This window comes from Lonchura striata, chromosome 17 (assembly GCF_050655825.1).
Source record: "Lonchura striata isolate lonStrDom1 chromosome 17, ASM5065582v1, whole genome shotgun sequence".
NCBI classification, from domain to species: domain Eukaryota; kingdom Metazoa; phylum Chordata; class Aves; order Passeriformes; family Estrildidae; genus Lonchura; species Lonchura striata.
This window is the reverse complement of record NC_140719.1, coordinates 5619518-5691313: the sequence shown is the minus strand read 5'-3', so window position 1 is coordinate 5691313 and position 71796 is coordinate 5619518. Positions and strand designations below refer to the sequence as shown.

Below are 71796 nucleotides of genomic sequence, written 5' to 3'. Positions count from 1 at the left end.
AGGCCTCGAGATGGTAGATCACATTATATGGCACTTTCTGCATGTATTTCTGACCTCACATAATGGTAAATTAAATTGGGGCAAACCCTTTCATGTTCAATGGGAGCTAAATGTCTTTAGAATCTTGGATAATCCAAGAAATTCACCACAAGAGGTGGCTGATTCTTCTGTTTCATTTCATTCCATAATAGGTCTGCTCTTCTGTTCTGTCAAAAAGAAAATTCTTTAATAATATTGAATTGTTGTTACAAGTAATTTTATTCTTGCTTTCTTCACTACCATGTGAAGTTAGATGATACATTGACTTAATGCAATTATTATCCTTAATTTCTTCTCTTTTGAGTGGCAAATTCAGGAGAGAAAAAAGAGAGAATAGGGGATAAAGGATAGAAAACCATACAGACAGCAGGTGCAGAAGTCAAAATAAAATATTGTGCAGGACTTTTCCAACAATAATTAAAAATATTCTGCAACTGAAACAAATATGTTTTACATTTCTTCAATTGCAAATTTTCAAGAGGTCATAGAAAAATTTTGAAGCTGGACCTATTATGGAATGAAATGCTGACAATTATCCAGAAAGGGACATTCTCAAGAATATTTTGCTGCTTTGGCTCACCCTTCCTGAGGCAGATAAATCAGTCTCTTTGTGAAAGCGTGTTTTGTGCTGAGTTAATTTTGTACCACTGGTGGTTTGTGAATTCAGGCTTTGGTGCTGGGCAGAGCAGAGGAGCTGGGAGGAGATTTTTACCCAGGTCTGTTCCTTGTCTCAGCAGACAAAAAATGCTGAGTGACTGGTTCCTGGGTGTGATTTCCCACAAGCTCTGCCCGTCAGGGAGGGTCAGGAATTACAGGTGGTTCAGGAGCTTTTTGCTCACGGGTGATGAGTTCTGCCTGTGGGAGCCCTGCAATTCCAAACACGACTGTTTCCATTGCACAGAAACACATCCCTTAACACCCAAATGCCACCAGACTGAAATAATTTATAACAGCGCAAGCTTGTGCCCCCTCCCCCTACAAATATTACTGTCTCTGTGTAGTAATGAATTCATTGATTTTACCATTTTTTATCAAATCAGTTGTTTCAGAGATAAATGTCCTTCATTTGCAGTTATTAAATCTGCCATGTCTAGGACAGTCATTGGAATAATTGTCTAGCGTGGACAGAAAAAAAATTAACCGTGTCCTCCTGCTGGTTGATTTAATATCCAGTGTCCTTCTCTTAGTGACAGAGTCTGAAAGGTAAGATCTTAAAACTCACCCAAGATAAGATGTGTTGAAAACAAGAACAATCTCATGGGACTGGAGAAAGAAGTCTGGTGCATCCAACAGAATGAGAACTCTTTGGCCACAAGGTCAGAACAGAGTGACAAAATTCTGCTACACACTTCAGGAGCAAATCCAGTTTATTTTGCTTTTCCTTTCAGCTTGGGATGGGGCAGCAGGAGAAAAGAGCTGCTTAAGGAGTGACAGGGCCACGTGCACAGTGATGAAGGGAAATGTCCCTTCTGAGCGAGCCCCAGTTCCACATTGTTAACCTCTTGCTGCTGTTGCACAGTTGGAAGCTGAATGCTGCAAATTAAAATTACTTCCTTGGCTAGCCAGAACAATCCTTCATCTCTTCAAGGCTCAGATCCTTCCCGCTGCAGGGACAGTGAGCTCTGGTTAATGAAGCTGGGAGCACACTCACATCGTGGTCCCAGGGCTGTGCAAATTGCTTTGGATGCTCTGGGTTCCTGTGTCCCTCCCCGCTGGCATCCCCACACAGGGATGGGAGCAGTCAGAGGCTGTGGGAGGCTCTGGGACATGGCTTTGTGCTGACCTGGGTGTGGATACATCCCAGAGAGGGATCCTGAGTGCTGCTCACTGCCAGCCCTTCCCTGCCTGCAATGCCATCAAGGCTGGGTGGGTTCTGGGCAGTTTGGACCTTGTCTGGGGCTGGCCACAGCCACCACAGAGCTGCAGTCAGGACTGGCTCAGCCTGCTCTCCCTGCACCTGGAAGAAGTTGGGGCAGACATTGCCAAGCTGCTGGAATCAAGAACAGTTGAAAACAAGACTTTTGGTGATTTTCTACCTAAAGGGGTGAATGTGTGCACATGAGGTGAGTCTGAAGCCAGCCCCATCAGTGAGGAGCAGCAGGACTATGATACAGGAGCAGGAGACCACAACCAGCATCCCCAGCTGCTTTGGCTCTGTCACAGAGCAGACATCCTCAGCACACCTGTACCTCACACCTCCCAGCTGTTTCCAAATGAGGAGTCAGACCAAATGCTATGCAAGGAATGAGGGATGGGGAGATGAGCAGAACAAGCAGAGTGAAAATGTGCATTGAGCTTCATTTCTCTGTGTTTCTCCTTTTGTTGGCCAAGCCCTGTGATTTCTTCTTAGAGCTCAGAAATATATTCCAGAAATGCACCAGCTCTAGGGAAGGTCTGTGAGAGACAGGTCCTGCCCCACTGATCCCAGTGCTTCCTGGGAGGTGAGTGAAATGACATTCCACCTGCGAGGATCTGGAAGACTTGAGGCCTTTAATCACTTTATGGCTTTGTGTGTGGTTTTAGTCAAAGCTCATCTCCATGGTGCAGTTCTTCAAACCTTTAATCTGTCTCACTTGCTCCTCAGTCCAACACTGTCCCTTGATGTCTGCTTTCCATTTTTTCAGCTGGACATCCTTAGGTGTTAGGGCTGGTGAGCTTCACCCTCCCAGGGCTGTTTCCTTTGGAACACAACAGAAAGGGCTTAAAAAATTTAAGTGTCTCTGCAAGTGAAGACGGCTAGGCTGATGTTCCCTTTTGGATTAGGCTCAGCTCATCATTCCCAGGCCAGTGCTCCTCTCAAAGATAAAAGATTGTTTCTGGAAGTTAATAAAGTCCCTCCTTCAGTGAGAGCACTGCAGGCTGGTGGTCAGCAACAACCACAGACCCCAACCCCTCTGAATCATCTCCATGCCCCATATCCCACACTGTACCAATGAAGTCAGGATCCAACACCCTGGGGCTACATCCCCCTGAGGACCTCAGAGCTGATACCCAGGTATACAGGACCTGTGCTGCCCTTTTACACGAGCAATAAATAAATAAAAGCATCCTGGTGCCTGTGCAAGGAAAATTCCATACTCATGCCCCTGTTTCCTTTATCACTTATTCTGTAACAGCTGTTTAATTAATTGCTTGAGCGATTTCCTAATACATCTTATTTACATACAAAATTACAGAATAATGGTTTGCCTTTGAGTTGAGTGAGAATTTAAGGTCTGCTTGTCATGCCTCATGGAATATGGTTACTCAACAAGAAATAAAAGTTTTGGTTGTTTTTAGCCACTTCTTTTTTTTTTTTTTTTTTTTTTTTTTGTTTGTTTTTTTTTTTTTTTTGTTTTGTTTTGTTTTGTTTTGTTTTTCTTTCAAAAGAAGTAAAAATCTTTTCCTCCACAGGTTTTGTTGCTGTTTTTTACAGGCATGACTGGATGATGCTTTGATAGCAGTAAGAAGGGGCAAGGTTCCTTTCAAAGGCAACTCAAACCTTTGGGGGGGAAAAAAAGTATAATGAATAGGATGGCTTCTATTGAAGAATAAAGAGTCATATAACACAACTTTATCACTGCTGTTCAGGTTTATTCCCTGGCTGGCAGAGCTTGTCCTGAGAGCAGGAGGCTGTGTGAGCAGGAAAGGTCCTGCTCTGGTGGGCTTCTCACCCCAGAATGCTCCTTCTGACACAGAAAGCTTTTCTTTGGATCACAGCAGCTCCAGCAGCCGTGTCACTGCTGCTGATCAGCCTCGTGTCATCTGATGTTTTCCTTTCCTGGACCCAGCTGCATCCAGGCAGCAGCTGCACCCCTGGGCACTACCCCCTGGGCTGGAAATCGCCTCCTGGACAAACACTGCACAAGCACAGGCCCAGGTAGAAACGTGCTTTGGGTTTTCTTTATTACCCAAAGCTTTATTGCCCAAATCTTGGCTAATGTGGGGCACTTGATGTGCCTGGATTAAGGAGCTAATTCCATGCTTTTCTTGCTTAGTCACTAAAAGAGCCAGAACCCTGAGGAGGAGCTCACCTGTGCTGCCTTCTGAACGTGTCAGCTTGTCTTTGTTGGCTACAGCACAAGTGTTGATCACTTGAATTTCCAGCTTAGAGGCTTGAAAATGGAGTTATTTGGAGAGCTGTGGGGGTCCTCATGCTGACCAGCAGCACAGCAGGGCTGACACAGCTGGCCTTGGCTCTGCTCAGTGCTTCAGGCCATGTCTCAGGATGGCACCACCTACATTATAAATCAATGTACAAAGCTATGGGCTGGTGCACTGGAAAATTTGTGGCTCTGGACAAATTTAGGAGCTAGTTCCCACTGTGGAAAATCCCAAATAAAATAGTTAATGTAAGAGTTTCAGTAAGGTTGCTGCTGGATCCCAGCCCAAGGTCCCAAGGCAAAGGTTGCTCTTTTGGCTCAGGTTTCTCTTGAATCCCACCCTGCACTCCAGGCAGCAGCAGGGAAGGGCAGCACTCCTGATCTTGGGGCCCAGGTCAGGGGTGGGATGGCTTGTTCAGGTGTCGCTGTTAAGGCAGGACAGGAATGAAGAGACTGACTCAGAAGGCTGTGAGAGTAAAACTCCAGTTTATTCAAAATACACTGCTCTTTTATACAGAGCTTTGTGAGGACCAACTCCATTGGTCCTGAAGTGAAAACAACTCAATGCATTGGTGCAAAGTGCTTGACACACAGTGATAGAACTTAATTATAAACAATGTGAATAACAAGAGAGATAAAGAATTATTTACATTCTTCTCCAGCTCTTTCCCAGGCTTCTGCCTGGGTAGGAACTCTCAGTTTCTCTCTTTGACTGAATCTGAGACCCACATTCAGGGGGGCTGTGCTTTGCAATCAGTAAGATACAAGTTCCTGTAACAGCACCTTGCTGAACTTGGTCCTTAAATACCAGAAATCAATGGCTCATACACAGAGACCAACATTAAACATGGCCTTACTAGATTTCCTAGACTTGCATCTTCAGACATCTAGAAGAAGAAATTACTTCTATTAACTACCAGATGTCACAATTGATATCCTACTGCTGCCTACTCAAAAGTCTTACAGTATCTTTTTGGTTGCTAATGATCCAGTACAAGTATTTAAAACGTTCTTGAATACACCATGGCTGCGAGATTATTTTTCTCACCACTCATAAGGCAACTGATATTAAATCCATATAAAGAACTATTGCACTTTTTACTAAGTGTAAAAGGGAAAAATATTACCATTCATTTGTGTTACTTTTGCTTTCTAACTATCTTCACTTAATAAGGTATTTTCTTGCAACACAGTGTGTTATATATTCTGTGTTTTATAAACCATCTCCTGGGAAAAATAACCAAGGAAACACAATTTTTTGGAACCATCTCCTTTTATTAAGAATAATGAACAGGGAACAAGAGTCATTCCAGCAGTCAAACATCTTTCTACACTTTCTTATTGGTCTTTTTATGTTAACTGTGCCTCTCTGACTGAGCTGTCTGAATTGTTTATTTACATTTGTCCTTTTAATGCATGTGGATCAGCGTGGAGGTGACATGTAATGGACATATAGTGCATCTAACATTGATGTCCCCACACACAGGATGGAAATACATCAAAAATACTGGACAGGATAATGACAGCAGTGAGGTTTGTCTTTGTCACCAAGTTTTAAAGCTTGAATGGAGGGCTGGATTATTTTGCCTGCTCTGTGCATCATGCCCCCCCAGCCCTGGATTCAGAGGATAACAAGGATCCTGCTCTCTCTGCAGGCACTGCTTGGGTGACTGGAGTCAATCATGCAGGAAAAGATCCCAAACACCACTCCCACACCGTCTCCCAGTGGGTTTTGTACCTTTATTATTTTAGTTACAGCACCTCCAGGACTGCTGATGGCCCCTCTCTGAATTATGTGTGATGCAGTCCCAGGCTGGAGGAACACTTTTCCCTCTGTGTCTGTCTCCACAGGACCAAGGGATGTGTCAGTGCTCATGGAACACCAACTGGCTGGTGACTGCCACCAGCAGATCCCATTTCAAGCCTTTGAGTCCCTGTCTAAAGCTGTAATTTATACCCTTGGCAGGTACTCAGATTTGTTTTTAAAGCATCAGTCATTCTTGAGTAGTCATACATGATTCAGGCTCTCTCCATAGGTTCTTCTGCCAGATATTGATCCTGGGCACATTAATTATCAATTACAAAAGGTTTATTTCTGGCAACATTCATAACTAAAAGATCTGCATATTTATTTTGCTGAGTGATTTATTGACACATCATTACATGTTTCAAGGAAAACTGCATTTTATAGATGGTGGTGGGAAGAAAAGCCTCCAAAAACTCCAATTAGAAAAGAGCACTCAAAGACAAATAGCATGATATTTCTTTGGTTTGCCTCAGACACAGAGACTGAAAATACCTTCCAGTTCTCCCCTGTCCACTGGGAAACTGTTAAAGCACTTACAGCATAAATCACCACCCTGGTTGTAAAACCTACAGTGTTGCAGGTGCTCCACATCCCAGTTTGCATTAATGAAAGGACTAAAGAGCCTGCCATGAGCTGGGACAGTCATTTGATAAAGAATGGCTTGGAAGATGCAATGCCTCCAACAAGGAGGCCATTGGGATCATCAAACAGATCCTGATATTCTATAAAAGCTGTCACACTAATGATTCATGAAAGGGAAAACTAGTATCTGGGTTAAGGTGAAAAGATAATTTCTAATTCCTCTTTTCTCAGTGCAAATGTGTCAAAGCTCGTTTTTGCAAATGTGGTTGCAAGGGGTGTCAGCAGCTTGAAGGCTTCTTGTAGCCAAAGGCCTGACCCTTGTCCCCCTGTCCAGTGTAAAGCAGTGACAGGGACAAGGTAACATCTTTCATTGCCAGTAAACACCACTTCCACAAAAAGCTTCATCAGATCTTCTGGCACAGAGCTCTGCCCACTGCACTGATGCCCTGGAGTGGTACCTAGAACAGAGGCTAGACAAGATTAAGAGAGTAAAAGTGGGTATTTGTTAAAGGCCTTCATTAGGAATGCCTTGGGCAGTCAAAAGCCTCTGGGTGCTAAACCCAGCTGGACAATGGTCACGAGTTTTTCAGGCAGAAATAAGTTTGGTTTATTTATATATCAGGGGTTAATTCTCCAATTACAGCTTCAGGTAATGAAGTCATTCACCCCCAGTTTGCTCCCTCCCAATTCACTTCTGTTTATACTTTTCCAGGCCTGAGGCTGTGGTGTGTGCTTGGATCTCAGGCCAGAGGGATTGCTTTGTCTGACCAAAATGTGAAGACACTAACTAACACTTTATATGGAGTTTAGAGCTATGCACTAATGCAGTAGAGGATTTGAAAAATAGAAAAGCTAAAATCCTAAGGCATCAGCACCATCCTGATGTCCACATGTCCACTGGCTGTGCTTCTCCACACTGACTATTAAACATATCTGTGGTAACAGGCCTTCAAATGATATAAGAAAAAAAGGAACAGAGTTATTGAAACCCAAATAACTGTAATACAGTAGATGCAGCAATTCCTCAGTGTCCATTCTTCTTATTTGCATCATTAATTGTTGTCTGATTAAAATCACAATGAGGCTGGAAACAAGTTAAAAGAGAAAAACAAAACCTGGTGTGGTAGGAGAGATAGGCCTTTATAAATCACAATGAAAGCATAAACAGATTCCAATCTGCAAACCAGAAATAATTCCACTCTATAAATAGAGAGAAATGACGATGCCTAAACATAGACCTTCCAGAGTTCAAAAGGTTAAAATAAAGATATCAATAGAGTCCTGTAAACTTAACAAGGAAAAGAGTGGAAATTCACAGTATGCTGAGCTGCCATGGAAGTTTGAGTGTTGGAGTTTAGATATTTTCCTCTGTGTCCCTGGAGAACCTAGTGAATGGTCTGGAGAGGAGAGCTTCTTGTTTACTGGAATCCTGGGTTGCTGTTTGTGCTCCTGCAGCTGTCAGAGAGCAGCTGGAGGCTCTTTCCACCACACAGGTTTGCCTCAAACTTGGGCCTCGAGATGGAATTCTCAATTCTCCTCTTGTCCCAAGCAACAAGCAACAGGACAAGAGGAAATGGCCTCAAGCTGCACCAGGGGAGGTTCAGGTTGGACATCAGGGAGAATTTCTTCACTGCAAAAGTGGTTAAACATTGGAAGGGGCTGCCCAGGGAGCTGTTGGAGTCACCATCCTTAGAAATATTCAAAACCCAACTGCATATGGTACTTAGTGCCATGGTCTGGTTGGCAATGTGGTGATGAGTTAATGGTTGGGCTCAATGATCTCAAAGGTCTATTCCAGCCTAAATGACTGTGTGATTTTGTGATTCTGGATGGGAGATAAATATAATTTTAGGAACAGCATATTAATGTAAATAGATATGCGGAGCCATCAAAAGGTTAATAATCCCAGTACAAAAATTCTTAGACAAACTATCCTGCAGTTGAGCTGTTAGCAGAGCTATTAAATTTAATTGCAGTATAATTACACAGCCATACACCTCGCTGATACCCAGCTATCCACGGGCACAGCACAGGTCTAACCACTGCACACAGCACACGGGGCTTTGCCTCAGGTGCTACGAGCATCCTGCAGCCAGGTGTGCAGCCAGGCTGGGTCCCAGCCACGAGCATGCCCAGGAATGCACTGCTGATGCCTCTTTGGGTACCCAAAACCAGAGTCCAGACAAAATTAAGGCAATAAAAAGCAGTTCTATTTATTGAAGGCCCTTCAGGCAAAACACCCCAGTGGCTACACCCAAAATGGACCATGGGTCACGAGTTTTCAGACTTTTACAAGTTTGCTCCATTTGCATATTGGGGGTTCATATGCCAATTACAGCTTCAGGTAATGAAGTAATTTACCCAAGTTTGCTCCCCCCAAACTCACTTTTGTTTCCATCTCTCAGAGCCTGAGGCAGTGAGGTGGCCTTGATTGCCAGGCCTGGAGAGGAACTGCTGTGTCTGCCCAAAATGGGAAAGCAGCAGCTCACACTGTGTGTGGAGTTTAGAGTTATACACTAAAGAACTGCAGGGTTACAAATACAGGAAAAATATAAAAGCTAAAATCCTAAGGCATCGCTGCAAGGTTCAGTGCCAATGCAAAGAGGGTCAAGCTGCTTTGCAGAGCAGGGATAAGGAGCAAGATAAGCTGGTATGGCAGTATTTGCTGTGAGGAAAGCTAACACACCTCTCAGGCTCTGTGGGATTAGGGCCAAAGCAAACAGCTCATCTCTCCCTCCTGGACCTCAGATATTCTTGCCTTTTCCTGCGGGAAGCTGCTGTCTCCTGAATCACTCTCATCCCTAAGGCAGTGAGCCCAGAAATGTGGTTTTGTGCATCCAGACCATTTCATGCTAAATGCTCCATGTGTCCTCAAAGAGCAGGAGATATTTTGGGAGGGAGCTGCTGGGGAAGGGGGAGCTCAGCAGCAGCTTTAGGGAGGTGCCAGCAGGGCAGGGATGTGCCTGCTGTGACCCTGGATCTCTTACAGAGGGCACAGCAGGTCAAACTCTCAGGCTCCCTCCGGGCTTGCATTTCATGGTTTTAAACAAACAATTGTGTGTAAATTAAGGAAATGGCTGGAAGGAGCTACTTTGCTAGGAACTCACTGAGCTTATCAATTATAGAATGTGAGTACATGTGGAATTTGTGCTGAGCTCCCCTTTCCTTGGGGGAGCTGCCAGGAGAACTTCTGCTCCCGCGTTAAGTGGGAGCAGAGGACTTGCCTTATCTCCTGTGATCACCCAGTGCATTTTCATTGCTTCCTGCCTTTCACAGTGGCCAGCCTGTGATGAGTCAGTGGAAAATGACCTTCCTCCCCAAGCCATTTTTCACTGGACTAATTGTGCAATGCTCTGAAAGAAATTACTTCCTCATCCCTGTGGGAATCCATGAAAGCCTTGAAACTCTGATGTCTTTTCCTCTAGCACAGGTTAAGACAGGTACAGCAAAACCCACTGGCATCTCAGAGCACCCTTTGGGTTTCTGTATTTTTGGCATCTGGATTATTTTGCCACCAGGACCCACTGCTAGCTGCAAGTGCTGTTAGTATCCATTAAATCCTTCTCCACTTTTTCAGTCCCCCAGCAATTGCATTTGATCCTTAAGTGAAAGGATAAAACACTGCTGAGTATTACATGCCATGCTGGGAACTCAATCGCTCCTTGGTCAATCTGACATGAGTCAAACAAATGAAAACGTAAAGAAAATAAAGTGAAAATTAAAACTCAATCCATGGGTGTGCCCACAGTGGGCAAGGACAAAGCAGCTACAAAAGGAAATAAGAGAGGGGTCGGTTTTCTCCGTGCTGTTTGTTTGAATAAGCCCCTACTACAAGGATATTGTGGAGTAGTGCTTTCATTCCAAAAAAGCATTTGTGAGAGTGCCAAAAACACAATACCAGGGGTTTTAGGAGGAAATGAGGGGTTCCCTGCTGCAAGGTAATGGTGTTGATAAAATGGGATTGGGGGTGAGTAAGAGCTGGGGGAAGGTTCCTGCTGCCTGTGCAGGGCACTCAGCCAGAGGCAGGATTGCAGAGTGCAACTTGGGGTGCCCACACTCTCTGATCTTCCTCAGCATCAGGCAGCGAGGACCAACAAATAGAAGTTCAGGTTTTCTCCATTTTGGTCCCAAAAATCACCTAATGTGATGGCTTTTCCCTTTCTATCTTACAAGCTGATTTTGTGATCACAGAGGCTTCCTTTTTTCCTTTGCCCATCCTTCCTTTAAGCTTAAAGAAGTGGTAACTGAAGAAGCTTTTCTCCCCAGTGTCTGTTCAGTCTGAGAAACCCCTTTTGCAGCCTGAATCCCAATCCAAGCTCCTCACCTGTGGCACGTGGAAATATTCACCTTCCTTGTGGCTCAGAGATTTACAACACCTTAAACTGATCATGTACAGCTGATTATTCTTGAAATAACTCTCTGGCTACCCATCCCAAAATTCTGTGTCTGGAAGTGAATCTGACCTTTTTTTTTCCTACCAGTGCTCTGGAGAGTTGCATGTCAGCTACAATTTTGCTAGATTTTAAACACCTTGCAAAGCCATGTCTTCAATTTGGTTGGCAATATCAGCTCTGCTCTATAAGAGCTCTTGATGCAGCCCAGCATTCCACAAAGGGGATCAGGAGAGTTGTGGACAGGAGAGCTCGTGTGATCTGGATATTTTATGTAAATGTGGACTCTGCAGGCACCTGGCTTCACAAAAGCAATTAGGATCCTACGTGTGGGGGACTTTATTACACACATAAGCTCCTGTCTGCTGCAAATATGTGGGGAAATGTTCCATATTCTTCTGTTTATTTATCATTGGTATCTGTGTGCATTTATTTTGTGTTTATACCTGAAGACTATGAACAGGCAGGTGCACAGGGGTTTTGTCCACACTCCCCTTGCACACGGGAGTATTATGATTAGTACTTGAGATTTATGTGTGCATGTTGTGGGAAGCTCTGTGCCACGAGCTGGGATGATTGCAGACTGTCCATATTGTCTGTAACCATATATATGCCCAACTACCTGCAGGCCTGAGATGATTATAAATCCTTCAAACCCCTGTTTTTTGCAGGGCTGGGATGAAGATCTCCTGTGCTGTACAGGGTTTGTGTGCTGCATGTTTATTGACTGAGATAGGAAAGATCTGAGAGCAAACATGCACATGTGGGTATGCTTGTGCACAAACACAGCTTGTTTCTTTTTGGAAACTGTGCCTCAGTCTTGCAAAATAGGAAACAAGACAACTTTGGAGAAATGAGCCCAAAAGATTGATCCTGCCCAAAACCCTACAAAAGTAGTGTTCATCTCTCCACAGCAGAATGTGGGAGGAGGTGGCACCATAGAAGGGGCACAGCTTTATCACTTAAGTCTGTTTTTTTCAAGCACTTGCTTTTTCAGGTGTTATAGCGCTTAGATATGAATCTGCCCCTGGGATCCTGATGATTTTTCAGTGCACATAAGCACCACACCTATAAGCATTACTCCAATTCTCTGTACTATGCAGGGAGATTTAAAACACAGGTCTTTGGGGAAGCCAGAAACATATGGTGATCATATTAATGGTGAACTTCTACTGAGAACCCGCACCTCCTGGGCAATGTGGTGTTGTTCTACAACATTCACTGTGTGATATTGACTGAAGAGTCAAAAATCTGTTTAGCATGCAGGTGTACACTCGATGTACTGGGAATGCAGGTTATTCTGCAGCCATCTCTGGGTATTTCTGTGTTGATCAAGTATACATGACTCTGTGGTACAGTGGAGAGAAAAACATCTTCCCTCTCTCCATGAAGACTGACAAAGCTGTGAAAAAATGCTGGAGAACCCAGAGTCCACAGTGTGCCTGTGTTGATGGGAGTGGAAATCAGCAACTTGTGCCACCAGTATTTCCTCTGGTGGTAGACAAAGGCTTGGTCAGAGAAGGGACTTTGACTAATTACTCCCAGCGTGCTGGAAGGCTTTCAGCTGAGCCAGGTGCTCAAGCCAAGCAGGATTTATCAGGTATGAACACTTTGTGCTGTAGTACAACACCCAATCATTTGTGATTGGATTGGGAGGCAAACAAAGACCCAAATAACAATAACCTGTGTCGATGGCAAATTTGCTGAACAATAAAGGGTGAAAATCATCTTCATGTTGTAATTGACAGCTCTGCCCTTCATCTGCCCCTTCCTTCTCCCTCTTTCCTTCACTCCAGCCCTCCACTGATGGATTAGGAGCACAATAAATCCCGTGCAGCCAGCAATGAGCAGAACTATTGCTACAGGACATGCGAAAGCACGACGCAAGGCACTGCTATTGCAAGGTGAAAGAGAGAGAGGGTTTATTTTCTGACTCCAGAATTTATACTTTTTCAAAGGTGACAGTGGATTGGAGGGTGAAGGTGCCACCTCTCCAATGACATTGGACAAACTAACAATACATCAAGTTTCTCCACCTCTATGAAGGAATGCAAAACTATAGGTTGCTTACAGAAAGTTGTGTGAGAAAGTTTTCTAACAGAATGTAAACTCAGAAGGCTTTAGAAAATCTTAAGAATTAGAGCAACACAGAACAAACAGGGATTTGTGGTGGAGTGGTGCTGCTTTCCATGGGCAGAGCCCTCACTGGAAACACTCTGGATTTACTCACCAGCCTGAGTTCTGCTGCAGGAATGACTGGCCATGCACACCAGGAGCACTGATGGCTTTGCAAAACGTGAACAGCTGCATTGGAATTGCTGATAAATTGTCCACAGTGTTAGTTTTGATACTGAGTGTTCCTCTGCTTTTATTTTTTAAACCCAGAAGAGGATGAGGGTAGATAACAGAGACTTGGGATAAACAAGCAATTGTCTGGGAATGGAGCTGAAGAGGTAAACTCAACCCTATTATTTGATTCCTGTTTTTTTTTTTTTTCCCTCATCTTGACCCAGAGAAATAGGTGCCAACAAAGCTGCTGGGGAAGTGGACAAGTGGGCTCTCAATATACCACTTTTCCACCATTGCTCAGAAAATTTTAGGCCTGTGGTGGTCAAAGCAGATCTTCTCTGCTCTCTGGCCTCCTCTTTCACAATTTCCTGAGTCTTTTATTTACCATGGGAGAATAAAAAATCTTCCTTCTTCCTCTCCAAAACAACAATAATAATGAAGTTCAGTTGTTCTGAATATTGCTTAAGAATGCAGGGACTAGTGTGCAGTGCCCAGCCCTCCTGCACATGGCGCTGTCAAAAAGACATTGGCTTCCACATTGACTAAATATCTTCTAGCAGAAGGTGTTGTGTAGCTCTCCTGGTCAATCCATGTTAATCAAATTGTTATCAACTTCCTGAAATTTCCTGTTAAAAATGCTTGGGTTTGGATTTTTTTTTTTTTTTTAATAGAAAGATGCAGCTTCTGCATACTAAGAAATTTCCAGGTAAAAAAAACTGTTAACCTTAGATTTTGTAATAAGGGAAGAGGAACTGCAGCACTTTAATTTGCTGTTTTGAAACCTGGGTGTTTCAGTTGGCTCAATCTGAGTAATGTGTTTTTAATGTTTTATTTATTACTCTCTTGGATCTGCTTCAACACCAAGCTATATATCTCCTGTGAGGCTGGCACATGGAAATTTGGCCTCAGCCATCTCTTTGCCCCCCAGCACTGATCTCGCTGGCTGAAGGAGCTTTTCCACTGCAGGGTGGTCTCCCCTGGCATGGAGGTGGGTGATGCTTTTTTGGTGCCATGTGCCTGAGGTGCCTCCCCTGCTCTTTGCAGCTTCTCAGACATGGACACATCTCTTGTCCCTGCACTTTGCTTCACTGAAAAGTCCTACATTTTCTGAAGCAGTAAAAATTCTGCAAAAGCCCCAAAATTGGTGGACAGGTTGAAGTTAGGCCAGCAGCCCCAGCTAGGAAAATTTTCTATGTTTTAAACTGTATGTCAAACTGAAACACAAACCAGGTGTGTTTTATGGCTTGTGGTGCTTTTAAGACCCAGACCTGCCCTCATACAGATATTTGACTTTCTTTTTTTAATCAAGAGATGCTCTCATGGTTTTACTGGTGTGGAAAATAGTTCAAAGCACAGAACCAGGCTATGACTGACTGAATCCACCCTGCTGTTACTTCTGTTTCCCAGAATCACTCCAAACTACTCTGCTGACACCATAAAAGATGTCCTATGGCATTCCCTAAGATATTGAATGAGGGACTGGCCTCCCAATGCAGCCCTTGGTCCTCTAATGAACTTCAGACAGAAAACTTATGTCCCATGGCTACTAAATTGTTCATGGACAGACATGGCACATTTTGTTTGTAAGTCTTCATCAAAGACAATGGCAATTACAGGGTCCAAAGCCAGTCATGCTGATATCACTGTTGGCTTCTTTATTTGTCTCAGCAAGAATACCACAAGGACAGTGCCCAAACTGTGCCCTCCCTGAGTGTCCTGCTGGATGCTCCATGAGGAATCTGGCCACTAGAAAACTCAAGGAGTGCATGGTTTTGGTGGCAAATGGGCCACCTGAGCAATCCAATTGTTCCAGGTGGGCTGTAAAACAAGAGTGTTATTACTGTGTACAAAGAAGAAGTGAGTGGCTTTGGAGAATTTATTTTTAGTGGCTCAAGCCTTCAACCAGCCCATCACTCACTCAATATCTGGCAGAAGAAGGAAAAGGAATCCACTTTTTTATGATAGATTGAAAACTTCATGACAAAACAGACACCAAAGTGTGCTCTGGGCTATGCAGAGACAAACAGTGCTCAAATACCCCTTGTATTGGCTTGGCCACCCAGATCCCATCCCATGTAAATGGAATAAACAGGTGCCTGATGAACTCTCTGTTCACTGTCTGCTAACTTTATATCACCATCCAGATCTCCCTGCTTTGCCATTCCATCCCTATTCCTTTTCCCAGCAGAATGGCTGCTGCCTCTCCAACTAATTCATTTTATTTGCTTCAGTGATTGTACCTGGCATCCTCTCCCATATCTTCGCTTGGGCTTTTCTTTAATTCTCCCTTCTCTCTGACTTTCTCAGAATATGTTCTCCATGGTATTAAGGATGGATTTACTTCTGAACAGGGAAAACGAAAAAGTCATGAAAATCCTTTACAGTTCTAATTAGAGCTGAGTAATGTGTGTAGACAGCCAGTCTTACCTGTACCAGTAAATGGAGGATTTGGGAATCCAAGTGCCTTTTGCTTTATTACTCAGTGGAGAACGATGAAACTTTCTATTTAATTATTACCAGGAACAACGTAAGCAAGGAACAACTGCCATGGCACAGTGCAGTGGGCTTGGGGAGCTTAAATAGAGGATTTGGGGATCAGCCAGTCCTGCCTGATTTGGCCTCATTTTTCTCTGACTTCAGACAAGCCACTTCCATTTTTCTGCCCCTGACTTGTTGCATGTGACAGGCAGTTAAATGCACTTGTGTGGAGTATTTTAGGGGGAGGCAAGTTTGTCAGGAATCTTGGCAGTGGTTCTCAGGTACAAAGATGAAGGATGAGAAACAGAAGGCAGTAGAGACCCCACAGGTGGATTTTTTCCTTCCCAGAGAATTCCCACAAGACCTCGTGCAAGGCAGTTTATGCTGTGCCTCAATTTTCCATCTCTCAAGCAGGCACTACAGGCAATACTTTCATTTCTTTGGTGTATGTAACCAAGACTGAAACCTTGATGGAACCCTGAAGCTTTGAAAATTAAATGCTCTGTCACCCAGTAAGTTGTTTTCTTCATCAATAAACAACTTTTTCTGACAAAGGAAAAAAGTAGACAAGAATGAATCTGAAGGGAAGGGTGTTAATAGGTTAAAAGGAATCCTCCCAGCTTCCAGAAGGCAATGCACATTTCTCTGAATTGACTGATTGGAGTTGGTTATGGAAATTAATTGTTAATATCTACACATGCTTTATTCTGTTACAAAGAAGTCACAAATCAAATTAGGACAAAGATTTCTCTTTAATTTCTGTGCTATTCTACTCCTTCTTTTTTAATTACTGCATTTTATATAGTTTTTCATCTCAATCTGACAGCTTATTAAGAGGCTTGAAACCCACAAATTTGCGTTTTTTAAAGCCCACAGTGAGAAGAATTACAAACAGTCCATCAATATATATACTTCTTTTGTATTTCTAGTGACAGATATTTAAACCTTAGTTTCAGTCTCTCCACAGTCAACATTTGGGCAAATCCAACTCTATTCTTTCCATGCTTGAGCACTTACAGAGTCACACATGGGGGGGCAAACACATCACCACAGCTGGGTTTTGTTGGCTTAAGTCAAATGCAGACATTTAAATAGATGGTGGAGGGGAGCAGAGCCCCTGCAACAGCGGGGGAGGTGAAGATTCTGCTCTCCTGACCTGCCTGTATACAGAAATTTAAAGAAAATGGTAAGAAAAACAGGTCTGTGTTTGCAGCAGATATCACCCACATTTTCCAAAGACCAAAGAATCCTTGGAGAGTTCAAACAGGGAGGTGTTGTGTGAGTGCAGCCCACGGAATGATAAACACGCCTCGGATAATTTAGGTGGAGAAAGCACACTGAGAAACACAATTTCCATTGCAGCAAGGCTAGGGGACAGAAGTCTGTGTGGTGCTGTTTGTTCCCTGAGTGCAGCAAGGCTCTCACAGACAGCATCAATTCCCTGTGCCAGGATTTTGTGTGTTTTTGAAGTAAGAACCTGTTCCCTTCATGGAAGAGGATGTCACAGTTGGACAAAAAACCTCAGCAGATTAGATTCTGCTTCTTCTCCACTCTAAGTCTCTTTATTTCCCTACTGATAAATTCTTCTTCCAGCACAGCAGTCCTCATTTTTTTCCCTATTCCCTTGTTATCCCCATGGGCACTTTCATTTGAATTTCTGATTTTTTTGTGAATCCAGCTGATTCTTTGGGCAGGTGAAATCACGTATACAAGAGAACTTCGCAAATAACTGGAAATAAGAAATCTCAAAGTCAATTATTTGTGAGCATGTCATAAAGCTTGTTTGTTTTCCTAACTCCCTCGAAATCTCCAGAAAGCAAAGTGCTCGACCCTTTCAAATCATGCTTTGTAACCACTTCTATGTTATAATCAGATTTTTGTTTGCGAAGATGAGAAAGGCAATGAAGGAGAGGCAAATGTGTGGTTTCATCTGCCTTGTAGCCCCCAAAATAAGCAGCCAAGGCAAATCTCCAGTGTCCTCTGCCTGCAGCAGGGACCTGCCCAGGGAAGGACAGGAACTGAATGACCCAACAGAACAGGAAACACATGGAGAATTTCTGAAGGGATAAGAGTTTGTGCGTTTTGTTGTTTAAGCTCCTAGAGAATTGAGAAAAGTCTCCTGAAATGAAAGGTTTTCCTCATTTATCTACTCTAATTAGTCTCATATTTTTTTTTTTTCTTGGAAGCAGAGGATGGCAGTTTCTGAGAGGCAGAAACCTGGACAAAATAGATGAGAATTCAGCTGTTCTTGTGTCTCAGTCTTTACCCCACTAATGCAGGAACTTGTGCTGCCCTTCCTGGCCCTCACTAAACCGATGTGTTTTTCTTGAAGAAGCTGAAACGATGCTTGAAACATGCATGTTTCCATGGTAAATCAGCATTTTTGGTGAAAAAGGTTTTGTACTTGCACTGTTTGTCCAGAGCAGCTGTGGCTGCCCCTGGATCCCTGGCAGTGCCCAAGGCCAGGCTGGGCAGGGCTGGAGCAGCTGGGACAGTGGGAGGTGTCCCTGCCATGGCTGGGGTGGACAGGATGAACTTTAAGGTCCCTCCCAGCCCAAAGCATTCTGTGAATTCTATTTGTAATTCTCTCTCAAAGGTCACTCCAAGGGACCTGCCCAGCTGTGTCCCTGATGTCACTATTCCATGTTTCTTTGCAGGGCATCAAGGATGTAGATCTTGTGTCTTTCAGGAAGAACAGATTCCTGTCAACAGTGCAAAGAACAGAATAATGGATGGTTGTACCTGCAGTGGAAGACTCTCAGCTCTGACAAGTGTGGGCATGGCCAGAAGGCCCTTGGCCATGAGCAGCTGAGCTCACATCTCCTCATGTTTCCTGGCTGATTCTGCTTCAGCCAGACCTTTGGGGTGTGTTAAATGATTGGTTCCTCTGTGAAATAACACATGAGAAAAAGGACACCTTGCTCTTCCAGCAGTGAGATTTTTACTTCTTTACTAATTTGCGCCCTTGAAATTTGCACTCATTTCTACTTTGTGGTGAGAGAAAGCAAGTTTGTGCTCACAACCACCTGTGCATGGCATTTGCTTTGCATGCTTGCACTGGGATTTTCAGGATTACGCATCAGATTTGTTACCTCTGTCTGGTTTAGAGACACAACAGAGAAATCTGGCTGAATTGAGAGAAATCTTTGGTCTGATGCTGGGCTCACCCAGTTGTTTTGTACTGCTGGAAGATCCTGGAACAACTGGCACAATTAGACATGCAGAAGTATTTGAGCAGCAATACCTACTCACAATGAAGCAATTAAGACAATTACTGTATGTTTTATGTAACAGGACAAATGGATCTCACTCTTAAAGTCTTTGAAAATCTCCTGTAAAAGCTCTAATAATGCATTAGTACATTAATCCTTCTAATCCTGTCAAACTACACAAGTGTTTCCATGGAGGGGCTGATAGGAGATCTCAGTACTGAGAGGAGGAGCAGCAGCCACTTGCTAGAGCTGCTTTTCTAACCATTTATCCATGGCAGGAGTTGCAAATCACAGTGGCTCGGTGGTGAAGGGTGGGATCCCAAGGGATGGTTGGGGTTGGAAGGGATCTGTGAAGTTCACCTAGCCCAGCCCCTGCCTCAGCAGGTTCACCTAGAGGAGGATCACATCCAGGCAGGTTTTGCATAGCTCAAAGAAGGAGACTCCATAAAGGAGAAGAAAAATTTTGGAAAAACTCTCTCGACCTTGGTCCTGGAAAAGGATCCCTGACTTGTGCATGCTGCCATTACTGTTGAAGGCAGTAAAAATGCAACAATTTCTCCTGAGTCACAAATCTAAAGGCAGAGGGGCTGTGGTCAGGAGTGATCCAGAGAGGATTGGTGGTCCTGAACTCCCCCAGGCAAGGAGAGTCCCAGCCCGTGCCTCTCTCTCTTACCACAGGCACAACCTGCCACCTCTGCAGTCCAGGTGTTTTGGGGAGCTGAGGCTGGGCTCTGGGAGATGGGCCAAATATCCAATCAAGAAGTAAAAATAAAAGCAAAGGTAAAATGAAGGATATTTTGTAAAATCAAAGAGAGAGGTAGTACAATGGCAGTATCATGGAGAAAGGAGAGAAATAAAAGAAAACTGTGTTTCTATTTACCTATGCTTAGGTTATATCCAAGAGGCTTCTCTGATTCTCCATTATCCAGCTGGCAAGCCATTTGCAATACCTGCTTAATCACGTGCCTCTGCCTCCTGCTCTTAGGCAAAGCTCATGTTCTTAGAAAACTGTCAGGGGAGAAGATGCTGATTTGGATATACAGTTCTGAGGATTTTTTTTTTTTTTTTTTTTTTTTTTTTTTAAATCTTACCTGATACTCTCTACTCTCTTCCAGCTGTAGCATCTCCCTGCATGGATATCTTTGATACCCAACATAAATTCAAATTAGTTTTAACCCTCCACCCACCAGGCTCCTGCTGCCTCAAAGCTTTGGTAACTCCTTAGCATGTTAACCTGTTGGAGGATAACAAACTCTTTTCTGCCTGTCATGGCAGTGCTGAAATCTCAGTGTGAAGCCTTTCTCACAGAGCCAGCCTTGCATTTCACAGCATCCCAAAATTGCCAATCACATTTATACAATAATATACATCTCACTGCTACAAGTAGCTCATTAATAGCTCTTAATTGAGACTAGACTCAATGGCTAAGCAGCCACTTGGAGAAGATAATGGGTACGAGGAGAGTGACCCCTGCGCAGTCTGTGAGAGATTTCAGAGTGCCTGGAATTTCATAAGAGTCTGGGGAAATTATACATAAAATACCTGCCATATCTCACTGAGAATGGGGTATCTGGACTAGCTCAGAAAAAAACAAAACAAAACCAAAAATCTCAATTTTAATTTTTCTGCATTTTAGGTCTTGATCTGAAAGCCAAGGCTAATGCTTCTTTTTGTAATTTAGAGGTACATGGATCCCTCGAGGCCTGTGAATTATGTAGATGTGAGTCTACTTGGGGCTAGTTAAGTCAAGTACTGCTGGAAAATCCAGGACACCCACAAGCAAAGACTGTGCCTTCTTTATTTTCCCAAAAGCACAAGGCAAAAGGAAAGCTTTGGAATCCAGTCCTTCTGCACAGCAGAGCCCATGGGATGAGAAGATCTCTCAGGACACACTTTTGGAAAATGCTGGCCTGACCCTCACCTGGACTATTTATGCTGATTTGCAGCAGATCTGCCTCTCTATGCCTAAATATTGTAAAGACTCACATGTAGCAGACAGAGAACGAGGTGGAGGGGAGGGGTTATGCCCTTTATCCTGTGAAATTCTTTGAAGGGAAAGTTTCTCAACAAAACACTGAAGTTTTTGCTGAGGGATGGTGTGAAACTGTTCCCAGGGAAATGCAAAGGAGGGTGAGAGTGTCATGCTGAGGGGGTGCAGACCCTGTCCCTGTGAGATCAACAAGGAAAAGTGCTGCTGACGATGCTGGAATAAATTAGGAGTGGAGTGGCTGGAGGATGGAGGCATTAGGGTCAGGGATTAGGGTCAGCCAAGCCAGGCTGGTGTTGGGCAGTGCAGGGGAGAGAACAACATCTTGATATCACTGTTGGCTTCTTTGTTTGTCCCAGCAAGAATGTACCACAAGGACAGTGCCCAAACTGTGCCCTCCCTGAGTGTCCTGCTGGGTGCTCCATGAGGAATCTGGCCACTAGAAAACTCAAGGAGTGCGTGGTTTTGGTGGCAAATGGGCCACCTGAGCAATCCAATGGTTCCAGGTGGGCTGTAAAACAAGTGTTATTACTGTGTATCAAGAAGGAGTGAGTGGCTCTGGACAATTTAATTTCATGATGTCCCAACACAGAGATCATCTCCAGCAGGAGAGCAGCAGCAAGGGACAGCCACATACCTGCCCACAAACTTTTAATTAAGGCAGAAACTCCTCTCTCTGAGGGGAGCACTTGGCAATGCCGTGGCAGGATGGGGCTCTGAGCGTGGCAATCCAGGCAATGACTCAGCCAGGACTCCACAGGGACTGGGGAGCTGGGCTGGATGATTCAGTGTTAACAAATCTCTCCCTGCCAGGAGCAGGTTGTACCACCCAGGCCAGCCTTTGGCATGCACAAAAAATATGTTCCTGCAGCTCCATGTAAGTGCAGGCTGTGGGAGGGCTGGTGACCTCAGCTCCTGCTTCTGATGGCAGAAGATGTTTACAAAAATTAAGGTTATCGATTGCAGTGGTTCTCCTCAATCAGCCTATTAATGCTCGTTCTATGTAACAGGACAAATAGATCACTGTGTAAAGTCTTTGAAAATCCCCTGTGAAAGCTGTAATAATGCTTTAATGTATTAATCCTCTTAATCCTGTCAGACTCCCAAAGAATTTCTGTAAAGGCTGACAGGAAATCTCAATACTACCAGCAGAACCAGCAGCAGGCACTTTTCCATAGGTGTCTTAACTATTTTTTGGTCTCCTCACTTCAAAATATTCCTGAGCTGACGGTGAGAACTGCAGTTTGTGGAACCCAGGGAAAGATTTTCAGCTGTTTGGCAGGTTGGATTGTTCTTTAAGTTACATCAAGTTAAATCAAAGCTACAACACGAGGCTGAGGGTCGGCATTGAACAATGTCTTCTCCTGCATCTCCCTCCTTTCTGCTGTGCTTTGTGTGCCTGTGTGTTGTTATAGGACATGAGAAAGCACAACACGAGCCACTGCGATGGCAAGGTAAAAAAGAAGAAGGTTTATTTTCTGACTCTAACTTTTATACTTTTCCATAGGTGACAGTGGATTGGAGAGTGAATGGGCCACCCCTCCAATGACATTGGACAAACCACCAGTACATCAACTTCCTCCACCCTTACAAAGGAATGCAAAACAATATGTTGTTTATAGAAAATGTGTGGGAAAGTTTTCTAACAGAATGTAAACTTAGAAGGCTTTAGAAAATCTTAAGAATCAGGGTGACACCTGTGCTTTGCCTTGGTCCCCTTTCCCTGCTCCTTGCCAGGCACTGGAGTTCCCCAGTGTGCTCCCATGGGTGGTGATGCTCTCCCCCGTGTCCCAGGCTCTGATTCCATCCCTGTGGGCTCCACACGCTCTGCAGGCTGGCTCTGGGAGTTACAGGGCATAAATGCCCTGTCACAATGCCCAGGTGTGTCTTTGCCCAAGTGCTCGAATGTAGAGAATAACTCTGAAAAGGGAAAAATCAGATAGTGAAATGTTAGCAACATAATGGCAGTGCTCCTTTGAAAGGTGGCACCTCCATGCTCAGGCATGTCCCCAACAGTCTGTAATTTAGATGGAGCTGAAGCATTTAGTCAGTAGGATGTTGTTTTTCTACCTTCACCTTTTCTTTAGCTCGTAAAGAAAATGACATTCTGTGTAAAATGTAATAACCAATAATGAATCCTTTAAAGTGCAACATTATCTTTTCAGCACACATTTCCCCTGCACCTCTCTTAATTATTTGATTAAATATGTGCCTTAGTAGGTGTAGTGTTTGCTGGAGTGATCAGGGTGAATTCATTTTCCTTGTACTGAGCAGAAGACAGGGTATTTGGGGATCCTGTGCAGTTACGTGCCTTTGTGATAGAGGAGGTAAAAACAATGACAGCTTTGCAGTATCAGAACAGCCCATGTCTTAACTACAGCTCTGCTTTGGATTTCATTTACAGCACTGCAAATGGATGGCAATTTCAGTAAATCAGCAGGCTTGGATTGAACATAAAATCAAAAACTACATGTTCCTCCCTGCCATCTCTGGCATGGCTGGTGTCCCCACACCTTCCTGGCCAGTTGGTTTCAAATCAGATTTTTCCATTCAAGGTAAAACCAGCGGAAATTTAAGTCCTCTCTCACTATTCATAGAATCATAACATCAGAAAGTGGTTTGGGTTGGAAGGGATCTTAAAGCTCATCCCATCCCACCCCCTGCCATGGCAGGGATACCTCCCACTGTCCCAGGCTGCTCCCTGCCCTGTCCAGCCTGGCCTTGGGCACTGCCAGAGATCCAGGGGCAGCCACAGCTGCTCTGGGCACCTGTGCCAGGGCCTGCCCACCCTGCCAGGGAAGGATTTTTCTTCCTTATGTCTAATCTAAATAGACTCTTTTAGTTTTGAATCATTACCCTGTGGACTATCACAGCAGGCCCTGCTGAAAAGCGAGCTCCCCTCTGTCTGACAGACCTGCAGCTGCTGGAAAATCTCCCTGGAGCTTTCTCCTTTCCAGGCTGAGCAGCCTCAACTCTCACACACTGAGGGAAAATCCATTCTCCCTGGCTGCACCTTTCCCTGGTGGAGCAGGGATGGAGAAGGAGAAGGTAACTTCCAGTGTGGAGCTGCAAAGAGAAATAAATGGACAAACTTTTTGTTGACAAATGGAAATGCACTGCAGGGTCCAGGTGCTGCTGTGTCTGCTTTGGTCTGGGCTCCTCACCTGCACACAGAACTCCCTGCAGGCTTCAGCTGGGGACTCCTGTGATGGAAAACACCAACAGATGAAACCTCAGTGCACTGGGGATGTGCTGGGATCCACCCTCAGAGCACCCCCAACACAAGAGAATGGAAACACAGAGATGCCTGTGACATTCTGTAGCATCATTTATTATTTTCTGGTTTGGCATACATGGTGTGCAAAAGTGTAAAGTTTAGAGGTTTTCATGTAAAAATCAATGTTTTCCCCAGTTGGGCTGAATAATTATTTTCTGACAAAGCTTAAGCTCTGAGTCACCACCAAGAGGCAAAGCTGCCACTCTGGGAGCAGCTCCCAGGACAGCATCTCCATCCCTTCTCTCTGCTGCCCCGGGCAGAGCCTTGCTGGGGCCGTGCCTCTCCCCACTCCCCCCAGCAGATACAGAGTGGCTTTGCCTTACTCATGCATTTTCCACTTTATCCTGTGCATTGATAGTTTATTCAAGCTCCTTTTGCAAGAATAGCATTCAACATTTTCTTGCTAATGCCTTGGCAACAGCATTTTTTTTCCTTTTTTATTTTTTTTTTTTTTGAGTAGTACAAGATGCTGTGCCAAGAAAAATCTAATGCTCATCCAAAAGGATTAACTGGGTATCATAGCAATATCCTGCCGTTTGCCCACAGAAGAATGGAAATAGTTTCCTTTTGTGCAATACATTGGAGAGAGTATTTCACCTTAACTTTTATGTTGAGACTGTTTGTAGTCCAGAGATAAGTCTTTGCAAGGAAATCGATAATAATTCATGCATGCACAACTCGCATCAGCTTCCACAGGACATTAGGTTTTGTATTAACATAAGTGAAAATTGGAAAGTTCCTTTTTCAATAGAGTAGAGATAACTACTGTTAAATGCTACTCCACCTGTGTGTGAGTCCTGCACGAGGAGGCAAAGTATAAAATATGGATTTTTAGGTGCGTTGTTTCCTACAAGCTTTGCTCTGCAAGTGCTTGCAAAAGATGGCATCAGGAATTCCTGACACAGACTGGCTTAGTTAGAGGCACCCAGGGATGGAGGACTCACCTGGAGAATTGTAAATGACCAATTTGTCATTACTTTCCCTGTTGATCAAATTAAAGATGAGAAATCAAGGAGTTCTCAGGTCTGGGACTGAAAGAGAAAAAATGTCTCTTTGGTACCATAAAATGTCTCTCTAATTAGTTGGAAAAATCAACAGAACATAAAATTTAAGGCAAAGAAAATACCATATCAAGCACAGGCAGTGCTGGCCTGGGGAGTACAGACCCACACTTGTTTTACATGGAACCTCTGCTGCTCCTGATGCTTGTGTTCACTGGGCTACCAAAGAATAAAATAAATTATATTTGTGCTTAAAAGAATAAAAGATAAAATATGGAGTCTTTCACTGTTTTGTGATGGGTTTAAAATCTGGGCCAGGTTTGCAATGATCTGTGACAGGTCAGTTCTGTAGCTCAGGTTTATTATGCTGAAAATCTACACTGCCAGGCATATTCCAACATGAAAGAAAAGCTCTGCTACAGCCAGATCTGAAACCAAAGGGGGAAAAAAGCTTCCTATCAGTAAATATAGACTTATATTTGCTTATATAGGAAAAACAGGCTTTCTGACTCTAAGATGGAGAAATAAATACAGAAAAAATAAATAATAAAAAATATTTCTTTATAAATAATAAAAAAACCCCATTAAGATTTCTTACAAGGTACAGAGGCAAGTGTAGGTTCCAGTTTTGTGCTCCTTGCTCTGAGGGGTGCTGAGGAGTGGCTGTGAGAGTCCCCTGGTCAGACCCAGCCCCTGGAGCATCTCCAGCACAGCCCTGTCCTACCTGTGTCTCCCCTCACAGATGTCAGAGCATGAGTGTTTAATTTCCTTGGAGAGAGTGTTATCCTTCTGCTGGGTATGTATTGGATGAGGTTTATCTCTTTTATCAAATAATGAAAAACCAGAACACTCTGGAATCTGTTGTTGACCCAACTGGCACAAGGTATTGCTCTCTGAGCTCTTCTTATTGATGGAAAATCTAAATCAGAAAAACTGTTCTCTTGCTTGGTGTGAGCTGACTCATCTGTCATCACTGTCCCCAGGGAAACCAGGAGCAGAACTGGCTGTCAGGACTGCTCTGCTGGGCAGCCTCTCCAAACTGGGGTTGTGGAAAATGTGGGGCAAACCTCTTGGGAGAATTTCCTCTGGTGTTCAGCTCATTGCCAGGATATGGCTTTGCAGAAGTGGCTCCCACCTCATCTTTGTACCTGGGGACAGGCTGGAAGTGGTGTTTGAGGTATCTGCAACTTTAAAATGTGGGTTCTTCATGGAGACACCCCAAATCTTCCAGTAAAAAAACCCTAATCTGTATCCTTTATTCCTTTGGAAAACTCTGCCTATGGATTTTCACTCTGTTGCAGATTTCCAAGCCCCACAGCCACTCAACTGAAAAGGGAAGAAAACTCTACCCATGAAATCATATGATCTTTCAATGGAAAAGTATTTGTTATAGGCATGATTGGTTCTGTGGTATGTACATTATTTACAGAGACATGCATGTGGGGTTATATATTTACTTCAGTAATTATATGCTTGATGGTGCTCTGAGAAGAAAAAAAAAAGCATGTCAAGAACAATTCAAATAAATATTAAGGCCTTGACACAACTTGTATTGCAGTGATGTGGTTTTCCAAGAGCAAAAATTTCTCCAGCTCTTTGGTATGTCACAAAGGAATAATGAATGCAAATGCTGTTGATGATGACAGTCATTAAAATTCTGCAAATGAAAAATGACTCACCCCTTCGTTAATTCCAGCCCATTGCAGAGGGAACCTGTGAATGCCTTTGTCAGTGACACTGTTAGCTTTGGAAAAGTGAGAAGGTTCCTGAGCAGCTTTTCTGTTCCTGGCACATTTTGTCCTTGTATGGTAGCAAGCCTTCTCTCTGCCAGGATGATGATGATGATGATGATGATGATGATGATGATGATGATGATAAAAACCATTTAACCACCTTTGACGTGTGAAGTGTCTCCAAAAATAAAGTCGGTGTGTGACAGTGGGATCAGGATGTGGAATGAAAAGGTCAGTGATGGTGTCACCTGTGTTCCTGAGGGAATTTGAGGCTCCATTGTGCTGCCTTCTAAGTATAGTGTCTCTGGAGAGCTTGTGATATAAATAGGAAAGGCTGACAAAACATGAGAACTATTTTAGGGACAGAAGGTTGAAGAAGTGGAGGGTTGTTATGAACCTTGAGGCACCTTGGGGCTCTGCTGGCAGGCCAGCACCTCTCTGGGGTGGCTGCTTCATCAGCAGGGATCTCAGTGAGCCTGGGGTGCCACCAGGACTCCAGAAGGAAAGGGAGTTGGGAAATGGGGTGGCTGCTCCATCAGCAGGGATCTCAGTGAGCCCGGGGTGCCACCAGGACTCCAGAAGGAAAGGAGATGGGGAAATGGGGAATTTGGGAAGCTCGCTTTGGCTGCACTGCTGTAGGATGTCTCTCCATAAATGAGGGGCTATAAAGGACCAGAAACTGGAGGCCAAGTTGGCTGGAAGCAGCAGTAGGAATAATTTGTCTTTGACAGAGCTAAAGTCCTTCATTTTCATTTAATTGGATAACGTGAGCTACAACCTTGCGATTTGCTAATTTGTTTCACTGGAATATGATTAGAAGATGTTTTGAGACTCAGCGATGAGGAATTTTAATAAGACATTTCTGAGGTGGGGTTGTTCTGACACCAAGGATTTTGTTACAGTATTTTAAACTCATTGTGACTCTAATGATGTTACAAATGTGGAAGTGAGATAAATATAAATGAATTGCTATTGAACCAATCCAATGAGAAACTTTTAAAGTGTTGTGGGACATATGTAAATGAATATGTAAATTAAATGGTTTGGGTTATAAAAGGACATATCTGAGGAATGGCTCTTTGGAGGTTCTTTGAATCAGCATCAAGGATGCTGATCATTTGGAGCTTTTACATATGTTAATCATCTTGTTCTTCCAGGCCAAAGAGGCTATGAATATAAAAGTGCTAACAGCCTATTACCAAGTTGTTTGCAAGAGTCCTCATAATAGAAACATTAGCTGTATAGCTTAATTTCTACTTAAATAAACCTGCAGCTTTCTGTAATAACTGACTCTGATTAGCTGGAATTGGATCCATCTAAAATAACCAGTGTGATTAAACCTTATCTCATCTTATCTCAGTTTAGTCTGACAGTCCACAAAGGGTTTGAGAGGGAAACAAGTTGTTTTAGGGGTGACAGATAGGAAGTAGCTGAGGGAAGGTGACAGAGGAAAGTGTGAAGGGGTCAGAGGGGTGGGTAGAGAAAATGACGTTTGCAGCAGTGTTTGGAATTAACAGGAACAGCCTTGATTGCAGCTTTCCAAGTAGAAAGCAAACTGTCAATCAGGATACAAGATGGTGAGTGGGCTTGCTTGGGTTGGCTCTGTGGACTATCTAAGTATAGAACAAAAATCTGTAAGTTTGGTTTTTTTTTTTTACCAATAGGCCACAATGTCAAAACTCTCAGACTTCTCCTTAGGGAAAAGACTGTTTCTTGTCATTCTTCGTGTATGACTCAAAAAAACCCCAAAAATAAAAATAAAATTAAAAAAAAAATAAAAATAAAGGAAAAAAAGCCATGTGATGACTGTGCAGCTCAGTCACCCTCTGCAGCAGCTGCTTCACTGGTGATGGGACAGTGCTGAGCTCTCCCTGCACTTGGTTGCTGCAGGTGGGTGCCAACCTGTTCCTTTGTGAATCCCAGGTCAGGTTTGTCTTTGGGAGCTTCCAGCTGTTGAGGAATCCTTTCAGGGCAGGTGGCTGCAGTGCCAGCTCCAGGATGAGCTCTAGGGTTGGGAACCCAAGGCAAGAGGCTGTGACCTGTAAGGACTTAATGCAGATGCCTGTCTCAAAACAAGTCAAGGCCACAGGAGAAACTGTGAGATAAGTCACCACAGCAGGAACTTGAGATAGGAGAGGAATTTGAAGCAGGCAGGTGCTAATTCCAGCCCTAAAGGAGGTGAAAGTTTGCTTAGCACCCCAAACAAGAATTCCTGCTGTGCATGCTGTGGGAAAGGAAAGGCAACCACTGCTTGCATTCCATGCCAGCCCAAATTGGGAACATCTGCAGCCACCCAGAACGTGGGCTGTATAAAGGTGGCACCTCCAGAAGGACAACTCTGGACCCCCATCACCAAGAAGATTTGGGGTGAAGAGGGACTGAGGGGATGCTGTGGGATCCACAGGTGTGGGATGTCCATGACTTGTGTAAGGCTGGTGTGTTTCTCCTGGCACCTGTGTGGGGCTGCCTGGCCATTGCCACCACCACAGCCAGTGCTCCTGGTGGCCCAGAGTGCCACACATGCTGCTGGGTGAGGGTTTTGTGGCCCTGGTGCACATTTCTCATCCCCTTTGGTCCCACAAGCCAGTGACTGCAGGAGAAGTTGTTCAGCAAAGCCTGGCTGATTGTTGTTTCCTTGCACACCAGCTCCAGAGGGTTCTGATGGAAAAAGATCTCTCCCTGGCTATCTTTAGCTCTTGAACTTCTTGCTTGCAACAAGCAAAGACCAGCAGGAATGATGCTCCAGGGCTGTTGGGAATGCAAACTTGCTTTTTGCAGGTCTGCTTCCTAACAGTGAGTGAGTTTTTATTTTTATCACTGTTTAGTTTTGCACTCTGCTGAGGAGAATTGCTCTTAGAACTCTTGGTCATGAGTGGTGGGAAGGGAAACTCATGTTTTTCCTACTTGGAAATCAATGAAGCAAAGAGTGATGCCACCAGTATTTCCATAAAAAAATCTTTTTTTTTTTTTTTTTTTTTTTTTTTTAATCCTTTGAGGAACACTCTTCCTCCAAGCTTGACATTTTGAAATAATAATATCTAATCTAATTTCTGATGTATTTAACTGAAATCTAATTTCCATTTTTTTGTCCTGTAAAGAACAGCTGGCTCTAGGGATCCCTGATAAAGTGGGAGGGACCCCCTGCTTCCATATGCGAGGAACTAATCAATCTGCCACCACGAGCTTACACTAATATCTGTGGTGATTGCAGCTCACGTATAATGAAGACAAATCCTGTTCTGCTGAAAGATCAATAATTCAAGAGGGAAAAGGGGGAGCCAGGAATGGGGGACAGAGACTGCATCAGCCCCTGCCAATAAAATGCTTTTTGAAAACAATGAGCTTTAAGTATAAAGTGTAGGACAATTACTGAGAATTACTGAATGCCCTATGGGTATGAAGAAGACCCTGTGAATACAAAATATCCCCTCCCACCCCTTCCAAAATCCAATTCCTGCTAGGAGCTCCTAGGAGAGGTATTTAGAGCCTATTAGAATGGCAAGAAACCAGCTGTTAATCAGCATGCTAATCCTGGGGTGACATCACAGGGACCAGGCTGCTCCCTGCATCTGTTAGAGGCTGAGGAGGCTGAGCTGGCAGCCTGGCTCCGAGTCCCTCAGCCTGCAGCACCACAAAGCTCTGGCCTTTTCTGGGGACTAGGAGGCATCCAGGGAGAATGGAACAAGCCTGGCATGTGGATGTAGAGGTTTTGTGGTTCATCTGTAGCAGGCTGCCCAGGGAAGTGGTGGAATCACCATCCCTGAAGTGTTCACAGAACATGTGCGTGTGGTGCTTGGGTGATGCCTCAGGTTTTAGCTTTTATGTTTTTCAATTCTGTGCTGTTTTAGTGTGTACTGCTGAGCTTTATATGAGGGGATGCTGAGCTCTCTGCACAGAGCAGGGAGACAATTCCTTCTCCAGCTGGGAACCAAGGACCAAATCCAAATCTCAGGCCCAAGAGCACAAACACTGTGGGCTGCAGAGAGAAAAACAAGCAGGATGGGACTGCCTGGGCTGAAGCTGGAATGGGACAATGAACTCCAAGGTGCCAATGGAGCAGAACTGATCCCAGGGAGAGCCCCGGGAGCGCTCGTGCATTTTGGGACCATTTTGGTTCATCTTGGGTGCAGCCCTGGCTGGGGTCTGGTGCTGCCCAAGGCGGATCCATGGACGGGATCCTTTGAATAAATCCCTGCTTTATTCTTTAACTGTCCAGCCTCTGTTCTGGGTCAGCCTTCTCAAGGCATCGTGGGGACATGGGTTTGTGGTGGACCTGGTAGTGCTGGGGGAACAGCTGGACTCGAGGATCTTGGAGGTCTTTTCCAACTGAAACCATTCTCTGACTTATGACGAGGTGGGAAAAGTGCTGTGTTTGCTCACTCTCAGTGTAGGCAATAATCTGAGGACAGGGAGGTGAGCAGGGCTGTGAGACAGCTGTGCTGCTCCCCCAGAGATGTTGGGGGGTGTCCTGTGCCCATCGAGTGATGGATCACACGAGACAAGGGCCCCTGGGCTGCAGGGCCACATCTCCTGCCAGGCAGGGATCCTGCTCCTCTCTACCCACACACTGCACTTGCCATCAGTCTTAATAATTTATCATACCCATCTTGTATTTTAAAATCTTTATTGGGCGTGGGCCTAGGCTGTTGTCACAACATCTCGAGTCAGATCAGAGAATTAATGTGAGCAGGCATGGCAAGACACAAATCACTTTGGAGTTATTTCTCATCTTCTTTAGAGTGGGAAAGGGTTAAAAACTGCCTGAGACTCTCCTTTTGCTGAGACAAGAGAACTAAAGGTGTATTGATTTCAGCTTGCCTCCCCCCCCAATTTTTTTTTTTTGAGCACCATGATCTTTGTTTTTTGCTTGCCCTGCAAAAGTGATTATTTGACATAAATACAGTTTTCAGTGTTTACAAGTTAGCTGATATAGCAAATCTCCTTGTCATGTGCTCCTGGAATATAGGGGAGGGCTGAAGTTGCCAACCTTGAGCATTCATGAGTGAATTGCTCCTAGAAATCAAAAGCTTTGTTCCAAAATAGCCATGTTTTTCTTAATGAAGAAAGGGAAGAGCCAGACATTTGTTGCTGTATCTTTTCAGACCCTGGAATGGACCACGGGGATTCAATTTTAAAATTTTTCTCCCCAGTCAAAAGGTAGAGACGCTTGCATTATCTTCCTATATTTTCTGAGCTTTATCACATGGCTCTGAAAGCTGGAGTTTTGAGATTAAAAACTGCCAAACAGTGTGAGACAACAGCAATATGAGCTGATGTCATTGCATCAACTCAGCTTTATCTTGATTTTCTTTGGGTATCAGAAGTAAAGGTGTAGGGGAGTTCTGCTGCCTCCTAAGGAATATTTTAGTATGAGCTACATTTTGAGCAGTCAGCTGAAAATACAAAGAAATACAGAATGTTTGCATGGTTTATGCCCCTACTACTGCACCCTTACAGCTGAAGGCAGAGTGAAATGCTGTCTCTGTGTAAGGGAAGGGTGACAAGGCTGTAAGACAGGCCCAGGAGCAGCCAGGTCTGTGCAGGGGAGAGGTCTGAAAGCTGGACACAGCAAAGGCTGCTCTGCCTCTCTCCTGCCTGGACAGGAGCCCAGGAGTGCCTCATCCCTGGGGACTCCACGGAAACAAAGGCTGTCCAGGCAGGCACAGCTTTGCTGGGTGTGTTTTGGCTGGAGTGTCACAAGGATTCTCTTGGAGGCACCCAGGAGCCCGAGCTGGGCTCTGGGGGCACATTGATCCCAGGGCTGGGATTGCTCCAGGAGGGGGCTCGTGCTTTGCTCTCTCTAAAAGAGGAAATGGAATTTCTTTGGGTGGGTATCAGGTTGGAAAAAACAGAAAAGAGACTATGGAACTTGCTTACAGCTCCCCAAACTCCCTTCAGAACATTCCTGGTGTGTTTTCCAGCTGTGAGTAGGCTGAGATCAATTTTATTAAAGGTTAAGCCAGGCTAACAAGTTTCATATCTTGATCTCAATCCCATCTGTTCTTCTGCTGTGGCTGTCCTTGGGGGATCATCCTCTGATGATGTCTCCAGTGCCTCTTGGATCAGGATTCAGGGTCTGACAGGGTCCCTGATCTCCTGCCCAGCACTGACCCTCAGCACAAGGAAGGCTAAACCAGGCAGCTGAGCACGGTCCCACAGCAGAAGGGCTCTCTGGAGGAGGCAGTGTCCCAGTGGGAATTGCCTTTCTGCCCCTCCTCCTGGCTGAGGGCAGCCTGAGCATGTTGGTGAGCATCTCTGGGAAATCATCCTCCCCAGTCCCTGCTGGAATGGGCTGTAGCTGAAAAGAGCAGCACCATCCCAGCATGGACAGTCCAGGAACTTCAGGCAGTGCTAAACTCCCCTCAATGAATCAGGTGGGAAATACTTCACAAGCTTAAACCACCAAACAACCTGCAGGATCCTCTTAAATGGAAACCCATGAACGTGGTTGCTACCAATTTATTTTGAGGGACACTGGGAAAGAGATAACAGCAATTTTATAACATTGCAAAGCTGTGGCTTTGTAGTGGAGGGAATCATTATAACATTCATGAGCAAGGTCCTTCTCATTTTCTTTTTCTCCACTCTACAATTGCAATTCTTTCCATCAGCTGGAGGAAGAACAAGAGGCCAGCATCCCATCTGTTAAGCTGAGCTTTGCAAAATGGGAGCGAGCTGGAAACCCAGTGGACTTGCCTGGGATGCAGAGGCACAGCAAAGGCACATATGCTGCAGTTCCAACTATGTCATTTTACTGCTATATGTAAAACACCATCTGTGGTGCAGAGACCTCTGACAGGAGGGAGGTGCACAATCAACCCAGAAAATTGTCAACTGAAGTGCTGTAAAGTTCTCTCTAAGTGTCTCCATCACTCATTGCTCAAGGAAAGCACCTAAAATAATGGAATTCTTCATTAAAGGGCTGGTGTGGATGTAGGAAGGCAAAACCAGCCCTGGGGTGAATGGCTGCAGCTTTGCTGCCTTTAGGAGTAGGGGCCAGTCCAAACTCCGGGGATTTCACGGAGGGAAAGGGATACAATGCCACTGAATTTAGAGGTGCCTCAGTGTACCACCGCTCAAAAATGCAGTGAGGGGGCTGCTATGTGTTTTCCATATGATTTAATTTGAGCTGTAATATTTTGCCTGAGGACAAATTATATGGAAAACAGGAGGCCAGGGGTGATGGAATTGTACCCTCCCCTAGCCAGGCTGTAATTCACAATGTTATTTGGAGTTAGTCCCTTCAACTTCACCTTCACATCTTCTCCAGGCAGCAGCAGCTCGAAGGCAGGAGCTGTCTCCCACACAGGGACCAGCAAGTCCAGTGACATTCACATCCCAATCCTGTGACAATTTGCTTTGCAAGGAGAGGGAAAGAACTGTGCTTCACTGAGGTGTGTGATGCCACTTATTGCCACCAAGGGACCTGGTGCAATGTCAGTGAGGTACAAGATGGGTACCACGGGCACGCTGCAGCTCAGCCCTGGGTGAAACAAAGGTGACACCAGTGCTGCTTCTTGCTCCCCTGCCTCAAAGAGGGAACAGCCAGACTGTGCTCAGCCCTCCCTCTGTCTGTCCATCCAGGCCTGTCCTCCTGTCCTTTGGATCCAGATTAACTCGGTGAGCCACCAGTGCTCCTAATGCCTGGAAAACCAGAGGAGATCCTGCAAGGGAAGGAGTTCTCAGGAGATGTGTGGGCCAGATTTTGGTCCAGGACCAGACCTTGCTGTGCTCCTGGAGTAGCTGAACCAGCAGACATGCCTAAAAATGTACTAAGCTTTAATAAACCGTCCAAAAGAAAAATTAGGCAGGCTTCTCAAGCCTCTGGGCTGGGGTAAGGGGTGAACCCTGCAGTTTTTGCTGTGGGATGCCTGTGTGAGCAGTGCTGCCCTGCCCACGCTGCAGCTCTCCCTTTTCCCAAGGCTGGCAGGCAGTTGTGCCATGGAAGGCTGATGCCAAGGAGGGGCTCAGCAGGGGAAATCACTGCTCAGTCACTTTGCTCTTGGGGCTCAAGGGAGCAGCAGGAAGTTTGGAGTTTTGGCAGCAGCTCAGTTCTCAGAGCAGGGATAACTCTTGGGTGGTGAAGCAACCACAACCAGAGAGAAAAAACCCTCTGGGGCTTGCAGGCACTTTGCACCTGTGCTGGGAGTGTCAGGGCAGGGCAGAGAGGAAAGCAGGAGGGAGAGGCTCTTTTCCTTCCCAGTTTTATTGAGTTTCACCACTGCAGTTGGTAGAAGTGAGGCAGTGACAGAGACACCAGCAGAGGGTTCAGAGGGAATAAGAATGGTGAGTTTTGGCCTTTTATACAGAGGTGCTGGAATGTGTGCTGTGTTGTAGGATTTACTGCTGGAAGGATCTAAAAAAACAGTGTAACTTGGGCTTGGACTTGGCCTCTAATCATTAAAGACTTCAGGGCTCTAGAAGGAGTGGCTGTGCTTTAGATCCTCTTACAAAAATGACACAGGGAGAAGAACTTAGATGCAGGTGGAAGTCCCATGAATGCAGGGCTGGGGGACAGGGGGCAGGGATGAGGAGCAGGGCAGACAGGGCTGCTCGTGTGGCAGGGTCTGCTCACATGGACCCACACTGGCTGGATGTTCAGTGCATCTTATGGGACAAGTTGCTCCTCCTGCCTCAGTTCTGGACCCATTGCTGTGCCCAGGGCTGAACCCTGCACTCAAATTAAGCTCAAGATGAGTAAATTCACTGAGGGAAATGGAAGTGCTACAGATTAAAGAGAAGATTTTTTGGTAAAGTGCACAATTCCTTTGCTTCCCTTCCTCTCTGGAGGACACAATTTTTGACCTTTGCTGGGCAAGCTGCAATATTAATCATTATTAAAATAGACAGACTAATGACCCTGAGACTGCAGCCACTGGGTGTCCAGTGTGGACTTTCCATCTTCTCTCTCCTCATTTGTACCACAGTCTCAACAGGACAGAACCTGTACTTCTCTTCTCTTCTCTTCTCTTCTCTTCTCTTCTCTTCTCTTCTCTTCTCTTCTCTTCTCTTCTCTTCTCTTCTCTTCTCTTCTCTTCTCTTCTCAGCACAGGGGAACCATCAGAGCCAAGCCTGTAATCAAATTGCAGTAATGTGCCCTGACTGTAATTAGACTTCTGCTTTTGCTCCTGTGGAAGCCACAGGGCTGGGAGCCCGGGGCGAGCAGGGTGTGCCAAGCTCAGAGAACAAACCCTGGCCTGTGCCAATTCACACTCATTTATTATGGGGAATTAAGATAGCAGCTCGAGATGCTGCTCCTGAGCAGAGTACACAAAGTGTTCACAGTTCCTCCCACGAAAAACTGACAATGTGTGTAGGATGTAAAGGAAAGGATTGTTGCTTCATTTGAGGTGAGAGGAATTGTGGTTCTGAGCACTGTGCAGAAAGCTGGAGGCTGAATCAGGGGATAAACTCGGTCTTTTAAGCTCCACCACAGTGATTTTTCTACCACACTCTCTTATCCAAGTGATATGAGGAGAGTTATGAGACAAAATATGGCATTCTTTTTCTATTGCATTGCATTTTTGCTCTGCCTGCCACTAGTCATGGGGGAAGAAAGGCCATTTTGTGCACTGAATATACCCAAAAGGTAACTTAGGCCGAAATCAAAATGTTTTGGTCTTTCTGCACTGGAATACAGAATGACCTGAACTTCTTTCCTTGTTTCTCTCCTTTAGTGGAGCCAAGTGCTGCCATTTGAATTGGAAATGTAGCCTGGCTACAACATGGAAACCCTCCTGCCATCTGCTCCACCTTGATTCAGTGTAAACCCCAGCAGCGTTAACTCAGGCCATAAAACACAAAACCATCAGCACATTCACCTCCTGATGGGCAATCTGGCACAGGGGCTGAGCCCATTCCTTCAGCACCAGCTTATGTGCTGGGATCAAATTGGGGTTTTTTTATTCCCCTGCTTCGCAAACCATTTGTAACTTCCATCCTCATTCTCATAAGCTTTAAGCCAAAGCTGAAATTCAGCATGAGATGCTGGTGCATGGTCCTGTACCCAGTGCTGGGGGGATAAACACTGGGCAGCCCAATTTCTCCTCAGTGTCAGGTGGGGGTCAGTTCAGTTTCACCCCGTTTTTATTTTGATCCCTTGCATGGAGTACTTTCAGCAGTTTTGGGGGCAGTGTTTTAGTGCCTGTCCCAGGAATATTCAACACTTTATGATCACTTTCCTTTGAGGGAGGGGAAGTACAACTTGTGCATGAAGTCTGAGAGGGAGACAGACGCCAATCCTGGCTTGTGCTTGCCCTGTGCTGGTTGCCACCTCATTGGCCACCCCTCTAAGTGAATGCCATGCACGTCCATGTAGCAGATTAAAGGTGCCTTTAATGCTCCTATACCGTGTGCTTCAAAAAGTCCTGAAAGATAGATAGGTAAAGTCCCTTGGCACCCTCTCTAATTCATGTGTTTGTGACTTTAATCCTTGGCTTGATGGTGTTTTAATTGACAGAATGTAAATTCCTTTCTGTGGTAATCCTTCTGGCACGGGGAGATGTGGACAGATGCTCTCAGTTCACAAGACAGCGAGGGGGAGCAGGCAGGAGGGGCTGCTGCTGCTGTAGTATTTGCTCAAAAATTCCCTGATTATTTACTTTTGTGCACTTCAGCTTGTGCCATCCCACTGAAGTTCCCCAGGATCGTGTCTCTGCCTCTCTTTCCAGGATTGCTGTGATACAGCAGCAACTTTTCTTTTTACCCTGGGACTTTTGAGCCCCTCCCAGGGAGATTCTCAAGTAAACAAAGGAAAAAATGCTGAATATCTCAGTGAGAAGAGGAGGAAGCTATATCTGGCTTTTCACTAAAGAAGGAACTCTCTTTTGCAGCAGCTTTTAGCTGAGGAAAATGATTCCTTGCTTTTTTCCCCCATCAGGATGAGAATACCTGTCCCCACTGCCTTAGCCTGTTGGGAGGATGCTCAGTTAAGGAGGGGTCAGCAGCTGCAGCTGTGAAAAGGGATCAGGAACAGCCAGACTGCCCTCAGCCCTCCCTCTGTCTGTCCATCCAGGCCTGTCCTCCTGTCCTTTGGATCCAGATTAACTCAGTGAGCCACCAGTGCTCCTCATGCCTGGAAAACCAGAGGAGTTCCTGCAAGGGAAGGAGTTCTCAGGAGATGTGTGGGCCAGACCTTGCTGTGCTCCTGGAGTAGCTGAACCAGCAGACATGCCTAAAAATGCACTAAGCTTTAATAAACCATTTAAAAGAAAAAATTAAGCAGGCATTTCAAGGCTGCAAGAAGAGTGGTGTTTGGGTAATTTTTAGATTTACTGTAATTTCAAGTAGTTTGGTCTACCCAGCTTATGCAAGCACATTTCCTTCTGAAACCACTTTTCCCTTTTTGGGCTTACCCCTAATAACTGAAACCCCAACCATTTTAGTTATTTGTCATACCAAAAGGTCCCCTACTGAGTATAATCAGAGTTTTGGTACAGAGAGAAATGAATAGCATCTGGGAAAGAATTTCATCTAATCATAGAGGAGTTAATGGGGGTTTATTGAAATATCTTAGTATTTACCACTTTGGGGTTATGAATAATATTTACAAGACTTGTAGATGGATAAATTCTGGCATTTCCAAGCTCCCTTGTTCTGCCCAGTTTCTTTTTTAGTCTTTCTTGTGGTCCTTCTGGCTTTTTTTAATATCTCTGTCAGACACTGCCCTCATTCCCCACACTGGGAAAGGCAGAAAAGGCAAAAGAAACTCTTTCAGTAAAACGATTTTTTCTTCCCAGCACTGCTGGGTCAGCTACATGATTAGATTTCTCTTAATTGCCTTGAATTGTTTTTTATTTTCCAGATAATTGCATTGTCTGTGGCTCTGCCCCACAGGCCAGGGGCTCAGAGGTGGTGGCAGTGAGGCTGCCCAGGAAGAGGCTCCGTGGTGCTGCAGCCCCTGCTCTGCCCTCCCAGAGATCTGCTCAGTGATAGAGGACAACTACAGCTTGCATGTCCTTCTTCTTTATTTCTGCTTGATTTACTTGCCCTAGATTCAAAACTTTGACTACTTCACAAGTTGCTGCTGAAAAACAAGTTCCATATGTATTATTCTTCATCTGCATTAGACACAGAATAAAAAAGAAATGTTTCCATCTGAAACTGTGTCCTCTGAATTAACTTGCAGAGTGCCTGACTGGAAATGTGGGGTTTGTGCAGGTCCTTTCCCTTTCCCTCTCTGAAACATCCTTTTAAGGCTCTGACACGCTGCTGGGGACCAATGAGGACAGGACACCAGTGCCATCACATCTCTCTTCAGGGATCCCTGGGAGCCACTGAACTGCAAATCCTCTGTCAGTGTGTTGGGAAAGAAAGAGCTGAACTTCGAGCATGAAACTGAGGAGTGAGAGTCAAACAAGCTCCAGAGAGGATTTATTTTCTCCAACACAACCACTCAAGAATCAGAGGATTTTTCTACTATTTCTTTAGCTGCCACTCTTCATCTCTAAATATTTCTTTGTTGTGTGAATCCTGATGTCCAGCTGTGGGAATCCAGGGCTTCCCTTTGGCTGCCCTGGGACCCTGGCAGGGGTCAGGAACCCCCCTGGACAGAGCCCCCACAGACACCGTCTGTGATCTCTGTCCATGGAAAAGTTTTCCATCTTACAGGATGAATTACCAGCTCTGAGTGTTTGATATCAGTAAGAATTAAGTGTGGCACGGGTGCAAAAGTAAAATTTTAGGATTCTAGATGAGGGGTCCAAAGGGGACAAGCTGGAGGAAATTGGGTGTGCCTTGTCCTTTTTCTCCTTCTTCATGCCCTCCATGTCTCACTGTGGTGTTGGCATTTTTCTGTTGGTTCAGGCTGGGGACACACTGTCCAACGTAGGTGACAGATATTGGCACGTTCTTGTAAACCCAGCCCAGGGAGTTTCTGGTATTTAATGTTTGTCACATCCCACTGAGGGCAGAGCCCCACACGCTGCCCTGCAGGACAGAGCTGGGCAGGGCAGCAGAACATGTGAGAGATCAACAGAATAAACAACCTGGAAACCAGCACAGACCAATTATGGCTTCTGCTTTGGCAGGGGGCTGAAAGACAGAGACTTTCTACAATCTCAGAATCATCAATCCCACAGATTCTGACATCCAGCCTGCTCCTGGGCTGAGATCCCATTCTGGAGTGCCCAGGTGTGCCCTCCCTGAGCTGTCAGGGCAGGATCTCCCGTGGTACCTGGCAGGAGCTGTTTGCCCCTTTAGCCCCCCAGGACCTCTCCCAGGTGGAGGTGAGCTGCCCGCGCTCCCTGGAATTCAATGGGGGAGAGTGGAACAGCACCTGGGCCCAGAGGGGCTGCAGGGGGTGGATGGAGCCTCTGGTGGCTCTGCCTGGCTCGAGAGGGACGTGCCTGTCCCTGCCCTCTGCTTGTGCAAGGAGAAATGGGGACCTTTATCCAGCACAGGGCTCTGTCTGTCTCATGAATATCCTCTCTGCCCTGCTTATCTGGTACAGTGAGAGAGATTGTCACTCTCAACACAAACACAGGCATTTCTGACAGAAAGGCATAATTTCTCTTTAGATACACTCAGCAAGTCTCAGGGAACCAGATATTTACTACTCTTACGAGGTCAAAACTGTCCATAATCACATCAATGGACCACCAGAGTCATGGTGCAAAATCTGCTTAACTATAACTCAGTTCTCATCTGAGTCTGGTCTGGGAATTTCCTTAAAGAGCCATTTGAGTGACCCCCTGCTTTTTTCCCAGTCTTCAGACAGCAGGAATGTGAGCAGATATGTGGGATTAATGGCACTGGTTGGGGACAAATCAGGTGTTATGTGAGTTCAAGAGGAGGAAATTTCATCTCCTGGAAAGTCAAGCTGAAGTTGCCACACGTGGTGTAATTCCAGCCTTCTGGGCAGCACTGTGTGGGAACACTACTGCTGGATCAGCTTCTGGGTTTCCAGCTGGGTGTCCTCGTGCTGCCTTTATTACCTACAAATAATCTTTATTTGTATCCAGAATGGACTTAATGCATTCAGCAGGACCAGTTTGTCTCAGGGAAACTGAGTCATTTGCCATCTACAAAAACCTCATCTGCTGTTCTGGTCCCCAGGCAGCCCCAGGCAAAGGCTGACCAAGGAATTGAAGAGCTAAGTGCAGGAAGTGGAGATGGAGCCCCAAGGTGAGGCTGTCTTTGAAAGCTGGAAACGCAGGGCAGAAAATACTTTTCTCCTCAGAAATAAACCTTTGAAACAAGCATTTCCTCCATGAACTGGGAGACTTTTCCTGCTGATCTTATGAGGGTTCAAGTGTGGGGTCATGAGATCATTTATGTTGGAAAAGCCCTCTAAGATCAGTGAGTTCAAACATGAACCAACACAGCCAAGCACCACTAACCCACATTTCCAAATACATACCACATGTTTTCTGAGCACTTCCAGGAACAGTGACTCCACCACTGCTCTGGGCAGCCTGTGCCAGGGCTTGACAACCCTTTTGATGCAGAAATTTCCCCTAATATCCAGTCTAACCTGCTCTGGTGTCACTTGAGGCTTTTACTTTTGTCCTGTCACTGACACCTGGGAGAATGAGCATTTCTTGGCGTGGCCAAAGGCACTAAGTACCCACTTGGCTTGTTGGGGTTGGGGATTCCATCAGTTTATCAGTGCACCGAATGCTGATTAGAGCAATTCCAAAAAGCTTTTGGTTTGTAGCTGACTTCACCAATCTCACTCATTTAAGTCTAGAAGACTTTCTGTTTCACTCACAGTTATTCCAGGATGCTTCATGCAGGTTTATTACACAATATTTGTAATTTTTTCCTCTTGGAACTACACTTTTTGATCAATTTGCCTTTCTGAAACTGTGTACCATCCTCTACTAACATCCAGCAAAGCCCAAGGCAGAAAGAGGTGTGAGCAAAAGTCTGATGGGCTTTTTTGAGAGTGGTGGTACAATCTCTCACTTGATGGAATGCTCTGTTCCCCAGTTTGCTGTTCCTGGCATTGAGAGCAAAGGGGAACTCCAGAGGGAAGTGTCAGGGAAGCTGCCCTGTGTGTGTCCCAGCTGCTCTGAGAAGCTCCTGCTGCACACCCTGAAAGGGAACTGTGATATATGGAGAGTGATTTAACATCTTAATATTTATTGGACCAAGTACTGCTGAATATAACCCTTCACTGGTCATGGACTTTACAGTATGGGTTTATTTGTATATTTATTTGTATTTTTGGGAGACTTCAATGGCTTTTGCATTTTCATTTAATAATGATGAATTATCTGAAATCCTGCCCATTCTCAGAACAGATTCCCCCATCTTTGACTCCTGCTAGGATGTTTCATTTTGTGTTGAAAATTGCAATAGGAATTTTCCCTGAGGCATTGATATGTCAGACTGGAGTTTATTATCACTCACAGTCCCAGCACACCGGGGCTGTGTGAAAGGTTTTGTAAATAATATGACATGGGCAGGAACTCATTTGATGCTGTGATAGGTGGTGAATATTCCCAGGCAGGCAGGCAGAGGGAAATGCAGGAGCAGGGAGTGTGATCTTCCCCAGGAAGAGGTGTTCTCACTCTGTACTGTGTCTTGGTAATTAATTAGGATTTTTAGTGGGGAAAGAAGGATTTCAGTGGCTGATAATGGCACAAGGTGCTGTCTATGTGTTGCTAAAACTGCTGTTCTTACACATCTCTAATGAACTAGGACAAAACTTCTGCTTGTGCTGTCTTAAATTCTGTTTCTGACTTCAGTCTGCTCCTCTCCTGGCTGAACATTATATTTAAATATTATTATGAATATTGGTAATATGTTAACATTAATATATTAAGAACTTCTATTAAATATCAAGTATATATAGGGATAGGTATAAATATAGGGAGGATGCTCAGGATCAATTCAAATGTGTTTCAATGTTAAATCCACCCTTAAATGTGGTGTTTGCTCCAAACCCCATCTTTCCATAACCTGTGTAACTTTGAGTTTATTGAATGGAAAATGAGGGGTGCTCTCTGGTGGTGCCTGCCTTAGAGTTAGAAAATTTGTATATACATCTGTATTGTCCTAAAACTCCTACTCAGCTCTTACTAAAATCAGGCTGTATCCATTTACCTTTTAGCTTTCAGGGGTGTGCAGCAGAAAGAAATTAATTTAAAAACATCCCTGCTTTGCCCAAGTGTCATTACCTCGGTGTCTAATCATAGTCCTTCATTTACATATGAGGAAATTGACACGTGAAGAGGTAAATTTTCTCATTATCAAATGATCTCTAAGTTAGGCTGGAGTTATTGATTTGCAATAGGTTTAACCTTGATGTGCCAGGTTTCTCCTCTGAGGGAAGGGGTCAGGGAGCAGCCAAGGCTCTCTCCAGCCCCACACCTCTGCATCTGTGGGAAGGATGTTTCAGCTCCTCTCTAACCTGTTTATTTCAGGTCTTTTGTGCCCACATTTGTGGTAGGAACCACGCAGGCAGTTCCTCCTGGCCAGTTCGCTGTTCCAATTATTTTTAAAGGAATTTTGTGTGCAGCTCAGTTCTCCATCCCTTCCTCTGCTCAGGGGTCTCCTGACATTTCTTAGTGGTTTCAGCATTAGTTTATATGCAGACAGAGATCATGTTTAGTGCTCCATCCCCAAGTTTTTTATCCTTTTTGCCAGTGTGTTTTTCATAGCCCAAGTGGTGTTTCCAGCTGGATGCTGCTAATTGTTTACTATTCAGCACAGCTAAGAATGGGATTTTATTTTTAGGTTCTGTCATTCGGTGTCTTTACATTTTAAGATAAATCCATCTCTGCTCTCTCCCATTCCTGAGCTACAAAAATGTAGGTTTCATTTCCAGCTCCAACTGTTATTTCATTCATGTATTAACTTAGTCTTTAAGATCTCTTGCTTTTATTTATCGGCCATTTCCAGAAGTGGTTTTTATTTCACTGAGCCATAGCGGAACCTCTGGCACAGGCTCTGTCACAGCCCTCACATTGCACGTGGCCTGTTGATCCTTAGAATCATGGATATTCCATAATAATTTGGATTATGGAATATCCTGAGTGGGAAAGTGTTGGAATCTGTGCTATTGATGATTCTGAGATTGTAGAAAGTCTCTGTCTGTCAGCCCCGCTGCCAAAGCAGAAGCCATAATTGGTCTGTGCTGGTTTCCAGGTTGTTTATTCTGTTTATCTCTCACATGTTCTGCTGCCCTGCCCAGCTCTGTCCTGCAGGGCAGCGTGTGGGGCTCTGCCCTCAGTGGGATGTGACAAACATTCAATACCAGAAACTCCCTGGGCTGGATTTACAAGAACGTGCCAATATCTGTCACCTACGTTGGACAGTGTGTCCCCAGCCTGAACCAACAGAAAAATGCCAACACCACAGTGAGACATGGAGGGCATGAAGAAGGAGAAAAAGGACAAGGCACACTCAATTTCCTCCATCTTGTCCCCTTTGGACCCCTCATCTAGAATCCTAAAATTTTACTTTTGCAACCATGCCACACTTAATTCTTACTGATATCAAACACTCAGAGCTGGTAATTCATCCTGTAAGATTGAAAACTCTTTTCCATGGCCAGAGATCACAGCCAGTGTCTCTGGGGGCTCTGTCCAGGGGGGTTCCTGACCCCTGCCAGGGTCCCAGACCTGCCAGGGCAGCCAGAGGGAAGCTCTGGATTCCCACAGGAAGGGACCCACAAGGATTATCCAGCCCAGCCCCTGTCCCTGCCCAGACCCCCAAAATCCCACCCTGGGCATCCCTGGCAGCGCTGGCCAAAGGCTCCTGGAGCTCTGGCAGCCTCGGGGCCGTGCCCATTCCCTGGGCAGCCTGGGCAGTGCCAGCACCTCTGGGGGAAGAACCTTTCCTGCTCTCCAGCCTGAGCTGCCCTGGCCCAGCTCCAGCCGTGCCCTGGCTCCTGTCCCTGTCCCAGGGCAGAGCTGGAGCTGCCCCAGGGAGGAGCTGCAGCCCCGGGGAGCTCTGCCCTCAGCCTGCCCCAGCTGAACCATCCCAGCACCCTCAGCCTTTATTCCCAACAAATAATCTTTATTTGTATCCAGAATGGTCTTAATGCATTCAGCAGGACCAGTTTCTCTCAGGGAAACTGAGTCATTTGGTGCTGGATGTGTGGCCATCCTTGCTGATGCTGGGAGGGAAGGGAGGGGAGAGAACACTCAGTATTTCTACCAGCCTGAAATCTGCCCTGTAGAAGTTGTCTCTTCTGTCTTCATTTCCATCCAAACATATCTCAGAAGAATAAACAAAGAGCTGGAGAGTTTCAATATAAACAAACCCCATTTAATTTTTTTTTTCTCTCCAGATTTCCATCCTGCAAATTATTATGATTTAATAATGTAGCACTATCCTTTTTTTTTGATCTGATGTTTTCTCTAGTGATGCTGCAGGCAAGATTTAGACAAAACAGTGAAGAAGAACAATAAAACAAGATGAGTGTGTTGGACCTCACCAGCCACAGGGATGGAAAACTGTAACAGAAATTTGATTTCTTGGATGTCTCAAAAGAAGGCTGCAGGAGAGGTCAGCCAGGTGGGACCAGAAGGAAGAAAAAAAGATCTCCTGGAGCCAGACACTAATATATGGTTCACTGAAAGCTTTGTAAATATTGTCAAATTCAGCCTTAACTTTTTTGAAGTTACTTATTGAAGAGCCTGAATCAGTGAATCTGCAGCTGATTGCACTCTGGGCAGTTGTATACAGCCATATCCAGCTTTACAAGTGAAACTTGTTCTGTTTGTAATAGCCTTTCTAACCTGACTGAAAACCTTTTCTCCCTCTTGCCATCCTTTGTTATATTTTATTTTTTATTGTATTTCATGGAGTGGGGGGGACTATCCTTATCTTGTACCATTCTAACGTTGTCATGGAAAACTGGTTCCAAAATGACAATTTCTGTCTCTCTTTTCCCCTCTTTCCCACAGTCTCCGGTGTATTTACACATCCTGTGGCCTCCTCTCTGCACCTGCAGCTCTGCCACCAGGGCACATCAGTGGCACCGAGTCAGAGCCACCCATACTGGCCCAGCAGCTGGGAGAGGAGCAAAATAATCCCACCTGAAACTTAAGGAAATTGAGTTGTTTATGTGACTGCTTCTGTGTTCCACTAAGAAATTGTCTGCCTTAATGCAGCTGATGCAAGTATTGAGCACCTCAGACCCTCCGTGGTGCCCAGGATTTTTCAAGGGTTGAGCTTTAGATTAAAATAATTTATAGAAGCCACTTTTCCTTTCCTTCCTGCAGTTTGTGAGTTACAGGATGTCCAACAGCCAGTTTGGAACTGTCAGCAGGGACAATAAAAACTGGCCTGGGTGTCACAAATTGGGGTTTTCTTTCTGGATTCCCCACTGATTATTTGGGACAAGCCACCCCATTGCTTTGTGCCTCAGTTTCCCTGCGTGTAAAATGGGGATAATCCATTTCTGGCTGACCCCCTCCAGCAGCCACAGCTGGGAGGCACCTGATAGAAAAGAGCAGGGTTCTGTGAGAGGGGTTGTGATCACTGCTGCTGCTGTGCAGGGCTGGGTTTTCTGTGCGCAGGCACTGTCAGGTTAATTCTTGGTGGCTGTGTTGTCACTGCTTTCAAATTCCACACTTAGAGCCTTTTCTCTTCTGCTCTGCAGTCTGGCAGAAATCTCCCTTCAGACAGCCAAGCCACGGGCTCATCAACTCATTTAAAACCTAACTCAAGTTCTTTTATGCTTTTTTTCCCCCACCCTGCCTAATCTCAGTTTATTCTTGCTTTATGTGCTTATCCATGAGCTTCACGAGGGGCTTGTTTTCCTGCCTGGCTCTGTGTTTGACTCTGGTGAAAGGCACTATATTAAATCTGTAATAAAGTGTGTGTAAGCGATTCCTGTCACACTCTGCACCAGGGAGCACAGCCCATTATGCAAATGGTCACTGCAAGCTTCCCATAAACTGCAGAGACTCAAAGGGCACTGCCTTTCTCTTGCCCCCAGCCAGCACAGACCTCGGAAAGGGATAGGGAGGATGTGGAAAGGAGCTGCTTCCTATCAGGTTCTTGCATTTTGTTCCTCTCAAAAAATGAAAATACCCTCAGGAGGCAAAGCAAGGAGTTATTATCTCCTGTTTAATACTGGCTAAGATGGCCTAAACTCAGTGAAATTCTTTCTACTGGATTTAGGAGGTTATAGGAGAAAATGTTCCAGCCTCCTTAGCCAGGAAAGCAGCCAGTGTTGTGCGGGCTTCAGTGTGGGATTCTATCCCTGCAAGGGCACACTCTGCTCTGGATTCTGGTGCTGCAGGACTGGAAGGTGGAGAGAGCAAGGTCAGAGGAAGCCACAGATGTTATCCCTTCCACAGCCAGGTAACCCTGACCTGCCACGAGGCTGCAATGGAGCGGTCCAGATCCTGCACAGACCTGCTTGTAGCCACCCTGCAGCAGATACTGCCAAAGCCAGGCTGCACAGATTCCTGGTGGACAGTCCTGAACGTCCACAGTGCCTTCCAAACCATCTCATCCAGCCAGGAGAGAGAACCACATCACCAATCTGCTCACGTTCATTGCGATGTACACCCACAACACACCCCTCAGCAATGGCCATGATGAGACACGTGAGTGATTGTCCACTGACGAGTTCCAAAAAAATGGACACGTCTGAGAAAGTGGCAGTCTGCTGGCAGATAGTTTGCAAACAGAAAAAGAGAGAAATTAGTCAGCTAAATGATTCATCATGGCTTCCTCTGACTTTTTTCATGGCAAAACCAAAGTGTGCACAGCTCCACCAGGCTGTCTCTGAGCTTTGCATTTCCTGCCTGTGATTGTCATGCATATAATATCTCATTACATTTGCTGTTAATGGCAGAGTTGTGCTCAGGTATTGAAAATCCATATGGCCTCTGTAATATTTACAGTGTGACAAAGTAATAAGTCACAGCACCAGCCTCCTGCCATGCACTTCCAGCATTCCCCCCAAGCCTGGGCAGGCTGTTTGTTGGGAGATTTTGGCTTTTAATTAGTAGGATTTGTGGCTTTTAGTGGAGGAGTGTGAGGGAGGGTGTTGCTCTGTGTATGTGACCGTGGTACAAAGGCTGAGAGCAGAAGAATGGGTTAAGTGTGGCTCTGGATGATTTTTTGGCCTCATTCCTTATTGACAAAGCAGATGGAGAAAAGCCCATGAGGAGCCCTTGGTGTGGTGGGGCTGCCCTGCTTGAGGGGAGGGGAGGGAAGGGAAGGGAAGGGAAGGGAAGGGAAGGGAAGGGAAGGGAAGGGAAGGGAAGGGAAGGGAAGGGAAGGGAAGGGAATCTTCCTGCTGCACTCCTGGATGTGGGAGCATTTCTGAGCTGCTGAAATGGTTTCAGGAAACAAGGCTGTGACCCTGGAAATGCCCAGGAGCTGTGGAGAGCAGCCAGGAGCTGGGTAGTGCAGCAGGCAGGGTGCAGATGGTTGTCAGTGGCACTGTGGTAATACAGCTGCCAAGAAATGGACAGAGTGTGAAGTTCTGCTGTCAAGAGTGGGGATAAAATGAGGATGATAGTGAGAGTTTGAGTAAAGGTGTAGATCTGAGAAGAGTGAAAATTACCCAAACCCTGAGATTTCTAAGCAGCTCGGTATAGCTGAGTGTGACCTGGGAGGGGAGGGAAAAGGGGGAGGTCAGGGATGACTGACAGGGACTGGACCTCAGCAATGGGAAGGAAATTGCTGTTGTGAACAGGAGGCAGAGATTGGAGAACAAGGTCAGGGATACAGGAGGAGCGTGGCTAAAGCTGCAGCTCCCAGGGAGAGTGAGCAGAGAAAAGGAGCAGTGTGGCTGTGTCCTCCTGGCATGGCAGGGAGGTGCCTGCTGCTGCTTTTTGTACAAAGCCATGGGCAGCAGTCCCCGTGTTGTGTACCTCACAGAGGTGTTTATCCTTTCCTCCCTTCAGTCTGAACCCCAGGAATCTCTGCCCCACAGAGCCTGCAAAGGTGCTCAGTTCCACCACTGTGCTCAGGGCTGGGTGATCCCTGAGTGCCCCATGCTCCCTTCCCTGTGCAGATGGGGTTTTGTGCCACACGGGACAGGAACCTACTGGCACCTGTCACTGAGGATTTGCTCTCATTTCCAGCCAAAGCATTTCTTAGCATATGAGGACTTAAGAATCTGAAAAACTTTGCAGAGACTCTGTTTCTTGGGGTGTGGAGTGGAAATGGGATCTCCTCCTCCAGGATGTGATGGCCTTTTCCAGGGGACAGTTTAATCTTCTAGAGACAGATGAATATGAGACTGGGTAATCTGGTAATACAAGCAGAAGATGAGGGGAGATGGAGAGAATTTCAATAAAGCAACTGAAAGTAAAGGACATGGAGCTGCTATAGCTTCCTTTTGGAGTCTCTGCTTGGTGAAGCTGAGGTGGAGCTCACTGAGGGCAGGTGAAAATGTGTTGGTTCAAGGGCAAAACCTGCTCTATAATGGAGCAACTAGTCTATTCTCACCTTAGATTGCACAATGATGTGCCTTTACAACTCAATTGCCTCCCCCAACCTAATTCCCCCATTTTTCTTGCTTCTCAGTACCTCTGTGCCCTCCCAGCTCTCAGGCACTTTACTCTTGGTTTTCTTTCCTCCACATTCTCACCTCTTTCTGCACTCTGGAACAGCCTTTCCTTGGCAAGAGCTTGAGCTAAGAATTTGTGTTGGTTGTCAGTGACGGCAGGTCGCTGTTGAGGCAGGGATGGGAATGAAAATGACTCCAAGTTCAGAAGGCAAAGAATGAAAACTTTATTAACAAGTAGCATTCCTCTTGTATAACCAGGATCACTAAGGTGAAATATGATTGGTCTCAAAGTGAAAACCTTTCACACCATTGGTGCACTATGGATAGCAGCACGCTGTGGTAGAACATATCTATAAACAAGCTGAAAAGAAAGAGAGATAATAATTATTTACATTCCTCTTGGACTTTTTCTTAGGCAGAAATCTCTCATTTTCTCTCTGACTGAACTGAGAATATCTATAAAGGCAGGGATATCACCTGGGCTGTGAGAAGCAAAGGCAGGGGATGAGGGGCAGCACAGCCCTGATTTCTGCTTTCACTGCTCTCAGCTCTCAGCAATTGGGGCAGAGGCTCTGAAAGCACCTGAACGGGTGTCCCTGGGAGAGAACACATCACTCAGAGCTCCTGTCACGCTCTCCTACCTGCTGTAGCCCTCAGGGCAGGGAGATGTTCCACTCGGAGCCCAGGAGCCACCACATGGATAAGTCATGGAAGTGTCACTTTGCCATGCCCAACACAAAATCCCTCGGCAGAAGAGCCATTGTCTTGTAACCCCCACAACAAAGTTGAGCCCTCAGGGCTGTTTTTATTCTAGTAGAGATGTCATGTCTGACAGTTGCTGTCACCCTATGATTAGACCAGCAATCAGACCCAGCTTCTTTTGATAGAATGAGCCCTGACTGATTAACAGAGTGGCCTTTGGCCTCAGGTTAATAACAGATTTCACAGCACTGCTACGGAGTAATTATTATTTAAAAAGGTCTTAGTGGAAGTTGGATATTCTCCTATAGGCTTCTGTCCATCTGAATGCAGAATTGGAAAGTAACAATTACAGGCATGAACACCAGCTCAACTGGAGGCCTCCTAGTCCTGATATATCAGTATTCTTGGAGCAGCTGTCACGTGTCTGCATAGATGGACCAAAATATTTGGTTTACTTCTTTTTATGACACCTCAGTGCATGAATCAACCCAAGTATAAAGTTGTCTCAGTCCCTCAGTGGTTGGAATTACCAAGTCACCCTGTGTATCAGTTTCTTCCCTCTGTTGGTTGTGTCACAGCACAGTCCCCTGGCAGGTCTGTGTTATGTGTAGTAGATATAATTTGTGCCATTTCTAGTATGATATATGTGATACTGAATATTTGTTGGAGTATACACATTTGTATTAGGAGTCCCCCACACCCTCGCAGGTGAAGCCTGGTGCATATTAGAACCCGATTTACAGGTAAAAGGATGTGGCTGGCCAGGAGATGGGGATGGGCCATGGCTGGAGAGATTTGGGGACCCCAGGTGCTGATCATGGCATGAACAACCCGGGATGGATCTCATGGAAATCCTCGGGCAGATCCATGGGAATGCAGCGTTCCCGTAAACTTCATCAAGGGATTTACCAACTCCTGACACTGAATTGTTCTTCCTCATCACCAAAAAAGAAAATCTCATTAACCTATGGACTTTGAATGTAAGAAAAGACTGATTGCTGAAATCTTGGCCTCAGGTGGAATTTTCCCTATAAAAACCGCTTGTGCCAGGATGGAGGTTTGTGGGCACAGAGGAAAACCTCTGCTGAGGCTGATTCCTTGTTGCACACCCAGGGCCGACCCTGGGCTCGGCTCTGTTTTTTCCTTGTGGCTGGCTAGATAGAATTTGATTGCAAAATAAATATTTTATTTTTTCATATTAATTTGGCTGGACAAGTTTTCATTTATAACATCTGTGTTCCAGGTGTATCCCCTTCCCTGACTCTTGATTGCCATGGAGATACTCATCTCCAAAGCACCATCTTGTCTCTTTCTTATTTAATTACCTCTCCATTTTCTGGGTGAGCCTTTTGCCAGGGTGGCAGAGGCAGCCCAGACTGGTGAGAGGTGCTGCTCTCAATCAGCTGCAGAGCACTGGCTGCTGCCCATGGAGCGCAGCTCAGGAGCTGCAGGTCTGAGCTGCTCATGGCTCACCAGAACACCCCAGAGCCTCAGGCTGCAGCACAGCAATCTCATATTTCTCCAGCAGGGTACAGAAGTGCTGCTGCTGTCGTGTCTCACAAGGTGATGAGGGAATAGTCACTCTGAGGACCAGGCTTGTGAAGGCACAGATCTGAGATTCTGTTAAATACCATATGGCTTGAGTGACTTAGGTGTCCAAGTGACATATTCACAGTGATGTATTGAATTAGTGTCTTAATCTCAGCTGAAAGTTAATCTTACTTTCCTAGATCTTGTCTCTTACAGCACTTTGCAGAGAAATGCTCAAGTGATGCATTAAAGAGTTTATTGGGACACCAACAGGAAGCTTGCAGTGAAACAGGGAACTGGAGTCTCCTTATTCCCAGACCAGCTTCCTTTCATGTGTCATCCTTCTTTACCTGATTAAAAAAAAAAAAAAAAAAAGAAAATGGAGCAGCAGTGCCTATTTGACCAGTTGTGGATATCTCAGAATCCAGATCCAAAGAGGAGAAAATGGTCCTGCTAATGCCAGTAGAGAAGGTATGGCAATTTCTTCTCCTCCATGCTGAAAGAACCTCATTGAATGTGCTCCTGTACCTGCAGACCTCTGCATCTGAGCAAATGTTTTTGCCAATTAAAGAGTTTCCTGCTGCTGTAGTTGATCCACACAAATGGAAATAGAGTGGAGGCGTGGAGGAAGGAATCATTAAATCAGCGGAACAAAGGCATGAGGGCAAGTTAAAAGACCTGATCTGAATAAAAGAAGCTTCTCAAAATATCATCTCCTTTGTCCTGCCTGTCCTTCATCCATCCAATTCTCCTGAATGCTGTAGAGAGGCTTTGTCATTCTCAATGCCATGGCAGGAGGAGCCAGTCCCCCAGCACGCTGCCTGAAATAGCAGCAGAAAGGGACAAAGTGCTCAGAGGTGCAGCTTGGTCTATGAAGGCTCAGAATTTCAGGGCCAGATCTGGATTATTCAGTCCTCACACACAAAGAGCTTCCCCATCCCAGAAACTCTGTGGGCTGAGCTCTACAAACAGCCCTGTTCAGGTGGCCCCTCTGTCACTGCCCATTTCAGGTGAAGTGATGTGTGTTGGGTGGGTGAGGTACCAACACCACTGCAGTGCTGCAAGTCAGCCCCAAATGTCTAGGATGTCTTTAGAAAGCCTTTTGACCCATGATGAGATTGGGGATTTTTACTCATCTCTGACAGTTACTCCACATCCTTGCTCCTTTCCAGGCTCCTGTTCAAGGTCCATCACCACCACAAGCTTCCACTCTGTGAGTGGGTGAGTGTTTAAGCACTGAGATCATTGCAGCTCTACATTTATTTTATCAGAATTTCTCCTACTGCTGCTTTTTCCTTCCATCCTTTCCTCTCCTATTTATCTAATAATTCACCTCTTGGGTCTGAGAGATGTGACCTGTGTGAGGAACCCAGCCTGAAACTGCTGGTTCAAAAACTCTGATTGAGTTACTTTCCCATAACTATGAATATCGAGCCTCCAGAACTTGTGTCTAGGACATTGCAACATGCCCTGACTTGCAGTGTCAGCAGCCTGAAATTCTGGTACAGGACTTTCTGTCCTCACAAAACACCAGCACCAGAGGCCTTTCTATTCCTGTTAGTATTTACAGGGGTCTCTTTCCACATGAGAAAGCAACCCCAAGCCAGGCAATCATTTCGCTCCCACAGACCTTCTCCACTCCATTATCCAGTACATGCTTTTGTGCATCTAAAGCACAGTTCAGGTGTGTGTGGATAGAATGAAATCAGGCTGCTGAAGTCACCGTGTTTCAGATGGATAGAGCAGAGCATGGAAAACAAAGTCTTTGCGCTGCATTCCTGCAAAAAACGAGATGGAGTTATTTCTTCAGCCTAGTGGAAGGTCATAGAATGGTCTAGGTTGGAAGGGGCATTACAGCCCATCTCATTGCAACCCTGCCATGGGCAGGGACATCTCCCACTGTCCCAGGTCACTCCAAGTCCTGTCTAGCCTGGCCTTGGGCACTGCCAGGGATCCAGGGGCAGCCACAGCTGCTCTGGGCACCCTGAGCCAGGACCTCAGCACCCTCACAGGGAAGAGTTTCTTCCCAATATCCTATCTCTTCTCTTTCAATTTGAAGCCATTCCCCCTTGTCTCATCACTCCAGGCCCTTGTAAAGAGTCTCTCTCCATTTTGTAGCTCCTTCAGGCACTGGAAGGCCACAATGAGGTCACCTCAAAGCTTTTCCTCTGCAGGCTGAATCCCAGCTCTGCCAGCCTTTCCTCACAGCAGAGCTGCTCCATCTCTCTGACCAACTTGGTGGCTTCCTCTGGACTAACTCCAACAGGTCAATAAGGTAGGGAAGTTCAGATCCCACAGATTCCCTTCATTTTAGGAGCTGTGGCTTCTGCTAGAGTTGTTTTTTTTTTTTGTTTTTTTTTTTTTTTTGCCAATCCATGAGCAGAGCCCAGCAGGTCCCTGGCTTGTAACCACCACTATTCCCTGACCAGCAAAAGGGTTAACTGGACCTTGCTGGGGAGGGACACTGTGTCTGCATATGCCATTTCAAAACCTCTGAGCATTTATCATCAATCCTGTCTCCCACCTAATGAGCAGCTAAAGTGATTTTCTATTGCTTGTAATTCACCAGAATTGTTCTAACTGTTGGAAGAGGCAGAATTGACAGGCTAATGCTGCTGCCCGCCTGACTGTCTCAATGGCTCATCCGAGGGTGAGCTGATTGCTGCCTCCGTGATCAGCAGAGGTGCTTCAGACAACATCATTTCAGTAATACATCAACAACCTGAAAGCTGAAAACAAAGGCCAGAGGAGAGCAATCATCAGTCACGATGCAATGCTTAAGGCTAAAATAGGTCGGGCTGAATACTAAAGAGTGTAAAGAAGAAAAAGTATTCACCTCTATTCCCTGCTTGTTTGGTTTTTTTTTTTGTTTTTTTTTTTTTTTTTCCCTAATTGTTTTTTTTTTTTTCTTTCTTTCTGTCTCTGTGTCAGCCTCCAGGCAGAGTCCTGGTGGTTCTGGACCTTTCCTTCCCTAAGCAGACTGGATGAAGGTGGAACTGAGGATAGAATGAGCCAGTCTGGTTGTCTGATTGGGTTTGTTGCTGCCCTGGTGGGTTTGTTGCTGACTCTTAGAAGACAGAAGAGTGGAAAGAGCAGCACTGAGTACAGATTAGTGCACTGGAGAAGACTCAGCCTGAGACAAGTTCTACACGTGTCAGAGTCAGTGTTTGCTGCTTGCTGCCCTTCCCTCAGTCCCAGATAATATTCAGGAATTAATATTCTCAGGGATGCAAACCAAAGGTGCCCTCAGATCTGTATCCTAAGTCAAACTATACAGATAAAAATTCCAAACATAAACCTGGCTTAAGAAGCCTGAGATTTTATGTTTACACATATATGAGTACATACTTATGTGCATATATTGCCCACACAACTTATGGATTTCTTTAGGGAAAAAACCTAAAAAGCCCATATTTGAGTTCTCACTTGGTTGTATTAGCTGAAACTTTCTGAGAACTCCTTAAATGACTGGACTGTAGGAAACAAAAAAAAGCACTGGGAAAGCTGATGTTACAGGTAACTCTAACTGTGGCTTTTAGCATTCTGGATCCAACTCCTTTTCATCCTAATCCCTTTTCTTGCTGAGGACGTGAGTGAGCAAGCTGACCTGATTTTTGTCCAGGTGTTCCACCACAAACTCAGCTGAGCAGGAGATGCCTTTTCATCTGTCCCTTTGCAGGCACAGGTGGCTTTCCTGGGAGTGGCAGTGGCTGCCAGTGTGGCTTTCAGGATCACTGGAAATCAAAAGCTTTCTCGCATCATCAAGCCCAGACCCCAGGGAAGTCATTTTTACATGGAGCTTTTGCATCCAGCTCTCCATATCTGAGCCAGACAGCTTGAAAACTTGAAATACAACAGCAATTCTTCTATGTCCAGTCCATTCTCTCATCATCGTTAAGCTCAACCACAGATGAAATTTGAAGGGATTTTTCCAGTCACTGTCATCAAAGCCAGCCTCTAAAGAGAGCTCTGGGTATTTACCCCATGCTGTGTTTATTTATTCACCAAAAAAAATGTACTTTGGAGTACAAATTAGGTTTTGAACCTAATTTTCCATGTGTGCTTTGTCGGGTGTGTAAAACCTGAGTCTGTGTGAGCTGACCATGGTGCTGTCTTAGCAACTGCTGCCTTGGCCTCAGTGGAGGGGATAATTACACTAATTTATTCTGCTAGAATGATGGCTCTACCTTCAAACTTTAGCGATGATTGAGAGACAAACCTTGTGCTTTTTTGAAACCAGAGGTCCTGGATTCAATTTTTACCATTGTGACCCAAAAGGAGGCATCATGCTGTGACTTGCAATGGGTAAAAATAGCCAGGAACGGAAAGGATCAAATTCCCTGTCACAGGAACACAAATTACTTGTGCTACACAGATGCTGGGGATCTTTAGATCCCATATGGTTGGTGTGTACTAATGTAAAGTACAGCAGGAAGAGACAGTAGCCAAGGTGGGATTTGATCCTGTGTCTCCTGAATCCCAGGAGAAAATGCTGACTGTGGAATAACTTAAATAGCCTCACTAATTGCTTTTCTGGGAATCGTCTGCACCAGTCGTAGTTTTAGGGATGGTTGAGGGCACTCAGGAGATTCCTTGGGGGACTTATTTTTGTGCTTATCTTTCTTTCTTAGCTTTTAATGCAGAGGGTGGCTGGAGGAGGAGCTGGATTGCTGTGGAATCACTGATTTAAGGAACATCTCTTGCTCTGATGACTACTGAGTGAACCTAAAGATTTTGCTCTCATAGCCTGGAGCAAAGAGTTAAAGTTGCCAACATCTTCCTCATTTATTCACAGAATAAAGCCCCCTCATGGCAATTAACCACATCTCCATTTTCTTTGGCTGGCTTGCCATTCAAACTGCTTGTTTTTCTACATCTGTGTTCATAAAATGTCTCTAAACAAAGAGAGAAAGGCAGAAAAAGCAGGAAGCTCATCTCCAAAGGAGATTTAAATAGAAAGGATGCTTAGATTTAAACAAGTGTCCCCACATCCAATAGTGATGCATTAAATCACTGAAGTTCCAATAACTCATACAGTATCTCCATGGAGATGTGCACCATATGGAGTTAATTAGTAGAACAACAAAACAATCAATTAGTTCCTTAATTAGTTTTACTAAGAAATGATAACAAACACAAACAATTTATTGAAACAAATACCCAGACCACAATGATGGTTTAATGGCCTCAGTGAAACTGGCTCCATGCTGAGCCCCTCAGTGTTGCTGGGATTGATTTTGGAGATATTGAGAGTAAATGTTTGCTTTGGTCCAGCCAAAATGTTTTATCAGTGTGATCAATTATTTACAGTACTAGAACAGAAAGAGGAGATTGCTGAGAGGTTTTCATTTAAAAAACACATGAAAAAAGAGGGGAAAGAAAACCTTAAGTATTAAGGTTGCATCAAGCCAGTATTTAACCACAAAGTGATGTGGGGGGATTAAAACAACAGGGATTTGCTCCAGCATCATTTGATCCTAGAAATAAATTGACTTTCTGTATCTTATCCAGGTTGGTATTTTTGGTATATACATTACTTGGAGAAGAGTGGATCGGGAATGCACAGCTCATCCATTAACTCAGACATATTCAAAACAAAGTGGTGCTGGGAAAAGGGATATTGGCAATGAAGTAGTTGGATACAGCTCATGGAGGTCAGAATGTTCAGGGGGAATTGGCTGGGGTTTTGTGCTGATCTGTATCGAAGGTATTTGTATGAGATTGGTTTTTTTGCATGAAGGGAGACATCTCCACATATCACACCTGACTGGTGCTGATATCAGGAAGGACTCGAGAGCTCTGGAGAATGCATTGCCTATGCCACCAAGAACAGTAAATATCAGAATTAGCTCCTTTGCTGCACTCAGGGCTGTGATTAATTGCTTGTTAACAAGATGTTCAAAGTACAACGATTTATCTGAGTTTGATCAGGCAGATTATGGGATATAACATTTTAATAAATTCATTGTGACTATAGATATATGTTAAAATGATAAATAAGCTGAGCTGCTATAGATGTTTTAGATCCAATAAAGCTATTTTTAGAATTTGTTTATGTGATGGACTAACCTATTATTTACCGAGTTGCATTTTTATGAACTAATAATTTTCTTTAAAAATAATGCCCCGACTTTAGAATGGTGTTTTATTACTATCATCTTCCCCATAATTCTTCTTTTCCCAATAAATGGATCTTTTTTCTTAAAAAAAAAAAAATAAAATAATCCTATTTTTTGCAGCTTTGGAGAAGGCTCAGCCCTTACAGCCAGAGGCTGTGTGGGAGTGATGCTCAAGATGCAGATTGTGAACAGCCATGCCCAGAGGGGACAAATCTGGCATCATTCTGTGGGGAAAACTTCTCTGAACAGCCTGTCCCAGCTGGGACATGACAGCAGAGGACCAGCTACTGAAAAGGGCTGGCAGAAAGAAATGCAAACTCCTGTGGAAGTCACCAAAACCACAGCAGCTTTGGTTTCTCTGAGCACTGTGTGGAGATTTGAGGCTGTGTCCTGCTGGAGCGGGGGCAAAGAGAACCTCTCTTTATGCCCTGGCTTTAGGAGCTCAGTTTCCCAGCTGAGCAGGCTGAAGGTGGTTCCCAAGACAGCCTTTCTTCAGGAAATGGCTTCAGGACTGACTTCCAGTCAAGAGGAGGTGGCTCTGTTGGTCATGGTTGCTGTCCCTGAAGAGTCTGATTTTAAAAAAATCAATCCCTGCTTTCCAGCTCTCAATACCTATGGCTTTTTGCAGCACCTTCATTTGCTCTGCTCCCATTTTTGGAGGCCATATTAAATACCCTTGTGAGTACAGCTTGTTATTTTGATAAGGAATAGGAATAAAATGTCATTTTCATCTGTGTAAACCAACTCTTGGCTTTGTCCTGCAGGACATCATGAGGTGTTCCAAACACAGAGCCACTGTCTCCAGCACCCCAGCAGCTCCACTTGGGGGCTGAGGAGCTGAGGATAAATCACTGCTTGCAGCCAGGCTGGTGGTTAGAATGTAAATGTCTAAACTTTGGAGAAGTGACCTCTGTTAAGTGGTTTAATGCAGTCTGTTGCCAGGAGCTCATGAATTCTGTATTACAGCAAGTAGTTCCATGAGATAGCAACTATCTTACTAATAAAACAACCTCAACATATTTATCACAATAACTCAGACGCAGAGAAAGTATAAATATCTTTGATACTGGGAAATGAACTGGCTGCCTATAGGCATCCTCTTTGCTTTATTGATTTAACCCTTCACAGGTGTCTGCCAGGGATTGGTGCAAACCTGGTGCAGTGGAAGAGCTTTGAAAGGATTAAGGAATGATGCTGTGTGCCTGCACAACCTCTCCAGTTCAGAAGGATTCAGAATGCTTTACAAGTGTACCAGCAGACCTGCATGTTGGATGTGACAAGCATTGCCTCATCAGCTGCCAAAATGCAGCTGTTTGTGAGCTCAAGGTACAGCAAACCAGACCTCTTGCACTTTGAAGTGTATTTAGGGGTGGGAGTGAAGGAGAAAACTCCGTCCAGCTGAGGCACTCTGAATAATTTCAGGGGGCAGGAGGCTGATGCTGTTGTTTGACTCAGCCATCAGGCCCACAGCAATGCTTGGGCTCACCTTGTGCTTTCCTGATCCTGCTGGCCAGAGGGTCTTGGGTGGGTTGTAACAGGTTTAAGGTGCCAAAAGAGGAAAATAACACCCAGAGAAGCTGTGGATGCTCCATCCCTGGATGTGTTCCAGGCCAACTTGGATGGAGCTTTCAGGTCTCTACATCCCAAACCTCCCTGTGATTGTGTGGTTCTGTGGCAAGCGACCTCCTGAGAATGCAGCAATGCCTGGCTGCTCTGAATGGGTGTGCTGCTAGAAACCTGTCCCCAGTGACCTTGGTTTTCAGTCCCCGTGACACATCAGGCCCGTTCTGGTGGTTTTTAGAGGGTCACAGAGCCAGGGGACACTTGCTGAGCACAGCCACCAGTCCCTGTACCTCAGATCAGGCCTGTGAGCAGCCCTGGCCCTGTCTGACTGGTGTAATCTTGTGTGACCAGAGGCTGCAGCGGTACTGGATGGGTTTTAGAGCCCATGGATACAGTCAGGTAGAGCTGATTCCTCCGCTCCTTAAGGGATTTAGGACAGGGAGACTTAAAAGTTATTATGGGCTAGCTAAAATCTCTTGTGAGTGATCAAGTCTAAGTGATAAAGATAGTCATGTTCTGGAGTGATAAAAGCCCAATTTCACAGGCCATCCACACTGATTTTCTTGAGACAGATAATGTTCTTACCACACACATCTCCCCATCTTCTTTTTTTTTTTTTTTTTTTTTTTTTGGTTAAGTTCTCCCTTCTTTTTAAAATGAAATAAAATGTTGGAGTTGCTGAAGAAGTACCACTTTTAATGGTCATTTTAGCCCTAGAAAAGGTCTTCCAGTATTTCAAGCACTGGCAAAGTTTGGAGAGAAGAAAAAAAGATTTTTGAGTTTCTTTTCCTTTGAAATATGGACTGGATAGAGAGAAGGTCAGTGCTGGAGTAGCTGAAACAGCAGGGGAAGAGAAAAATGTCAGGGCTGCTTTTTATTGGTTTTATGATCCTACTTAGACCCACTAAAATGTGTCAATTTCAGATATAAACAACTTGAGAGAAAATGTGGTAACATCACTGCCATGTGGGCAGTCCTGCTGAGCCGCACTTCTCCCCACAGCCTCACTCCGTGGTGCGTGCACAGACCTCCCCTCCAGTGTGGGGAATCATTTCAGACTGTCTGTGGTGCTTGAGGCATGGATTTAACTCCTCTGTATTTATCTGTAGTGGGAGCATGTTTTCAGCTGTGAAATCCCTGTGAAATGGGGATTTCACTGCATGTTGAACTTGGTGCCCTGTGAATAACCAGGGGCCTGTTGCAGGCTCTGCAGGCTGGAGGCTCTGTGCTCAGGGTGTCCAGGGCACCCATCCTGCTGCTCACCAGGCACTTCTGTACTCCTGAAAAACGGGAGCCACACTCACTGCACCTCTGTCTTTGCTCCCTGAGTGTAGAGGGATCACAGAATTGCAGAATGGTTTGGGTTGGAAGGGATCTTAAAGCCCTGCTCGTTCCAACCTCCTGCCATGGGATGGACACCTTCCCCCAGCCCAGGCTGCTCAGAGCTCCGTCCAAGCTGGCCTTGCTGCACAGCAAGCAAAAAACTCTCTGTGTTAACCTCCAATTCACATGTGAGCAGAATTCCCTGCTGGCAGGGAAACACATCCCAAAACCAGGCCTGTGTGCGTGATTTCAGACTGATTTTATTAACCCTAAAGGCTTGCAGCTGCCCCTGGGCTTTGCTGTGCCCTGGTCACTGCAGAGCTGCCCCAGAGGGGAGGAAGGGGCAGTGCCAGGGAGGAGCTGCTGAGGTGAGAGGGGGATTGAATCTCTCTCATTTGCCTGTTTCCCACAGCCTGCACACAGGTGTGCATTTGTGTCAGGGCCAGCTGGTGAGATGCCAGCAGTGTGAAGGTCCTTGTTCCCCCAGCCCGGCAGCTGAAGAAGGGCTGGAATGTGTGAAGTCGGGCTTTCAAGGCTGTTTATTCTTTCTTATCTATAAAATTCTCTCTGACCTGCTGAGGTTCGGCTAGTACAGAAGCCATGACAGTCTGCCTCAAGTCTTGGGCAGCTCCCACATTATATACAAAATTACGTATTGCGTGTTTACAGATTTGTGCCAATGCCCACCACCTATGTTAGACAGTGAATCTCTACCTTAAACCAACAGAAAAGTGTCACCACCACACCAAGACATGGAGGACAAGAAGAAAGGAAAGAAGGCCAGGTCACGCCCAAATTCCTCCATCTTGTACCCCTGAAATACATTCTAAAAAACCCTAAAATTCTACTTTTCCACCCTGTGTCAATTCACCTATTACACTACTCAAACCCTTTTGGCTTGTAATTCCTCATATAGAGTTGGCAGCCTCTCCCACAGGCTAAAATGGAAGCCATGGGTGTTTTTGACTTCTTGCCAGGGTCTCTGAGCCTCCTGCTGGGGTCTGGAGACAGGCAGGGCAGCCAGAGGGATGTGCTGGACTCTGACACATTTCCTCAGCCACCCTTTGCAAGGCAAATGCAGTCCCAGGACGCTGCAGCCATGTTACAAAGGGAAAGGGATTCCTGACAGAGATAGAGCTGGAATTAAAGTGCCTGGTAGGGGCTTCCAAACCCACCTGACCTCGCCACAACCCACAAATGGAGACTTCTGGGTCTCAAAAACTCGTCTCTCCCTTGCATATTTTTTAATTTTTTTTTTTTCCCAAGGCTCTTAGACAGATGAAACCTCAATTATCTTAAACTCAGAGCTAGGCAAACTGAGACAGCTGTCTGAGGACACGACTGCTCTTGCCCATTTAGATCAGACACTTTGTCTCTAATCTTTTCAAATTTTTCTAACACACACTTTATTTTTTAATGTCCAACTTTTTTTTTTCCCCCCCTGGAGCTGCAATCTTCTAAACCACTGACAACAAAAATCCTTTTGCTGTCTCTGGTCCATGCTGTTTTCCCAGCTCAGGGACATCTGCAAAAAGAAGCAGTCCCACTGCAGACTGATCTCTCTTTGCATAAATACAGTGGTTATGGAAAGGTGTTCATTCCATTTTCCACAACCTGTCATGTTGACTTTATAATGAGCCAGTTACTGAGTTCTGGAAAGCAGATGGAAACCTCTGCTGACAGCCCCTGTCAAAGGAATGGGCAGGAAGAAGGGGAAAAGAATTGCTGGATATGAACTCCTGGTACTTACATGGACAGTGGCAGGAACTGAGGAAAGATGCAGGTTTTGAACAGGATTTAAAGGCCTGATCAATCACCACAATGATGGAAATGCTGCCATCAAATAATAATAAAAAGATCTATAACTGGTTTTATACCATGAGTTATTTTCTTCGCTGGCACAAGTGATGTGAAGGTGGTGTTTTGGAAAGAGAATCAAGCAGCAGGTAATCAGTCTATTTACATACTCTGAGCCACAGTGGATGCAAAACCCCTGAGGAAATGGCAGAAAGGAGCATTAGGAGAACTGATTTAATCTCTGGTGTTATTGGCTGCACAAGCCGGGCTGTTTGATGGATATACATTTATATTGCTTCTCTCCTCTTTCAGCCAGGGCCTCACCCAGCATCATCTGTCACCGTGCCCACCCCTGGTGACAGACAGCCCTGCCGAGAGTGCCCTGCAGGTCCCACCTCAGGATCACCCTTCCCAGGCTGTACCACTCTGGATTTCTCCATGGACAGGGCATGGAGCTCCCAGGGAGCTGTGCTGGCAGCATGGGCAGCTGCTCCGCCCTGGGTGTGATGGAGTTTTCCAGGAGCAGAACATGCTGTCTATGCATGGTTATAAAAATCCAGGTGCAATAGGAGGTGGTAGAGCCTCACCCAAGAGTTCCAGCTTAGCTTTCTAAGGAATTGAGATGTCTGTGATAGTCCAGGCAGCTACCAGACTGCACATAACAATGTCCAGACCTCTTGGCTTGTGTCAAACAAACTTGGCAAATGGGTCAAGGTCTCAAAATATTTAAATTCTTGTGGGAAAACAGATGGATGGAGGAGAAGAGAAGCCCTAATAATAACCTCAGGCTGTAGTGTTAGCTCAGCTCTTAATAGACATCAGGAATTTTAAAGGGGTATTGAATCCTAAGACATAAATCCTTAAATTATCCAGTTTCCTTGGTTCTGCTGCTCAGGGAGCTGCTTCTTTAATCTGGTATTGTTTCTGAAACTTAAAACCCTTAGGAGAGCTTCCAGGCAGTCTCATTCATCCTAAACACACTTTTTTTCCTCCCCCCTGATGATATAGTTAGAGCCAAAATCCCTCGAAAATAAAAACTAAAAAGATGATGACATTTGATGTGATAAATCCTAATGCTAAGTGGCAGAGGCAGCCGCAGTCTTCCTGATGACAATCACCAACCTCAAACCGAGCTGACGAGCAGCATTAAGCAGGACAACAGCCAGATGATTGTCTTCTGTAATTTTGTTGAGGAGCACAAACAGGAGGATTCCAAGGGGTGGTGTGTGTGTATCTCTTCCTGCACTCAGGGAAGGCTCTGCTCTGCTTGACTGGGTCCATGTGGGCATGCAGGGCATCCCTCTGGCTGCCCTGGGACCCTGGCAGGGGTCAGGAACCCCCCTGGACAGAGCCCCCAGAGACACTGTCTGTGATCTCTGGCCATGGAAAAGAGTTTTCAATCTTACAGGATGAATTACCAGCTCTGAGTGTTTGATATGAGTAATAATTAAGTGTGGCATGGGTGCAAAAGTAAAATTTTAGGATTCTAGATGAGGGGTGCAAAGGGGACAAGCTGGAGGAAATTGGGTGTGCCTTGTCCTTTTTCTCCTTCTTCATGCACTCCATGTCTCACTGTGGTGTTGGCATTTTTCTGTTGGTTCAGGCTGGGGACACACTGTCCAACGTAGGTGACAGATATTGGCACGTTCTTGTAAATGCAGCCCAGGGAGTTTCTGGTATTTAATGTTTGTCACATCCCACTGAGGGCAGAGCCCCACACGCTGCCCTGCAGGACAGAACTGGGCAGGGCAGCAGAACATGTGAGAGATAAACAGAATAAACAACCTGGAAACCAGCACAGACCAATTATGGCTTCTGCTTTGGCAGGGGGCTGACAGACAGAGACTTTCTACAATCTCAGAATCATCAATACCTCAGATTCCAACAGGTCCAGGGCCTCTGCTCAGTTATTTTTAGGCCAAGGTCAAAGATCAGCACGTGTCCTGATGCCATCAGGCTGACAACGAAGCCAATCCAGCATCTCCTGTCCTGCCGAGGTTTGTGTAGCCAGCATCCTTCCCCCCTGCCTTTGACTTTCCAAGTGAATAATCAGTAACTGTTTACAGCTGTAGGCAGCCTTGAAATTCCTGTCTAGCCCCAGAGGGTGGCCTTTTTCCCCTCTCCCACCACACCTGTTAGTTACACATGCAAGTGGGATTGTCAGCCTCAGGGATGGGATTTATTGTCCTGGGAGTGTGAGGGAAAGAGGGTTCAAGTGCAGTTGACAGGAAACCATACAGGAGGATTTGAGGAACTGAAATGCAGGATGGTGGAAGGAGGAATCCTATCCCAAAGTCTGAGTCCCACCTTCTAAGTCTTTTTTTGACCTGCCCTTTCCTGGCTACTGCAGAGGAGTGACCTGTGGGTGTCTGTGCTCCTGCTGATGCTGCAGTGCTGGGTGTGAGCACTGAGGCTTGTGTTGGGCAGGGAGGTGAAGAGAGAGACAAAATAACCCCTAGGAAATCCTTGTTCCAAGTTTCTGGTCTGTTCCATGTAATATTTCCCTGTGGACTGTGAAGGAAATTGGAGGGAGACCCTGAGAAGGGACTGGAGGGCCGCAGGTATCTTGGATGAGCTCTGAACGTTTGTGCCAAGTTTCCATCAGCCAGATGAAGTTATCTCACTCCAGCACGCCAAACAAAAGGGGTTTGGGGCACAAGCAGGGCTGTGAGCAGGGCCCATGCCCTGCTGGCACGTTGAAGGGAAGGGAGGCTGTCCTGGGGCTCTCATCCACCCCAGCAGGGTTTAGGGTGCTCATTTCTGTGCCTGGAGCTTGACTCAGCTGCTGGCTGGATGTTTGGAGCTCTGTGCTTGTCCCAGGGACAGAGGTGGGGATGGAGGTGGAGTGGGCAGCCGTGGTGAAACTCTGCCTGCTTTGAGTGCACCTTCCTCCACATCAAACAGAGAGGCAGCAAAGGGAAAGTGTGCTTGGAATAAATATAGCTCTGATCCTGGGAGTGCTTCAAAGGAGCCCGGGAGCTGGGTGCCTGAATCCTATAAATAACTCAGGCTCGAACCCCTTGCTGCCCCTAAGGTGCCTTTTGAAAGTGTGAGGCAAAGCCAACAGCCCTGGGAGAAAGCCAGAGGAGAATTGCAGGGGGCAGCTGAAGGAAGGGAAGGACTCTTTGACTTCTTGGAAAGGAAAAAAGCATTTGCCAGGACATTAATCCAGGCTGATCAGTTCTCATGGGCTCAGAAGGAGTTGCTGCTGGTGTGCAAAGCTGGTGTGTACAGGCAGGAGTGCTTTCAAATATTTTTTAAAGAGCTCTGAAGAGAAATGTGATTTTTCCGTGGAGCTCCTGAGAGTTTTTAAGTGTGGATTTGTTTGGGTAAATTGTGAGTGAGTGCCCTCCCGTGAGCACACCGGAACGACTGTTTAATTGGCCCACACCTGGTGTTGATTATGATGCTTCTGTTTTTTTTCATTTCCTAACTCCCTCCACTGTATCTCATTTTGATCAGCTTCACTGCTGTACCCCACAGCTTGGCTTTGGCATGCCAGTGCAAAGCATAGAGAGTGCTGGAAATATTATGTGCAAATCTCCCCACCTTGATGTAATCAAGCATTAAAAAGCAGAGGTATGAGCTGCTCAGCCTGGCTGGGAAGTTTGGATTTGGCTCTGAGAGGGGCAGAGGAGTTGGCTGTGTCTAAAGCTGTATTTTTTAACAGCTTCCCAACGTTCACTGTTGGATGCACAACAGCATTTAAGTGAAAACAAGCTCATTGCTGGCCATTACTGGTGACTGTGGCAGGCAAATGCCTGGCACAGTTGCTGGTCTGAGGCATCAAGGCTGAGCCTTAGCACTGCAGCCCTGTTCTGCCGACAATTAATTAACCTCCCAGGCAGCTAATTGGGCCTTAAGTGCCTTGGCCACGGTCTGGACCAGTTCTATTGGTGTAAATGCAGAGGATCCTTATTAATTTATTTGTTTCTCTCAGATCTCTGGGTGCTCACCTGAGAATCAAAACTCTTTCATGTCTAAAATGGGAAGTTCCAATTCAGGATTTGTATTTATGGGGCTCCCAACTATCTCTGTGTCTGCAGAGGCAGAAAGAATGACTTCCACTTGACGTAGTGTGGATATGAACAGAAAGGGGGAAAGAAGCACCAGCAGTTTCTTCAAATGTTGAATATTTTTTTTTTTTTACTTCCCAGGGCTGTAGAGCTAAAATAATCTGGCTTTGAATCTGAATAGAAACTGAAAAGCAGGAGAATTTGGGAAGGGGTGGTGCTCATGCAAGGCATTAGCTGTTAAATTATAGCCTTGCTATGAAAAGCAGTTGTGTCTGTGTGAGTGTGCAGGGAGAGGTTACAGTGGGGAGGTGTGGGCAGGGAAATGCTTTTGATTTAATACACAGCTTTTCCTCAGTCCTTTGGAGACAACTTTTGCAAGAAAACAAGAAATTTTCAAGGCTGGATTCTGCATAATATTCCAGGATTATGCAAATGAACAAACCAAAGCCCCCAGCCCAACACCAGAGCTCTGAATGAGTACCCAAGAACCCTTCTCAGAGGCTGCTGTGTTGTTTTCAAACCTGAAGCCTTTCTCTCCACACAGCTCCAATCTTTATTAAAAAGATGAAACATCTGGAAGTGTGCGTGTGTTTGTGCTTGCAAAGAGATCCTCTGCACCAAGTCTGAGTCTCCTCTGAGCTCGTTAACCGGCTGCAGATTTTAAATCAGGGCTGTGAGTAGAGCTGAGATGTGGGGAAGAACCCACCTGGCGAGAAAGACTATTTTCCTCAAAGCCCTCGAAGTTTACTCAGCTGGTGGAACAACAAACTTCATTTCTTTGCCTGAAATGTTAAAAAGACAGAAAGAGAGCAATAAAAGAAAAAAAGTGAGTGGAGGAAAGGAGGGAAGGAAGGAGGAGGGAAGGAAAGGATGGAGGATTGCTTTGCTGCTTGTTAGATATCTGTTAGTTGCCCATGGGATGGAAGAGCAGAGCCTGTGTTAGCCCCCTGTGCCCCAGGGGCATCTCTCCAGCACGCCAGCCAGCAGGGTCACTCACTGCTCACAGTGGGTGTCTGGATCCACCATGAGTTTGGTGGCCCTAATTCCAATTCCAAAGCTGGGACACAACCTCTCCAAGTGAAATTTGCCATGATATGAGTCAGAAATACTGCAGACAGAGCACTTTGGTGACCTGTCTGCTGGCAGTTCTTCAGCCAAAGCTGCCAGTCAAAGTGCCCAGAGAACAAAGCAGCAGTTCTGTGATCCTTTCCTGGCCCTTCTCACTCTCCCACCCTCCTGCCCCAGTGCAGATAGAAATTCTCATGCTTATTACTCCAAGCATTAATTTTTTCTTTTGTTTGGACTGCTTTCTTTTGTCTCATTCATTTTGTTTAGGACTGAGGAAAAAGTCCTGTTCTAGTCTAGATATAGCCTACAGCCACAAGCCAGTTAGTTGAGATTTCCAGAGAGATAAAAACAACAGAAGAAAATGTGTGAGGAATTGGAATGACAAGGTTTCTGCTGGTAGGTTGTGATACAGAGAAATGAAGTCCCAGGCCAACAGGCTTTGGCAGCTGAGAAATGCTAGTGCTGGCATGGTCTGTCTGCAGACAGGCAGGCAGAGGGGATGAGCTGGTGGGGGAATGGGGTATGGAAAACACTTGCAGGAGGCTGTACAATAGAAAGAAATCTAAATTTTGAAGCAAACACTCGAGCCAGCCTCCTGTGTAGTATAGCTGTGGGTATTATATACAGTTTTCTCTTCCTCTTTAACCTGCACAGCCCTACAATGCAAATAGGGGAAATTTTTTCATCTGGTCGGGGAAATGCACAGGTCCCAGAGTGCTTGGCTCCGTCAGCTCAGTGGCAGTGGAGAGCACAGAACAAGCTGCTGTAGCTGTTCAGGGGGATCTGCAGGCCCTGCGAGCTCTGCAGAGCAGGCTGTGGTGTGGGCTGTGCTCTGCTGGAGACAGCTCACAGGAGCATCTGTGTGTTTTGAAAACTTGTCTTCACACATCTCAGACAAGTGCAGTGCTCTTCCAGGCTCCAGCAAACTGAAGGTCAGGAAAGTTCCCTGTGGACATCAGTGATAAAATCCTGCTCTCGCAGACAGGCAGTGCTGGGCAAGATTGGGCTGGGGGATTAAAACCTCATTTCTGTTCCATCTCTTTTGGCAATCCCATTTCCCCGCTCACAAATCGCCTTTGTTCCCTGCCTGCCCCTGGCATGTGGCATTATCTGTGCACAGGCTCCAGCAGCACTTTGGCAGCCACTCTCCTGCTCCCTTCAGCCCCACCATCCTGGAGAGGGATTTCTCCCCACTTTTGGACGTGTAGCAGAAACAGCTGGATCACAGCTGCAGAGAAGTGCACACAGAGCTGCTGGAACGTGGGGGATCAGTACAATCCTGCACCTCCATCCTCAGGGCTGAGCATTTCCTCTCTTGTTCCATGGCTTAGAGGTGGAAATGCTGCTTCTGAATAGGGTTGAAGTTATTTATCCCTCTGTGGAATTTGTGCTTTCCGTGGAGGTGGTCAGGGAGAAGAACCAGGACAAGTGTTGTTGATGCAGACAAAAAAATGCAGCTGATTTTAAGCTGACCCAGAAACCTGTGTCTCCTAGAACCTTTTCTTATAAATGCCTTAGGCTAGATCTGACCCTGTGGCCAAGCCAAAGGAGCCTCAGCCTGTTATCAAACTGAGCTCACAGCCCTTGATACACAGCAAATCCTCCTGGTGATCAGTCTCAGCCTCTGTGCCCCTCCTGTCCGTGAGGAGCACCCAGGTCTCTGTCTCCTCCTCAGCTGTGGGTGGTGTATTTTGGGCACCAGGAGCTATTTGGGAAGAGCAGTGGCTGTAATAAACACACTGCCACGTTGATGATTTGTTTAAGACTCACCAGCACCTCATCATGTAAATCCGATTATCTGTCGAGGAGGCTTTGCTGAAGCAGCTTGTAGTTGTAACACTTTATTTATTTATTTGTTTTTTAATTGGGAAAATTTAGTTGAAACCAACTTTTTAGTCTTAAGCATCAGGCTCCCAGAGCTCAATAGAGCTGGCTCACTGGCATGTGGCTCTGGAGGGTGGGTTGTTGTTTTTTTGGGTTTTTTAAATGAAAATACCTTTATCTCTTTTCCTTCACACACAGTCTGAGGATGGTGGGGGGCTGTTGATCTATACCTTGATGCCGTGGCACGTTGGAATATGGGAATATCACCCCACTGCTGACAACAGGCTCCAGCAGCAGTCCTGGGGTGGTTCTTTGGCACAGATAAACTTGCTCTGCTGCTGTTACAAGGGTTTTGCAATATTGACAGAGAGGGAAGTTATGTATTGCCACAGGTAAACTGATGGGGGACCTTCAGTCATGCTCACAGTGCTGGCTGCATGTGCTGAGCTCTTCCATGTGGGGCAAAGCAGTAAAGCCAAAGAACACAGAAATGGTTTTAATTACAAAATAATAATCACAATAACAACATATTTAGGGAAAAATTAAAGCCCTTCAGCTGCAAAATTCCTTGCTTCAGGCAATGCCATCGAGCTGTGCAGGTGTGGAATGAAAGAATTGGTTTCTTCATGAGCTTGTGGGGAGTATGGCAGCCACAGGCCTCTGAAAGGTTGTGGGATCTTCACCCAGTCCCTAACACAAACTGGAGATGAATGTGTGAGCCCATCTCCCGATTTTCCACCTGCACAGCTGCTAAGGAGATGCCAACCAAGCTCCTTTGTGCTTCAGTCTCAGGTAGGACCTTTCCTCCAGCCTTTGCCAGAGGCAGAATTTGACTGCCAGAGGTGCCCTTTGTATTTTGGAGAATGAGGGGCACTGAAGGGGGAGGAAACTGAGCCTGCACCCACCTTTCCCCTCTAAAGCAGCACCTCATGGCCTGAGGTGCTCTCCTGGAGGTGACACATCCCCAGCACTCCGTGGAGTGTGCCAGGGTCCCACCAGGATAAAGCCCTGAGCCCCACTGGAGGCAAGGGAGGGCAAGGGATGCCAGAGAGCCAGGGCCAGTCCAGGCCACATGCACAGACCTGGCCAAAGAGGCTGTTTTTGGAGAAGGACAGATGCAGCCTAACCCGGATGCTCGGCCTTGCTGACACGCAGGTGGGCGAGCACGTGAGGTAAGGCTGCCGGCCGATTTTACACGAGTGTTTTATTTTATTTGGCTTTTCCCAAGCAGAGGGAAGGTGTTAGACATCCTCCCTGTTCCTGCTAGCTGTTTCTCGGGAAACCTGTGAGCCGTGCTGACAGCCAGCTCCCTGCGAGCACCTCCGACACGTCTCGGCACAAGGCGCTGGTTATTGCAGCCCGGGGAGATTATCCCTGCTGCCACCAGCACTGTTAGCATGCCAATGTTGGGAAAATGGCCTGCAGCCCTTTCCCTGCTCCCCAATCCCCTTCTGTGTGGGTTCACATCCCATGAGAGCCGGGAAAACAGAGAGGGTTTGTTGCTGGTGAGCGCTCATAGCAGTCGCGTGAGCCAACGGGAGAAAACAGAGCATCAATTAACAAGTGGCAAAGGGACGAAGGGAGCGGCAGGCAGAGGGATCCTGGAGTCACTGGGCTCGTTCTGGGGTGACTGAGCACGGAGGCAGCCTGCTCCAGCCACCGCAGGGGTGTGCTCCCCATTCCTGCCTAATGAGAGGCTCTGCTGCCCATCCCTCCATCCCTCTCCACGGAAGGAGGAGCAGCTCGTTCCAAAGGGGGGACAGAGAGGGAGAGAAAGAGAGAGCTGTGAGGGCTGCCAGCAGCCCCATCTCATCCATTTAATCAGAACACACCGCTGTGGTCCCCCCTGCTCAGGCAGGGATGGGGATGGGATGAGGGATAACCCTGGAGACCGGCCAGAAGTGCCCAAGGAGCGGCCAGCGGGTCCTGCCCGTCTCAAAAAAGGATTTTCTGTTGCTGCTGCTGACGGCAGGAGCTGGGCTTGGCTTCCTCAGCTCTCTCCCTCTCTCTCCTCTCTGTGAGGAGCAGACTCCTCACCCTGGGATAAATCTTTCAGGCTGTCCAACCCACTCACCTGGTCACACCTGCTCCGGGATGAGACCTGCTGCTCTCTCCTAATCCCTGTCAAATCTATGCCAAGTCGTCTGTGAGGCTTGAGTTGCTCAAGATTTTTTAGAGTATTTTAAAATACAATATCAAACACAGCCTTTTGATTAAAAATATTAAAGAAGTGTACTTTTCATTAAAAACACGTATTCCTAAAAAACTTGTTTTCCTAAAATATTCCATCTTTTCCCCAACCCCTTGAATCGTAAACATTTTCCAAATGCACACTGACATATTTGGTTTATTAGCACCTGTGTTTGCAGTAAATGTTTTCATTAAAACATTGCACCATAAGTTTCTGAGGGAAAAAAAAAAAAGAAAAGCAAAGAAAAAAATGAGCTTATTTTTAACCTTTCAGGATGAAAACTGTTTGGAATTGTTGTGTGAAATTAATTTCAGGATTTTTAATCAGCTTTAACCAGGTGGAGGAAGCAAGAG

The 71796-nt window shown here is 45.6% G+C and overlaps 1 long non-coding RNA gene across 1 annotated transcript; it reads left to right on the top strand.

Moving 5' to 3' along the window:
* Nucleotides 1-23658: 23658 nt before the first annotated feature.
* On the top strand, nucleotides 23659-38980 carry LOC146765862 (uncharacterized). The gene is made up of 2 exons (XR_014958806.1): nucleotides 23659-27109; nucleotides 38682-38980. It is a non-coding gene; the product is annotated as an uncharacterized LOC146765862 (long non-coding RNA).
* The last annotated feature ends 32816 nt before the right edge of the window (nucleotides 38981-71796 follow it).